Here is a 72,089-nt window from a genome sequence, read left to right as displayed (position 1 = left end):
ACAATGCTTGGTTCGCGATCGCAGAGACCAACCTTCCCTTCCCCTATGCGATCGCATGACTCTCTTCGCGATCGCATAGAGCAATTTTGCCCAGTTATAAATTTTAATTCCAGAACAGTGTAGTTACGGGATTTTCATAAAAACACACGAACTCTTTCTTCTCCAAGGTCCTTAGGCGTCCATTGAAGCTCTCTTTCACCAATACTTCTTGGGTTAGTAAATTTCAACTCGTTTTCTTCATTTTTCATCAATATCTATTGAATTCCTAAGCCTAAAACATGTAATTTAGAGTAGAAATTAGGGGTTTTAGGTAGAGTTAGGTTTTTGGGAATTTTGAGTGATTCAACCTCAATTTGGGGTCGGATCATAAAATAAATTATATATTTGAACTCGTGAGGTTATAGGTAATCGGGTTTTGGTCTGAGCCTCGTGTTTGGACCATGTGGGCCCGGGGTCGAATTTGGTATTTTTGGAAAAATGCTAGGAACTTCATATCTAAGCTATGGGATTTTGTTATCGAGTCTTTATTGATATTATTGAATTAGTTATGCCTAGATATCGTTATTTCGGAGTCGGATTATAAATGAAAGGCGGTATTTGAGGGTTGATTGCTATTCTTTGGACCGAAGTAAGTGTTTGTTCTAACTTTGGCTTGAGGGAATAGGATTGGAGTGTTGTTTGCTATTTGCTAATTATTGAGTACGGTGTATAGGCATGGTGACGAGTATTTATGCACCGGAGTCTAGCATGACTGTGAGTCTTGTTTGTGTTTATTTGGATTTTGTGATACCTCTTCCTTGTTAAATTGATAAATTTCATATAATGTGAAGAGTTTGAGGAAGAATTATGATTTGTACATTCTTGGAGCGTTGGCTCGAACGAGAATATGATAATTGAGCAAGAAGTGATCAAAAGAGAAAGTGATGTAATTATTCCGTTGTCGGGACGTGTAGTTTATTATAGTTGTTGCTCCCTTGCCGGGATTTAAGTATTATATTTGTCCTCCCTTGCCGGGATGTTTAATATTGTTTGTCTATCCCCTCGCCCCATTTGGTTGTGATTGTTGATTGGGTGAGGAAGAGCGATTATGCACGAAGGGTCATTCCGTGCCACGTTTTGAATATTTATGCACGAAAGGTCATTCTGTGCCATGTTTGAATATTTATGCATGAAGGGTCATACCGTGCCACGTTTTGAATATTTATGCACGAAGGGTCATTTCGTGCCTTGATATGAGAGTTTATGAGAGTAAAAGCATGAAGGGTGATGTCGTGCATTTGTTGCTTTCTGATTCTTTGTTGATATGTGAGTCATGTTGTTTTTTTTCTTTTTCATTACTTGCTGTTATTTGATTTACTTCGAGGTTATAGCTTCACTTACCCTAATTGTCTTGTGATTGTTGTTTGGGTGAGGAAGAGCGTAAAACACGAAGGGTGATGCCGTGTATTGTTTTGGTGAGGATGAGAGTAAAAGCACGAAGGGTGATGTCATGCAAATTTTTGACTTTTGATTCTTGTTGATATTCTGGCTTGTTGTTTCTTTCTGTTATTGAGGATTTCTATTTGAAACTGTTAACTCCCCACAACATGTTTCCCCCTCCCACATTGACTAATTATTTCTATATCTCTTTTCCGCTGCATGTGTATATATATATATAAACCGTACATGTTTATTTGGAGTCTGGTCCTAACCTCGTCACTACTTTGTCGAGGTTAGGCTGGGCACTTACCAGTACATGGGATCAGTTGTGCTGATGCTACAATCTGTGCATCTTTTTGCATAGATCCAGGAGAAGCTTTTGGACCTCAGCAGTATGATTTGATCGGGAGCTGATTTCAGTCCAGGGACTTTCGAGGTAGCCTAGCTGACGTCCGCGGGCCGGAGTCCCTTCCTATTTTACTTGGATTGTTTCCCTTTTGTATCGGAACAAAGCATTGTATCTTTTATTCAAACCTTGTTTGTAGTACTCTCTAGTAGTTCGTGAGTTAGTGACACCAGACTCTGGGTAAAGACGTATTTAGACTTCCGCATTTAATTTCAGTTATCTAAGTTTAAAGACTTCCGCTTTTATTTAATTGTCTCGTTTTGTTTATATTGTTGTGAATGTTACTAGAAATATTTTAATACTTGGCTGGCCTAGCTCCAATAATAGGCGCCATCACGACTCCCGATGGTGGAAAATTCGGGTCGTGACACACTTACTGTTGCTTAGTAGTTAAAACAATGCAGAAGAAAGGAGGAGAACTCAAAAATTCGTATGGAAAATTTGAGAGAATACACATGCAATTTATAGCCCCAACATGTTGAGTTCAAATGAAGAGTTGTAATTCTTCAGAGGCCAGTTACGTAAAACGGCCATGGCCATTTACGCAAATTAAAACGGGCGGAGGAAAATATTTTTCCGTTATAAAAAATGAACAGTCAATGAAACGAATAATTTGAATTATTAATCTTCCGTTACAGACACGGATTACGTTAATATTTACTATTAACAAACAAATTTGGTCCAACAAATTAATCAATCAATTGATCATTTGATTGAATATGAAGCCGAAACCAAAACCGAAGCCGAAGTCGAGCGATAACGACAACGGTGCGAGACTTGCCTTCTTCTTAACTCTTTAAGAACTACAAGAAGAGCAATTGTATGTATACCCATCAAAAACCTTTACCTCTTTCAATATGAGACTATGTCCCATTTTCAAGGAGGGAATCTCAAATGAAACTCAAGTATTTCATTTTTCCTCCATTTCCAATTCACCATCTCTTAAGCCTATTTTAGCTTAAAACCTAGATGTAAACTAAATATATTACAAATTTATAGTCTTACTATTATTCACATGTTCTTTCATAGTATTTATCTCCCCTAATAAAACAATGAACTTCTATATCAAGCGAGTCCCAACTCATATCAATAAAGGTAAAATGAGAATAATAATATTAAATAGTTTTTAAATATAACATGATAATATTTTTCTGGGATAGATTAGAAAAATAATGCTACCTAAGATAGGGTATAGGGAGTATAAACATCTCGAAATTACATTGTCCTCATTATATATTGGATATATGAGATGAATATTTGAAATTATAAACCTATTGTTATAAACAATAAAGGAAGAAGAAGAGTATTGAAGAGAAAAGTAGAGAAAGAGAATTCTTATTGATATGGGATGAATTACAATAGAATAGGACCCTCTATTTATAGGGAAAAATTACTTAGCCACCAAGTAACAAACCTTAAAATCTCTCTAAAATATAGATATTCACCATATTTATGACACTCCCCCTTAAATGTCTATTAAACAGGTAATGTGCCTCATTAAAATCTTAACTACAATAAAACCTAGTGGAAAAAAAATTCTAGTGAAGGAAAAAGAGTACACATGTTTAATAATACGCCTTTTGGTTGTCTCGTTAAAAACCTTGCAAGGAAAATCCAATGGGACAAAACCTTGTAAGAAAAAAAGAGTACGACCCGTATTAACTCCCCCTGATGAGAGCATCAATTTACATCTTTGATCTTTCACATTCCAATCTTGTGCACCATCTTCAAAAGATTGTTGGTAGAGATTTGATAAACAAACCAGCTATATTAACTTGAATGAATATGTTGCACCTTGATATTATCATTCTTTATAGATATGTAATGTCTTCATATAATGTCTTGGAATGGCTTTTTCAATATCTCCATGGAGGTATTCTCGCGATCACACTATCATGCTTACAGTAATAACAATATACATATATGCACAAATTTCACTTAGGATAGTACTTCAGGACCAAGAATTGTATATACTTTAAGCGATTTAAATCCTTCAAAGGATTGTCATAAGTTAAGTCATGCAGACCATATTATTGGACTTTAGATTTACATCAAGTTCTCATGTCATGATAGATATATAAGATAGATAAAAGTGATTGCACACACCATTGACTTTATACTTTCAAGTATTTGAACTACAGGTCCAAAACTATATGTCTTTCATATGAAACCAATTCTACTTGAATTGTTACTTTAGACTTAAGATCCTCATATATATATGTAGCCCTATCATAGATATCGTCAACGAAAATTTGTATTGGTTCCAACCTCTTTATTTTTCAAAAAGACATAACATAGAGATCTGTTCATTCATATATTCAGATACCTAAATCTCTCTTGAGATTTTATGAAGTATTATATCATGTGATCTTCTAGATCACTTGCCTCCTTATTATGATCATTGGCTCGTTTTCTTTATCAAGAATTATATTTGAAACTGATTTGTCTATACGCTTTAAACGTACCATAGACTTTGTCCTTCTAGGACTTATTCTAATAGGAGCATTTTCAGTGATAATATAGTTACTTTCTTTGGGTCAGCAAATGCATCTGGCACGTTTTGCAATATATTGCAGATGAATTATCTTTTTATGAAATTCAAGTTCATATTATCTTATTCGAGGATCCATATGTAGAAATCATAATTCATTCCACATAACTTTTTTTCAACTGTTTATCCTTTCTCCCCCGCATGTTAGAAAAACTAACTTGCTTCCTCAACTTTGGAAGCCCACCTTTGTGCGTTATGGTGTTAATCAAAATATACATCACATCAATAATAATAAGATATAATTATTTGGTTCCACACCTGAACCACTTGTGATGGGAGAATGTAATATACTTTTGTATATATCGTATGTCAAACTGATATAGATAACTTTTTTATCATAAACAATAGTTTAGATACTAAGTTAAGTCACTCAAGAAATCATTTGGCTAAACCAACTACGATGTAAACCAACTTATCAAGATGAACTATCTTGAATAAAAAAATATGGAATATGCTCTAAATTAAATTTGAGCAGTAACCTCGCAAACACCAGGTTGTAGGTTAATAATAATCGCACATGTAACTATCTCATAAATGCATTTTATGTGGTATACATGGCATGTGAACGGGCTCATATTCACCTTTGATATTTCCAACATTCATGGGATTCAATCTCATTTTTAGTTTGATCTATTAATTAATGAGAACAAGCAATATAAGAGAATTCGTAAAGAACTTTCTAGTTCTTTAATGTTTAACCATGTGTTTTTTTTTTTTTTTGCACATCATACTTAAATTAACATGGCTAAACCAATTATCCCAACCGGATAAATTATCAATATTGGTAAACTTCAGGTTAATACCATGACGTGTGCAATTATTAATAAACTCCAAGTTTATTACGATATAAGTTTTTATATCAGTAAACTTCTACTTTATTATTGCATACTTTTTATTTGCGTAGTACAAACTGGAAAATAAAACAGGCAGCTTTTCATATACATATTACCCGCTACAAGTTATAGTAAAAGAAGATATTATATCTTTCCTTTATTTATAGTGTCAATATAACTAACCGCTTTTGTGAATACTTTATAAACTAAATAAGTTTCTTTGATACTTACTACAACACAATACCTTATCGATTATCAATTTTATTTCTCCAAAATAGTAGCTCTTTCAGAACTCTCAATTAAATTTTGTACTACCACATATTTATCAACATATATATGGTGTATATCTCTTTTAAGGAGAAAGTTATATCATTATGGTCATAATCAAAATCATTATAGGCAAAATAAGTTGTTTTTATTACTTTTGCCCTGTAATAATCAAATTGCCATAATATTGCGGCATCATCACAATAGGTACGTGATCAATGACCATTCATGCCATAATAATGAAACTATTTTCTTATTTCATCTCAAACATCTTTCTAGAGGTGAGTGTGATATATTCACAATCACTAGCACGTTCATATTCTTCCAAGAATGAATATGTATTCATAAATCACATATTATCACATTCACATCATAAATGGACCATAATCATCTAATGTGCTTTACAAAATCTCATGTCAAATCAATGATAAACATTACCTTTACAGAGTGAACGATTATTTTGAGAATCCTTATTGTTCTCATTACCACAATGATGCCGATTATAATTTCATTTATTGTCACGTCCACATCCATTGATAATTTCACGGTAATAATTTTATCTTCTTTCAGACTTATTACTATTGCTACCATATTTTCTTAAGGGAATGAGAATGAAGCAAATTCAGTGGAACGAGTTTCCACTTCTTTGCCCATAATCATACATGAATTTGATCATGGCAAGGTATAGAAATTTTACCACTTCGGGTGATTATAATTTCTTATAAACTCAATTAGAGTTATAACCAAAATTTATTGCATTTGCTTATATTTAAAATTAAATTACAGAATTTCAAGAATTTAAAAGAGAAAAATAAGGTAAAATACTTGCCTTAAATCCATAATTTATTCTTGAGGGAAGTTTATGGAACAATTGACAATCATTATGCTCACCATGCACGTATCCCAAAGCCTCAACTCAATTGGTTGGAGTTTCTTGCCGATAAGGTGTTATAAACAATAAAGGAAGAAGAAAAGTATTGCAGAGAAAAGTAAAGAGAGAAGATAAATTACAATAGAATAGAACACTCTATTTATAAGGAAAAAATGACTTAGCCACCAAGTAACAAACCCTAAAATCTCTCTAAAATTAGACACTCATCATAAATAAAATACTATTTCTAACACTTATAGCATTATTATATTTAGGTTGTCAAATGTCTCATGCGAGTGGCGGAGCTAGCCTTTCGATTACGGGTTTGGTCGAATCAATTAGCTTTGATCTGAACTCTATATTTATTTTAAAAATTTTATTGAATATTTACAAATTATTACTTTAGAACCCAGTAGTTTAAGAAACTACATTTTTGAATTGATAAACTTTAAATCCTAATTCAGCCTTGTCATTTTGCCATATATTTTCTAGTTTTTTGCCCTTTTCTGATTTCCATTTCTTAGAAAAAATGCACTTGCTTCTTCAGACAAACCCCATCCCCACCCCCACCCTAAAATATTGTGAAGTTACCATATTGTTTTTAATTTAAGACATTATTTGGAGAATTTCTTGAAACAAACCAAAGAAATATTAGCATTTTCTAATTAGAAGGAATTAATTGTTCCAGAAGTTGAAAGGTTGAACAACATTTTGTTAACAGCTTGTTTGGATGGTTGTTACGTGTCGTATTGTATCGTATTATTATTTTAATTACAACATATGCTTATTTTAATTGTTACTTAAATTTTATTATATCGTATCGTTAAATCCTTTTTTACGTAAAGACGAAAAATGTCACTTTATAGAATGACCGATTTGGCGTGGTCAGGGGCGGCTCGACATAATATGAGGCATAAAGCGAAAATGAAAAGTTAGGCCTTAAATTTTTTTAATTTTTTTTCTATATATAATATATCGAAATCTAAAGAAGATATAATTGGTTTTAATTATTGCCAATATCTAAAAAATTTGTTTAATTTCTCTTGTGTTATCATGTTGAATTTTATTGATTTAGCGTTAAATTTTTTTTTTCAACCGAGGCAACTGATATAGAAATTGTTAACGGTAATTGAATTAACACTTTTACCTGATTGAGTTTGTCAATTAGAGTATTCTTCTACTTATACAATTTCTCTTAGCACTTTTAATTCTAAATATAAGTTGAAATAAATAATACTGTAGTAACTGCTATGTTTCAAGAATTATTCAATGTTAATGACGTATTTTAATAGTTACTTATCAAAGTAGCTTGAAAAATGTCTACAAAGACACTCAAAGAATTAAGAAAAAATATTCTAAACTAACATTGTAAGAAGATCGATTTAATTTGAGACGAATTAAAGACATGAAACAACTAGTAACTACAATTTAAGATGTGTAAAACTTTTAGCTATAACTATTTTAACCAAATGATTTAAAAATTCTATCAATAGTTCATAATTACTAAATATTATATATATTATTTATAGATTTTGGGGGCCTAAAGCCATTGCCTTAGGCTCCAGCCGGCCCTGGGTGTGGTCGTGTTGTTGCCTTATTTTTCTCTCTTATCTTGTCCTTCCATATTATTAAATAATCATATTTTATCATTTACCCTACCTTTTTTTAATAATAATTCTACCTCGTATTTTACTTTTTCTTTATAATATTGCAAGTTTATTCTTCATATTGTTCGCCTCAGGTATTGTATTCCCTGTTGCTATTATTTGGTACTACTTATCATTTATCTCTCCATTTTCTTTTCTCTTCCATCTTCCTTCCTTCCTTGCTTTCCTCTTTCTTCTTCTTGCGCTTCCTGAGCCGAGGGTCTATTGGAAAGAGCCTCTCTACCTGTATTAGGTAAGGTAAGGTCTATGTACAGACTACCCTTCCCAGACCCCACCTATTGGGATCAAACTGGATTGTTGTTGTATTGGTGCATGACATCATACAACGACGGCAAACAATACATTCTATCCAAATATTGTATACATCAAAACGATACAGTACAATACGATACAATACATTATGAAACGATACATAACAACCATCCAAACAAGGTGTAAAGGGCGTAACTTATATAAATCACATTGTTAGTATAATTTGTTTAAGGTATTAGTATATTTAACTGGTTATAATAAAATTTAACTGGTTTAATGTATTTTAAGGCTATCAAATTAGAATTACGATGGTTAGTTACATAGTGTAAGTCCTCTTAACCAAATGGTGTAAAAATACTGTGCAATATTAATGCACGTAAGTTAAAAGTTAAACTCACATTTGAATGAAAATAGATCCGTAAGGATGAATACAAAGTTAGCTTTTAGAAGAATTTGAATATTGCTTAGGAAAAAGTTGGACAAAAATCACTTTTAGCCACGGACAAAATTATTTATATTTGGTAGCCGCAAAAGTATATAAAATTTATCTATTATTTGTATATAACATTTGAATGTAAATACTACTTATAAATTATCGGTTATTATTTAAGAGTGGCTATAAAGTGTCATTCTTCCCAAAAAGTAGGTTCCAAATTACTCTCTTTTTCTTTTTTACAGGAAAAAAAAAAATGGTTACCTATAGAGAAGCTTTTTTAAAACGGTTGACACATATTTCTAACGATCTAGGGGCAGTAGACTGAAGATAGATATATTTTTTTTTTAGGGTACATTAGAAAAGTGATAGAATTAATTTCTGTTAAGCTGCTAAACTTCCTCACATAAAAATAGTCATAGTTTTAAAAGTAATCGAAATTTAGCTATTTTTTTAATGTAAAGGTAAAATCTGAACAAAAATACTTTTAAAAATTTGGAAAATTTCAGCATAATATGTTGGAGTTCGAATTTCTTTACATATGAGCTTCCAGCATATTACATATGAGTTTCCAGCATAATATGCTGGAATTTCATAATGTGTTGGAGTTCCAACATAATATGCGAGATGTTTATATGTAGGAACTCCATAATCCAGATCATTATGCTGGAATGCTGGAACTTTCGTATTTCAGCAAAACAATGATTATTTTTCAATAATTTTGTAAACACTAACTATTTTTAATTACCCGTCGAAAAACTAGATAGCCCGTGCTATTTGCACCTTTTTTAAGAGGGGAGGGATCCATTATCCCATCACACTCTACGTTGAGAAATAGGAAAAAAAAACATTTATTTCGTATTTTAAAGTGTAAGTGCATTGTTACAACAAATAATTCATTCTTTTAGTGTGTGGACATTAATTAAGCGTTCACACACATAACTATTGACAGCCTAGTACAGCTACACGTTGTCGACTCTTTCCTGTTGATTTTTTCGTAGTAATTAATTAAATTTTGTCTTAAAAAATTATCAGATCCACTTAAACCAACAATCAATATTCTAACGACCCCAGGAAGGTTTAATTAATGTGCGAGCTTTGAATTAGCCAATTCACCTTTTATTTTATGAAAATCGTTCGTATTGGAGATGTAGATATAAATTTTTAATAAAAAAGTTACTTGCGCCTTTTGTTTAAATACCAAACAACCTCAACTTACATGATTAAGTGATTTAATCATGTAAAATCTATATTAATTAACCATGATTAAGTAGGAAAAGCTTGTATGTAAACATCGTATATTTATAAGTCTGATGTAAACGTCCGGTGCAAATAAGTCAAAATTAAAGGAAAACATAACTTTGTAATATAAAATAAAATTTGGAAGAGAAGATAGAATGTTTAATATGTAGCACATTAATGCTTTGGTGTATAAAAGTAGATAAAATAATGAAGTAAACAAGTTTCATGTGAGGGAAAAAGGTAGAGAAGAAACAATCTGGGTTTCGGCTTCAAATGATGGAATATCAAACAGCTTGTCTGCTATTAAATGCAATTAACTACTATGTTTTTTTTTTTTTATTCTGTTCAGATACTCCTTCCGGTCCACAATAAGTAACCAATTTATTTTGGACACACTGATTAAAGAAATACTAAATTCCAGACAAAAATAGTTAATGTGATTAAACTACCCTTCATTAAATGTTGCGCCATAGTTATAGTAGCACTTACTTCTCTCTCAAATGTAAGGAGTAAATGACTTTTTATGGTTAAGTTCATAAGAGTAATTTTGGAAAAATAAATTAAATTTTTTCAAGGTTATGTAAATGAACATTTATTTTGGACCAAAATAAAAAAGCAAATTGGTCACTTATTATGAACCGGAGGGAGTAATTAAATTTCTGTTATTTTGAGGAATTATTTGGTAAGGTTTGTTGTTCCAAGAGTGGCATCACGTGGAAAAGGAAACAGAACAAGTATAAAATGATGAATCGTTAGAGAATATTTATTCGCACTAAATATTTACACTAAGTCAAATAATATGATAATAAAAGCCACATATTAAAGAAAAAATACATGACTTAACAATTATTAGATATTATGAAGTTTATATGCAAGAAAAAAAATACAAATTTGTCCTCAACCTTTTACAAAGATTTAAAATTTCACTTTGATTACAATTTAATTAAGAATTAAGGATAAAATTGAGATTGTATTGGTAAGATCTGACTTTGACATGTGGATAGATTGCATGGCGATGCGATATTACTTGAGATAAGTTTTATCCCAGGGATAAACCAACTAAGGAATTCTGCCCCCGCGATAAAAATGTCTCTGACTCGGTAACTCCTTCATGGGAGAGACGACAACCATGTTGCGGGGAAGCACTCCAATGATGGTTCAGGGGATCCATTAGTGAAGCAGTAGCTTGGGGTCTAATTTTGTCATCATTCGTTTATTATATGCTAGAGATCCACCCACATCTACTACGCAAGTTACTTTTCCTACAACCGATGAATATATCGGCGATTGCTAACTATCAAGAGCGATGTGCGGAAGCAGGACTGGGCATATGAGCTTTAGCTATAAATATCTCTGCTTTCCTCACTTATAATTCAGTCAGAGACGACTGATCTTTCTCATTATTAAGTCTATTGCATCTCATCCAGCCAATCGATCTTTACTTTGCAAGCTGTATTCGGTTAAAATAGGGCCTGCCCGATTTTGCTATTTAACCGAGATCAGAAAATTACGTTGAGGGTCGGTCTCGTAATGGATCAGGTCATAGCACTAAGATAAGATATCGAGCTCGAGAATCGAGGTGCTCGTTGAGTCGCAGCCAACAGCGGTCGAGATCATATATGACAGACTTCAAACGAAGCGCAATAATGGAAAGGCAAGATATATGTAACCGGTCACGGCGATAATCCTGAAACTGGTCAAATCAAGGGCGGATGTTTAGGCTAAACATGGGGTTCACTTATGTAATTAGAGTTATACCATAATTAGGATACCTCTATTATATAAAGAGGAGTCCCCGTCATTTGTAGGCACTTTTATATTCACACAAATCAAGACAATACAATATTCTCTCTTTATTCTACATTCTCTTGTTTATCAGCTCGTTGCATTTTAATTGTTCTTGCATAACTAGCTCGAGGGTATCCAAGCTTGAGGGCTCTGTCCAAACACTGGTTTGCTTTATATTATTATCAATTTCATTACTTATCTTTACGTTTATCAATTGGTATAAGGTAAAATCACATATCTTTAAGACCATATTATAAGTTTAATTGTTATTCACTTTTTAGGATAAATAGTTTGGTGCCCACATTAGAAGTTTAATAATTCGAACAAGTCGATTTTTGGATGGCAGTCCCCGAGTACGGGGTTGATACCGGAGGCACCCCCGATTCTAAAGGGTTTAGATTCGAAGAAGTTCGTACAGAAGCCTTCCCCACCAAGTGCGGCTCCGAAGCCTATTACGAAAAAGTTTCGCATGCCAAAAATTCTCAAATACAATGGAAATATTGATCCTAATGAGCATGTCACTTCTTATACATATGCAATAAAAAGGAAATGACTTAGAAGATGATGAAATCGAATTTGTTCTGTTGAAAATATTTGGAGAAACTTTATTGAAAGGGGCGATGATATGGTACCACAATTTGCCGCCCAATTCCATCGATTCCTTCGCCATGCTTGCCGATTCATTCGTAAAGGCACACGCCAAAGCGATAAAGGTTGCGACTAGGAAGTCAGACCACTTCAAAGTGAGACAAAAGGACAATGAAATGCTAAGGGAATTTGTATTATGGAACGCATGGACCTACCCCCTGGTTACCGATGATTGGGTTGTCCAAGCCTTCACTCAAGGTTTGAATGAGCGAAGTTCTGTAGCATCACGACAACTAAAGCATAATTTGATTGAATATCTAGCAGTGACCTGGGCCAATATATATAGTCGATACTAGTCAAAGATTAGGGTCGAGGATGATCAGTTGGGAGCCCCTTCTAGTTCTGTTTACCCAAATACATCCAAAGGCAGGATTTAAAGAGATATCGATAGAGAGCCCTGATCAAACAGAGATCGGTACCAATCATATAGCACAGATCGTAGAAATAACGGACCGGGGCGTAATCTCGTTCGAAATGATCGAGGTCAAAATTCTCAAGGGTTCATGAGTAAGAGTGGCTTCTATAAACATGTCGAGCCTAAAGAAGCGCCACAATTATCGGAATACAACTTCAGCATCTATGTTTCGGGTATTATGTTAGCCATTAGAAGAATCAAGGATACTAGGTGGCCCATACCCCTACAGACCGATCCATCTCAAAGGAACCCAAATCAAATGTGCAAGTACCATGTAACCCACGGTCACAGAACCGAAGACTGCAGGCAATTAAGGGGGGAGGTAGCTCGTTTATTCAACTAGGGTCACCTTCGAGAGTTCTTGAGTGACCGAGCTAAAAATCACTTCATAGATAGGAATGAAAACAAGAAAAACAAACAAGAAGAACCGTATCATGTGATTCATATGATCGTTGGTGGGGTCGATATTCCACAAAGCCCGATATTTAAATGCACCAAAGTGGCAATCACAAGGGAGAAGCATACCCGGAACTACTTACTAGAGGATACCTTATCTTTCAAAGATGAGGATGTAGAAGGGATCGAACAGCCTCACATCGACGCACTGGTAATATCTATCATTATGAATAAAATTCAAGTAAAACGTGTGTTGATTAATCCAGGTAGCTCGGCAAATATTATTCGAACGAGGGTCGTAGAGCAACTCGGACTCTAGGATCAAATCGTGTCTGCATCTCGAGTGCTCAACGGTTTATACATGGCAAGTGAAACCACCAAAGGGGAAATCATGTTGTCAGTAAACGTGGCCGGAACTATTCAGGAAACAAAGTTCCATATAATCGAAGGTGACATGAGATACAACACACTGCTTGGAAGGCCTTGGATTCATAATATGAGGGCAGTACCTTCGACGCTCTATCAAGTATTGAATTATCAATGTCGGAAGGGATCAAAACGGTGTACGTCGAACAAACCACAACCAAAGAGATGTTTGTAGTCGACAAAGTAGTACCAGTATCGGCTTTTTCATCAGCGAAGGAATTAGAGTCGAAGGGAGAACAAGAAGTCAAATAGCAACCACAGGCACCAGCCCCGGCCCCATCAGAGGAGTAGGAAATCTTCAAGGATGAGGATTATATGATACCTCAATCCTTCATTATCCTCGATGATTCTGATGCAACGAAGTCAATGGTTGAGGAGCTGGAACAACTTATACTAATCGAACAACTTCCCAGTCGAAAGGTATACCTGGGAACACGGTTAACTCCCAAGCTCAGGAAAAAACTCGTTCAATTCCTTTTAAATAATATGGATTGTTTTGCTTGGTCCCATCTAGATATGACAGGATCCCACCGGAGATCACAACTCATTGCTTAAGCTTGGACCTGAAGTTCAGGATGGTAAAGCAAAAGAGAAGGCCATAGTCCGAGGTTAAGCATGCATTCATCAAGGATGAGGTAACCAATCTTCTCAAAATAGGATCCATTCGTGAGATAAAATATCCCAAATGGATAGCAAACGTAGTCGTAGTCCCTAAAAAGAGGAATAAACTTAGAATGTGCGTAGACTACAAAGACTTAAACATAGAATGCCCTAAAGTTCCTTTCCTTTGCCGAATATCGATCGTATGATCGATGCCACGGCCGGCCACGAGATCCTAAGCTTTCTCAATGCCTAATCCGGGTACAATCAAATACAAATGAACCCGGAGGATCAGGAAAATACTTCCTTCATTACTAAGTATGCACCTATTGTTATAATGTAATGTCGTTTGGGCTAAAAAATGTTGGTGCTACTTACCGACGCCTAGTAAACCGAATGTTCGAAGAACAAATAGGTAAATCAATGGAGGTATATATTGATAACATGCTAGTTAAGTCCATGCGTGCAGAGGACCATTTGACACATTTGCAGGAAACCTTCAACATATTGAGAAAATACAACATAAAGCTCAATCCTGAGAAATGTGCATTTGTGGTCGGTTCGAGAAAGTTTCTTGGATTTATGGTGTCAAATCGGGGAATCGAGATCAACCCAGATAAAATCAAGGCAATCGAAGACATCACAGTCATGGACAGCGTTAAGGCAGTACAAATATTAATAGGGTGGATAGCTGCCTTAGGCCGGTTGATGTCTTCGGATCGAAATCACAGGTTCTTCTCACTACTCAAAAAGAAGAACAATTTCGCTTGGACCCCGGAATGCCAACTGGCTTAGGAAGAGTTAAAGCAGTATCTTTCGAGCCCACCAATGCTTCACACTCCGAAGGCGGATGAGCAACTCTACTTATATTTAGCAGTCTCGGAGGTCGCGGTAAATGGTGTCCTAGTTCAAGAAGAGCAAGGTACGCAATTTCCTGTTTACTATGTTAGTCGAACTCTAGGTGAAGCCGAGACCCGGTACCTCCACTTAGAAAAATTAGCGCTTGCTCTAATAAGCGCCTCTAAGAAATTAAAATCATATTTTCAGTGTCACCCAATTTGTGTGGTGACCACTTACCCTCTTCGTAATGTTCTGTACAAGCCCGAATTCTCAAGTTGATCGGCTAAATGGCCGTCGAAATCAGTGGGTATGATATCAAGTATCAACCCCAAACGGCCATCAAGTCTCAAATCTTAGCAAACTTCGTGGCTGACTTCACGCCAGTCCTCGTACCCGAGGTTGAAAGGTAACTTTTGATAAAAGTGGGTACGTCTTCGGGGGTGTGGACCCTTTTCATAAATGGTGCTTCAAATGTGAAGGGGTCCGGTCTAGGCATCGTTTTGAAGCCGCCCACAAGCAATGCAATTAGACAATCTATCAAAACCCCTAAGTAGACTAACAATGAGGCTGAGTATGAGGCCATGATTATAGGTCTCGAGATGGCTAAAAGCTTGGGGGTAGAGGTCATCAAGGCCAAGTGTGATTCCCTACTTGTGGTTAACCAAGCCAACAAGACCTTCGAGGTTCGAGAGGATCAAATGTAGAGGTACTTGGACAAACTGCATATAAACCTACACCGGTTTAAAGAATGGATCCTACAGCATGTACCTCGAGAGCAGAACAGTGAGGTTGATGCCCTTGCAAATTTGGGGTCATCAGTCGAAGATGATGAAATTAGCTTGGGGACTGTCGTACAACTTTCAAAGTCAGTAGTCGAAGAAGGCCACGCCGAAAATAAACTCCATAAGCCTAACTTGGGATTGGAGGAACAAATACATCGACTATCTAAAGAATGGGAAGCTTCCATCGGACCCTAAAGAATCGAGGACTCTACGAACGAAAGCTGCACGATTTACATTGGTCGAAGATGAAACGTTGTACAAAAGGATGTTCGATGGGCCGTTGGCAGTATGTGTGGGTCCGGGAGATACCGACTACATCCTACGAGAAATTCACGAGGGTACTTGCAGGAACCATTTTGGTGCTGAATCACTGGTTCACAAAGTCATCCGAGCAGGTTACTATTGGACCAATATGGAAAAAGATAATAAGGAGTTCGTTCGAAAATGCGACAAATGCCAAAGACATGCATCGATGATCCATCAACTTGGGGAGCAACTTCATTCAATCCTATCCTCATGACCATTCATGAAATGGGGCATGGATATTGTCGGCCCTCTACCATCGGCCTCAGGTAAAGCTAAATTCATTTTATTTATGACTGATTATTTCTCTAAATGGGTTGAAGCACAGGCTTTCGAGAAAGTCAGAGAAAAAGAAGTTATAGACTTCATGTGGGATTACACCATATGCCGATTCGTGATACCTACTGAGATAGTATGTGACAATGGAAAATAATTTATCGACAGAAAAATAGCGAAATTCCTCAAGGATCACAAAATAAAAAGGATATTATCAACGTCGTATCATCCAAGTGAGAATGGACAGGACGAATTAACAAACAAGACCATCATTCAGAATCTAAAGAAAGATTAAATGAGCTAAGGGAAAATGGAGAGAAATTTTGCCCGAAATCCTTTGGGCATATCGAACAACGTCAAAATCTAGTACGGGGGCAACACGGTTCTCTTTAGAATATGGCGTCGAAGCTCTAACCCCGGTCAAGGTCGGGGAACCCATCGTCAAGTTTCAATACACAACGGAAGAGTCGAATCACGAGGCTATGAACACAAGCCTCGAGTTGCTAGATGAAAAATGGGAATCCGCCCTCAATAGAATTTCGGCACAGAAGCAGTGCATTAAAAGATACTACAATCGAAGAACCAATCTTTACCACTTTCGAATCAGGGACTTAGTTCTGAGAAAAGTCACCCTCAACACTCGAGACCCAAACAAAGGGAAATTCGGCCCAAATTAGGAAGGACCATATTAGTTCCTCGGTGTCATCGGAAAGGGATCTTACAAACTTGGCACGATGAATGGCAAACCCAAATAATTAGTATGTATCACTCCTCAAATGATATTATTGCTAAGCTATGACTCTCTCCCTTTTTCATCTGTATTTGATACTAACTTATTGCAGGTGTTCAATCGAAGACATCGATAAATTCTTCAACACACAAACCTCAGGTTTTAAAGCATGTGTTGCACTCTTCTTCCCATAGATTGATTTTTGTCCCAAATGGGTTTTCTCGGTAAGGTTTTTAATGAGGAAACAATAATTTGTACTGCCTGGGGATAATTCAACAGTATCCAAGGCTTCTTTACAATCAATCTCAAATATTGGGGGGCATTACCCTCGGATGTTATATTCTTAAGGAAAATACTTTGTATCAGATAGGTAAATTTTGTAAAGGTTCAAACGATCAAATGAACTGTGTCCATAGAGATTACTCGAGCCTCAATGGAAAAACATGTACGCATGAATGATCTATTGAAAGAAATATTTTTTCCTTACAAGATGTTCCAAGCCTCAGTGAAATTTCTACTTTACAAGTTCTACTTTACTTATCCAAGCTATCAACCCCATACTTGGGGACTCCCATACAAATCTCGACATGTTCGAATTATTAAACTTCTAGCCCATAAGACCTTGAAAAAGCAATCCTCAGCATTATATAGGCCACAACCACCCCACTCAGGGACTAACACTTCGAACAAGTTCGGAGTATAATTGAAGAAAAAAGCCCAAAGGGAAAATCTCAAGTTAAAGGCTACGGCCAAACTAACACGGTTCGGAGACGTCCGAATTCTGTAACAAAACAGGCCTTCTAATATTTTCAAAACCGGTTTAAAGGGCTACCCTCGGCAAATTTACAAAGGATTTCGATCATATCAACCCCCAAAAAACCCTAAGGGGTATCAAATTGTTCGAACTCCCGAACAAAATCATTTCACACTAAGGCGTAACAAAGCAAAGGGTTCCGATAACTCTAACCCCGGAAAACCCTAACAGATTTATCTAGTGCTAAGGCACAAACAAATTTTTATGATTACTTTTTATGTCGAAAAGGGATAAAAGTCATTCTTTTTAAGGCCATATCGGCCTAATTCAAGAGACTAAGGGCCATTTTTGAGTTTGAGAAATCATCCTCACTCAAGTAAACCTAAGGGTCGTCCTATTTCGAGTTCGAGCAAATACTCACTCAATTATAAGGATACGCTAGTCTGATCTCGATCAAATTGCCTAAGCCTCATGAAAACTTTCAAGACATGGTCAAAACGGAACTTGTACGAGGCAGAAATTAAAATGAAGGCAAATAAAAATGAAGAAAGATATTTTATATACGGAAATATTTACAAGTGTCGGTTAAGACCCTACACAATAAATTCAAAGCGCCTATCCTCCTCGTAAGCCTCATCTTCATCTTCACCGCCCTCGAAACCACTCACGCTCCCAGAATCATCATCGTCAGAAGAGAGAAACGCTTTAGCTTCAGTCTCAGGCTCTTTCACACTCTCAATCTCGACAGCAAGGTCAAAGCCGAGAGCATGAATCTCCTTGGGAGTTTCTCTACGAGACTAGCATTTGGCATGCTCGGCAATACATAATGCTCAAACCTAAGCAGCATCGGAAATTTCTTTTGCTCGAGCTTGAGCGGCCTCGGTATCGGATCGGTAGACAACAACAATTGACTTAGTGATAATAGGCTAGATTCATGTAGTTTGGCGACTATTTATGCCCCAACTTGACTATACTTCACCATTCTAAGGATAGTTAAATGACGATAAATTGGCTCTAATTGTGAATTTCATGTTTTGCAGGAGCAAGTTGCGCTCATGAGGACTTAGGACAATGTTTGGAGCTAAATTAAAGCAATGGAAGCCCCTTGGAGCTGAGTACGTATGGAAGAAGAAAGAAAAGAAGAGATAAAATGCTGAACCATCTTAGCGCGGCCTTAGCGCGACCGCGCTAGTCTAGAAAATCGAGGCAGAACACTATGCAATATGTGCGGCCACTAGCGCGGTTCGAGCGCGGCCGCGCTAGTCCAGTCCGGAGCGCATAAGTTCATGGGTAAACTTGGAAGTTTGGGGGTAATTCCACTTAACCTATAAGAGGTCCAGCTCACCCAAAAAGATATTATCAAGGTTTTTACAGTCGAGTTGAAGGCAAGAAGAGGCAAGAGGCAAGGAGGATAATTCGACATCGAGTTCTACCTTTCTTCCTTTTGTATTTATCATTCATGATGAATTTTGATGTTGTTATTATGAACACGATTATGAGTAGCTAATTACTTAGTCTAGGATTTTGATGGAACATGTTGAAGGATGAACTCCTTGTTGTGTTAATATAATTTACAGTTTAATCTCTATTTGTTCAACTACGTTCTTGTTTTAGTTAATTGATAGGATCCTCAATTAGCTGTGCATATTTAGTATGTATTATTTGGGAGATAGTGCATATTTAGGTAGTTGTTGAACAACACCACTCCCAAAGTATATGAGGAATCAATAACTGAGGGTTTACAGGTGGGAATAGGGATAACAAAACCTTGGGTGCGATCTAAAGTGAGATGTAATAAAAGCCAGCTAGCGTAACTCGGGAGAGTGAGTATAGTAAATTGTCGTAATTACTCAGAAGAGATTTACGGTAATAAGAGTGCTCATGATAGATAGAGACAATTAGGTAAATCTATGCGAAACATAACATGAAGGGATTCCATCAATAGGGGAAATCACAACCTTAGATCCTTCTCTTATTTGTTTACAACTCAATCATAGTTAGCTTTTAGTTTACTTAACTTCATTCAGTTATAGTTAGTAAAAACATCACCAATTGTTATTCAAAATATCTTGAAAGTTGATTACGAAGAATTCAGTGAGTCTGACAAAAGTAATTGGTAGGTTAATTCCCTATGGGATTCGACTCTGGGCTAAATACTCAGATTATATTTGCAACGACCGCTTTGTCCTTTTTATAAGGCATAGTTGGGCGTGATCACTCAGCTGATGGCCTCCTCATAGAGCTGCTCGATCTTCTCGGCCTTTTGTTGAACCTGCAGGATCGAAGTATTAGTCCACATCCCCGAACTGATACATCACACTTCTAAAAAATTTCATTACCTACTCAATCAGGTTGATTTGCTCTTTATGGGCTGTGGCCAATTCGGCTCGGAGGACCTTGATCTCCTCTTTCTTTTGCCCGCTGAGAAGTTTGAGGGCATCTCTCTCCTCTGTGAGCCTCTTCAGATCGACCTCACACCAGTTCAACTTTGCTCGGGATTTAGAAAACTTTTCCTGATAAAGCATCAATGCCTATGAAGAAAGAAAAGAAATCAAGCAAGAGGAAACAAAGGCAAAAATAGTATTGATAAAGGAAGCTAAGGCTTACCTGACTCAGAAGTCGAAGAGCCTCGTCAAAGATACTCGATGCATCGCCTAGATCAGAAGCATCTTCGACCCCCGTGAAGCAACCACGGAAAAGGTCCTCCCTTTCGTGGGTCGTTACCACATTAGGGGTCCCCATGGCCTGGGCTTCCTGAATTTGTCCCTCGAAAAATATGGGGACGGATGGCGAATCGCTAATATCTATTGCCCCAAGCGAGTCACTTGGGGCGTTCTCTTAGTTTTGAAGGGCCTCAGAGTTGGCCCCTTCAGGTACGTCCACCGATTGCTCGTCACGGTAGGAGGCATCTTCAGCCTCAGACGACTCGGGGACTTTTCTCGAGCCATCTTCTGAGATCTCCTTGGTTCGAGGCTGAACCTCTTCGATAATCACTGGCTCAGCGACCTTTGGGACCTCGGCGCTTCTCTTTCGAGCCACCAGCTCGAAGGCAGCATCTTCATTCTCCTCTTCTTCATCTCGTAGTCACTGAACTACATCCACAGGCAGGATGGTGGTATCCTTCTTCAACCTGCGAGCCTTTCTCTTCTTAGGCTTTGGAGTATTGGAGGGCGAGACCATTTTCCTCTTCTTATCCTTAGCTGGCTTCGGGGCCTCCTCCTTCCCAAACGGGGGCCTCATGACGCCAATGTCTCTGAGGCCTGTATAAAAAGAAATCAAGTGAATGAGAAAGGAAACATTTTAGAAAAAGACCATCAAATACATGAAAAGTAGCTTACCATGATTTTTGGCCTCCCATAGGCCCCTTGCCAAATCGCGCCACGAGCGCTCGGCATATGAAGAGGTCGATGTCAGTTTTTGAACCCATCCCTCAAGGTTCGGAATTGCACTAGGCATCCAAGAAACCGCTGCATTATAGGAAGGAATATCGATAAGAAAAAGCGAAGGAAACAAGACAGTAAATGGAAGCCATGGGGAGGGGGTTGTACTTATGCTTTATGTTCCATATCTCGGGGAATGGCATCTTCTCAGTCGGGATTATGTTGGAAGTCCTCACTCGGACGAATCGGCCCATCCATCTTGGATCCTTGTCCCGTCTATGCTTGAGAACAACACCTTGGTAGCCCGACGCTGAAGCCTTATTAACTCGCCTCGATAGATACATGGGCTGTACATTTTGATGAGATGGTCAAGGGTGAAAGGCATCCCTTCGACCTTGCTCATGAAGAATCAGAGCAGAATAACGATCCGCCAGAAGGAGGGATGAATTTGACCTAGGGTTACTCGATATTCGCGGCAAAAGTCAATGATGATAGGATCGATAAGCCTAGTATGAAAAGGTAAGTGTAAACACTTAGAAACCCTTTTACGTAAGTAGTGATGTCTTCTTCAGGGGTCGCAATCACCACCTCTTTGTCTCCCTAGTTGCAATCCTTTTTCACCAGCTCGAGGTCATCCTCAGTTATCGAACATATATATCTCGACATTAGCTCATATCGGCCAGGGACCGATGAAGTTTTCTCGACTTTGAAGTCGGAAGTAAGATCACACCCCCAGGAACACACTCCTCGAGGCATGGCTCCATCGACGTTTTATACCCGGCCGACCGTGATGAAGAGGCTTTTTCATTTTGAGGAATGATTTTAGATGTTTTGCCATTTTTATATAGTTTCAGAGAAAGAAGAAGATGAGATTTGTTGTTTTGAGAAAAGGTTGACAAATAGGATTTGAAGAACTTGCAAAATTGAAAAACTTGAAGGAAGTAGAGTGTTGTGAATATTAAGGGAAATTTTGAAAGTAAAGTTTGAGAAAATTATGATGAAGACCTATTTGTAATGTTTGCTATGACGATTCAAAGACACTGGTGGCAGACCATCAACTAACGCTCATTAATGATTTTGGGAACCGTACTGACGCAACACTTCGGTCGCATACGTCACAAGGGTGACGTCATAGCAGGTCGAGATATAAAATCAAAGGCTCAGATCGTTTCTTCTCATTACATTCCAAGAAACGAGGGGACTATTTGTATATGGTTAAAATAGGGCTTAGCCGATTGGCCATTTAATCGAGACTAGGGAATTACTTTGAGGGTCGGTCTCCTAATGGATCAAGTCAGAGCACGAAGATAAGGTATTGAGCTCAAAAATCGAGGTGCTCGTTGAGATCGAGGCCAACAACAGTCGAGACCATATATGACAGACTTCGAACGAAGCGCAATAATGGAAAGGTGAGATATATGTAATCGGTCAAAGATCACATCGAAAATCCAGGAACTGGTCAAATCAAGGGCAATTGTTTAGGCTAAACATGAGATTCACTTTTGTAATTAGAGTTATACCATAATTAGGACCCCTCTACTATATAAAGAGGAGTCCCCATCATTTGTAGGCACTTTTACATTCATATAGTTCAAAACAATACAATATTCTCTCTTTATTTTGCATTCTCATGTTTATTAGTTTGTTGCATTTTAACTGTTCTTGCATAACTAGCTCGAGGTTATTCAAGCTCGAGGGCTCTGTTCAAATGCTCGTTTGCTTTATATTATTGTCAATTTGCATCACTTATCTTTATGCTTATCAATTAGTATTAGGTGAAATCACATATCCTTAAAATCACATTATAAGTTTAATTATTATCCAATTTTTTGGGTAAACACAATCATTGTGACTCGTAACGAAGATTAATAAAAGGCGAAATACATAAATCGCCCCTTTAATTGTCCCTAACGATCGTGTGAACACATTAACTTGGCATATGACCAGCCACACACCTCTGCTTGGAAGAACTGTATCTCTTACACTCCTCACGCTGACATGGCAAAATTTGTGTGTTACACTCATATCTGAGCGCGTGAATCTCTTTAAAATTATTTATCTTCTTTTTTTACCCGAAAATCAATATGGACCCCACTTAATTCATACCTCTTTCTTCTCCGATTTTCCTCTACCATCATCTGCAATAACCTCCTCTGCAACAAGCGATAAGGAACTTGCAAACCAAACTACAAAATTGAGGTCGCTACATTCTTAGACAGAGCCATAGAGGTCTTCAAGCAGATGCTCAGCCTCTAGGTCGACCGGGTCATCTCCGCCACCAATTCCGACGAATACGATGACTTTTTTATTAGCTTACTCAGATCCATCATCAAATTGCTTCACCACCCCGTTTTCCAGAGCAAGCCTCTTCGGACCCGACCCGGTCTCAAAACTCGACCACCCAAATCCTTCACAAATTCAACAAGATCTGGAGCCTCCAAATCGATATTCGGTTAGAGAAAGGCACGATGATTAGGTGGAAGACATAAGTGAAAGGTGGGTTGAGGGTTCTATTTTTGGGAAGAGATGACGGAAGAAGATGTGTTGAGTTCTGTATTCGGGATGACATAAGTGAAAGGAGGTGAGGGGGAGATGGGGCAAAAGGAAGAAGAATAGGTTTGGGGAACAAGAAGAGGGGGTGGGGGTGGGGGTGGGGGTGGGGGTGGGGGGAAGAGCGTTGATCTAGCTCAAAGCAAGGAAGAATGTATTTTCCTTGCATTTTTCTTTTAATGTCTTTTTTTTTTTAATTTATATTATACGTGTCTAATTTTTTATTGCAAATAATACGTGGTATTTTTTAGTTGGTTCATTTTACACGTCATTGGCAAGTGTAGCTCATGCTCATGGTCTGTTGCACTTGAGTGTTTATTTGATACATTTAATAGCCACTTGAAGTGTCTATATGGTAAATGGATCAATAAAAGTATTTCTATGATCGTTGAGGACAACTTAAAGGGCCGTTTATGTATTTCGCCTTAATAAAATCATTCTTTCTTCTGCTTGTATACTTTAATTGTTTTATTATCGTAATTTATTGCTCATTTAGCCTAATCATATGATTCATTCAATTAAGCTTTGATTACAACTGATTGCTAGTGACCTTATTAAATATAAATTCGTTTATTTTATCCTGAGATTATTTTGGAATTAAACAAAGGCATTTTTCTAATGACCAATGTATATGGTCAAAATCGTATGCCCCCGATTTATAGGCTCGAAGGTCCATCCTAGACCCAAGTCCGGGCGAGGTCGAGCCCGATGGACCAGACTCGAGCTCGAAGACAGAGTGCAATGCTCGAAGATAGGAGTACGAGGAACACCAAGGCCAAGTATGCTCGACCCTGAAATAGTACCGTTATGGATTTGTAATAGAATAAACTAGATTCCTGCCACGTCCCCAAGATCATGGCGCAAATCCCGCAATAGGATTTGTACGATTCCGTACTAGGCGGTTAGACAGCTGTACCAAGAATATTCCTTACTGTAAATAGAAATATACCTTATTTAGGGTTCCCCTATTATATAAAGGGGACCCCAATCATTTGTAACATCATCTAATCATTGAGCAAAGAATATACTTTTTACCTTTTGCCTACTGTTCATCCTTCAGCTTTACTGTTCTTATTTTACTTTTCTTGCTTAATTGTTCTTATTGTTTTAAGCCCACCTCGAGGTCGCTAAGCTCGAGGTCACTGTTTCTGAGTAACATTGGTTTGATTTACTTGTTTTTTTATTTCTACTTCATATTTCTTGATTATTAATTAGTATTGAATTAAATCACATATTTTTAAACCCACAAATCAAATTAAATATTACTCTTACTACCGAGGTAAACAACCAGAAAAACATAAGACCAAAAGTTTAAATTTTAACGAAAGAATATTTTGTTCCATTTCGAGCAATACGTAAACAAATTTGAAGATAGTTTTTACTAATGAGAGCTCAATATACGCGTGCTTCAAAGCGCCACAGATCGTTCGTTTTGGCCGAGAATGGGAATTTCTACACTTCAAAATAAATTATCTGAAACACATCGAACAGCCATTTACAGACACTAATATTAAAACACGTGGATATTCAGCCTCGGAAGATCTACAGGCTCGGTCCCGAGCCTATCCAAATTTCCGAACCTATTGATTCGCTAAGTGGGACCCAATGTGTACAGCTAGTGAACACGCCTTCCAACGTTATGCTCCTGACGTAAACAAAGTACTGTTATGAACACACATGCGTGATTGCGCTACAATTCTTTGATTCTTTTGTTTTTGGAATGTAGTCCCTCAATTTTTGGCCATATTACTAGAAAGGTTAAAAATTTATCGGCATTGTCTCTATCGAATCATACTAATTTATTATGATTAAATAATAAATTAAAATAATTATATATATATATATATATTTGTATTTATGAATACATATATTGAGTATTTTTCATTCCAAAAAAAGTTATTAAACTGGTAAATGGTATATGCAGGAATTACTTTTGGACTGGTAGTCATGATACTAGTCATAGGGCTCCTATAGCATGGGAGACTTTGTGTAAACCAGAAACTGCTGGAGGTTTAAACATTATCGATTATGAGATATGGAATAAAGCTGTCTTGACTAAGCTTCTTTGGGCCATAATGTCTAAAAAAGACAAACTCTGGATCAAGTGGATTCACTGCCACTACATAAAAAAGAAAGACATTACTACTATGGAGATTCCTGGGCAAGCTAGCTGGCTAGTAAGGAAACTGTTTGCAGCAAGAGAGTGGTGGGCTAATGATTTCACAAGAATTCAAACATGCACTCAGAATGGGAAGTTCGGTATCAGGAAGGCTTACCTTCATACTACTCCACAGTATCCCAAAGTCCACTGAAAAACACTAGTTATGGTAACTGGAATGCTACCAAAACATAAGTACATTTTATGGATGACAATGCATAGAAGATTGGCTACAATTGACAGATTAGCCAAATGGGGAGTTCAAGTAGATCAGGCATGCACATTATGTGGAAGAGATATTGAAGAGACACATGACCACTTGTACTTCGAATGTTCATACTCACAGAGTCTATGGAAAGGAATGTTAAGATGGCTAGAGTACCAAAGAACAATTGGTAACTGGGAAACAGAATTGCAATGGCTAATTGCCAATGTAAATAACAGGAATCCAAGAAAGGCACTGCTAGGAGTGGTATTTGCAGCAGTAGTATACAATATCTGGATGGAGCGAAATGATAGAAGGTTTCAACAGCTGAGCAGAGAAACCAAAGACAGAGCAAAGGAAATTGCTCTTCAAGTGCATATTGCTGGACAGAAGAAGCCTAAATGGTCATCTATTCTGCAGTCATTCAATAGTTATCCTACATGTAATCCAAGGCACATATGACAGCTAGAGTCTATATAGTGTTAGGATTTTGCTAAACAACAATAGTTGTATGGTGTTTTATGTGGTTGTACTTATGAGATTTGTTCTATAGTCCACAAGAACAGATGATGTAAACTGACAAAATGGTTGAAATAAAAAAAAAACTTTCGAAAAAAAGAAGTATTTATTGAATTTGTATAAGCACTTGGTGCGAATAAGTATTTATTCCCTCCGTTCACTTTTAGTTATTCATTTTGGACTTTTCACGCCCCTTAAAAATAATAAATAAAATATATATTTTTATAATTCTACCATAATATGATAGCATTTTAAAAAAAATAGGGGAATGAGTAGTTAATAATAAGATTAAAACAGAAAAAAATTGTCTTTTTCTTGATTTAGTATAGTGTACAAGTAAAAGTGAAATAATATTTTTAGCATAATTGACATGTAAAAATGGACGAAGGTAGTACGAAGGATGTCATCATTTTGAGTGAAATTTGCTTTTCATTCTTTAAGTAAATATTAATCCCACTATTTTATTTTATGTGTTGCTATTACACTTTGGGAATTCAAAGTAATTTATATCTTGGCGATTTTATAGATATTTTTAGAAATTTTATGGTAATAATATTATTGCTTTTAATGCTCTTTTATTTTTGCAATATTTAAATATGTAAAGTTTATTTCTTAATTTTTAAATAATCTACATATAAAATCACAAAGAAGTGAGTAATTTGACCCTCGTCCTTCTTCCAATTCCGCCACATAAAAAAAACAAATAGATAGAGTATTAATATTTGGTAATGTCGTAGTCTCTGAGAATTAATTAATAAATTTTATAAAATTTGTCTTTTCAGATGATCAAAATTAGCAATTCTAATACATAATAATTAAAAAGATACGAAGAGAATGTCTTTGAAGTGTTAACTAAAATAATTACTTCTATTATTATTATGTCACGATTTTAAACAAGCTGGAATAGCTATATGAATTTTCTGCCCATCATGATATTTTAATTGGGAAAACTTCACACAAGAACAAGGAATTTTTACATTTCTATGCCACATAGGAAACCTTATTACCCTCGATGTTTAAGGTTTTACACTTAGTATACCAAATTGTCAATTCTATACCATAATTAATTAAGGGTATAATTAATTGTACGTTTTTTACTCCTTAATTAACGGAATATGTATATCCCAGTATCCCCACTCATCCCACGTTTCTCTCTCTTAACCCCTCAGCCCTACCCACGTTTTACTCATACCCACATTCTTTTTACCATTTTCCATCTTCTAAAACCAAATTCTCCCTCTAAATTCACAGAAAATTGAAGAAACCCTTCAACAAAGTTGGTTCCCTATTTTACTCCGTTGAAGTTCATCAATAAAGAACAACAAAGCTTCGAAACAAAGTCCTAAAAAATCAGCAGTAGCTGATATACTCTCATTTGATTTGGGTGTGTTATCACTAAAATCACCCAAAAAGCAAGGCAAATCTCCACATGCAATTGCAGAGACTACTCATAGTTCCTCTCCCCGACAAATCAGAGTCAAGATAAGAACCAAAAAAAAACATGATGTAGATGCTGGAGAAACTTCTACACCAGGCAAACAAGTCAAACGAAAAGGAATAGAGATTTTGGTAGACGACGACTTTGTAGAAGAGGTCCCTAATCTTCGAACAGGAAAGAAAGCAAAGGTGTCTCCTGGTTCAAAAAATCCAAAAATGGAGAAACATTAAAAAATACCCTAAAATTGTTCGGAACCAATCATTGGTGAAGGTAAACATTTATTAGTTTCGTTTCTAATTTTTTTAGTTTGGTATATGATGGTAAAATCTGTGTTATACGTGTTTTAGACAAGTGTAGAGTAATTGTCTTAATTTTGAAGATTATTTGTAGTTGTGATATTCTGCCTTTAGAGTTGTAGATATTTTGTAGTTTTTTTGCAGTTATATTGTCAGGTAACTTTTACTATTTGAAGCAGAATTGTAGTTATCATTTGTTGCTGCCTTTTTTTGTAGAAAATGCTTTAAATTGTAGATATTATGTAATCATTTATAGTTATGTTCTAGATAAAATGTAGATGAATGTATCCTTTTTATGCATTTTATTAATGTGAAATAATTTACTATTTGTGCAGAATGAACACTTTTTTGCCCCACATAATGTTGATTATGGGGTGCTTAGATTCCACACTTTGTGTGATCCTAGCATTCCTAGCCAGATTAAAGAGCTTCTATCCTCAAATTGGTTGAAGCTTTTCAAAAAGACGTGTTTTAGATACTTACTATCTCTTCCTACCATATGCATGCAAAACCAAGCCATTCATCTTCTGATGAAGTATGAATTGACCAAATCCAATGCATCATATTTTTCTGTACAGTTAAAGGGTGAAACATTAAATTTTGGATTGAGTGAGTTTGCATTAATTACTGGTCTCAGATGTGTTACCTAGGTTACTGATTTTGGTTATAGTCTCACTTATGTTAGCAAAATAATGAGCGGTTATTTTCCTAACAAATTAAGAGTGGAGAAGTCTTATTTGAAACAGATAGTAACCACTAGATCTTGGGTAAACGATGAGGATGCGATGAAGTTGTGCATCCTTTATCTTTTAGAATTTTTCATTTGTCCATCGGACAAAGTCATGTTTCTTTTGTAGATCACTTTAGGTTCTATTTGGTAGAATCTGGGCAGTATGAGTCATACCCATGGGGTATCAAATCTTTCACCTAGATGATGGAATCTGTTAGGCACAGACTAAATCCGTATGTACATTCTGATCTCATATGAGAATGCTCACTAGCATTGCAAGTATGGCTTTATAAGTGTTGCTCTACTATCAGCAGTGATCTAGCTATGAGGTGTTCTAACTCAATACCTCACATACTAAGATGGTCAGCTATTAAGGGGCATATTTGGTTAGCTGCCTTTGAAGATAAGATGATAAAGCTTGAGTGGATAAAGGTAAAGTTTCTTTTTTTATGATTATACATTTACCTTCAAAATATCTACAATTATTCTACATTTTCTGCCTTGATCAAACTAATTTATTTTTCCTCATTCAGTTTACCAACATAGGTGAATCTGGAGAAGAGATTGATTTTGCTCGACAAAATTGAGTACAAAGTTCAAGAAGGTGAACAAACATCTGAGGTTCCCAATGCTGATCCTCCTACGTTGGAACCCAAACAAACAGATGGAGAAGAGGACAAGAAGTCTATTGCTAAGAAGATCAGAAAATTAGAAAAAGGAATTGAGTAGGCAATACATATAAACTACAATATATCTACAAAATATCTACAATATATCTACATTTCATAATCTGTCTACAAAATATCTACAAATTTGTAAATTCTGATATATATCTATATATAATTGCATATGTTTTTGAATGTATGTTAGGACATATTATGAAGTTAACAACTTACTATATTGTAACTTGTAGGTTAATGGAAAGCTTGGAGATTTTAGGAAAGCTGTCTTTGTAGAACTCGATAGCCTTTGAGGGTTTATAAATGAGTTTGTGCAGACTGTTTTGCAAATGATAAACAGTAGAAATGCGCAAGATGATGCAAAGATAAGATCTGACTTTTATTTTTATCGCAAAACAATTTAGACATATGAAAAAATATATACAAACTAACATAAAACATTCAGTTTGCTGGCAGTTCAACAAAAAACAGTGACCAACAAAAAGACTTGAACAATCAGCATTTTCAGTTCAATATTGGGGAACAAGTGCAGGCCAGCACCAGCAAAACAGGTATCTACAAAATACCTACAAAGTATCTATAATTTGTGTCAGTGTATATACAACATATCTACACTTATCCAAAAATTATCTATAATTTTGATACACATATGCTACAACTTTCAAGCCACCATTATCCAGTATTATTTAGCATTTTTAATTATTAAACAGAACATGTTGAAGGTGCAATTGGTCCAAAAAATCTTCCAGCACATGGTGATTTATATACACATTTTCAAGTTGCAGCTGATGAAGACAAAGTAGGTATCATACTGTCATTCAGAGATATTTTCTTGTTGTTTGTAAATTTTAACATTCTTGTTAAGTAAGATATGAATTGTGTTACAGTGATGGAAGATATCAATGCACAATCCCCAGTTCACGGAGTGACAGTAGCAGCTCAGACAAAACAGGTCATTGAGGAACATGATATTGAAGGTGCAGATGCACAATATGTGGATCTAGGTGATTCAGAAGGATCAGGAGTTGAGAAGAAGGAGGTCACACTAGATGATTTTGAGTTGCCTGACAACTTATCCCAGTTGGTTAAGTTTGGCAAGCCCATACAAGATGATGCAATACCTATGCATCCGGGGAGAACAAGGCATCCGGGAAAGCATGCCCGATCACCATTTATCCCTCTATACAGTTCTGGGGGTAGCAGCTCGGTTGGACCTAAAATTTTCTATCTCAAGCACCCTTTTACTACTGTTATTGGTGAAGATGTAGATTCGAAGATTTTAGATAACTTCAACAAGTGGTTATACCACTGTAGCGACAAAGGTTCAAAGAGGTATGAATGCATTTTTGACACTTGCATTTCAACATTTATCTTTTACATATCTAATTCAATCTACAATTTTTTTTTGACATTTATATGTTGTTACAGGAGGAAGGCTCCGTTTTCCATAACGGATAACCAAATTAAGTCTTGGTTAGACCTTGGAGTGAAAAAGGTTGATAAGAAGGAATGATTATTTTCCCTGGCTCACCCCGGACAAGTCCTCAATGACTCGGTAAGTATCAAGTAGTCTATTCCCAAGATATAATTTATAGTTTAATTGTATTTATGTTATATATATCTATAATATATGAAGATGACTGGTAGTATAAATTGTAGATATGATGTAGACATGATTATAAATGATGTCTTTCTTGTATCTAGTGTAATTGTATGTAGGTTTCAGATTATGTATCATATTTGAAGATTATTTATAGTATAAATTCTATATATATTTTATGGACAGAATAGTTTGTTGTTGTATTTCCTGTTTGTAGTGTAATTGTAGTTATTTTGTAGTTTATGCAGAACATTACAAGATTAATTATAGTATAAAATGTAGATATAATGTAGACATGATTGTAGATGTTGTGTTACATGTTTGCCCAGTAACTGTAGATAAATTGTAGTTATTTTTAGATTATTTGAAGTTGACTTTGTAGTTTAAATTGTAGAGCTGTTTTTAGACATCATTGTAGATTTTTTGTTGACTTGCATCCTCATCGAACACAATGCCATCAACTTGAAAATCTCTAAATCTGTCATAGTTATCCCAATTCCCATTTAATTGTACCATGATTGGGATTTTGGACATGATTACGTGTCGTTGCTGAGGTATTGTTCAATATTTTGTCGTTTTTTATTTTTATTTTTTGGATTAAGAAAAAAAGACGAAGAATAGAGTATCGGCAGAATTGACTTCTGCAATTTGACTTGAATTTGTTGAATATTTTGTCGCTTTTTTGATCAGTGGATTGAGAAAAAAAGTCGACGAACTGAGCTTTTGCAGAACTGATTTCTATAATTTGATTCGAATTTGTTGACGATTTTGTCTTTTTTGATTTGTGGTTTAAGGAAAAATATCGAAGAATAGAGTTTTTGCAGAAAAGAGTCTATGTAATTTGATTTTAAATTGAAGATAAAGGATTTCCGTTTCAAATTTGATCTGAAGGTCGCAAAATCAATTAGAATATTCCGTTCCTGATTTGCAGTGCGCCTAATTAGGAAGAATTCAGCTACTAATAATTAGTATTTAATGAATGGTATAATAATTGTAGAAAAAGTGTGAACATGGCAGGTAAATTAGAAACTATGCACATATTTGGTAATAAAGTTTCATATATGGTATAGGAAGGAAAAAAAATCCCAACAAGAACAATTGAGATCCCTACTTTTCAATTTTATAGCTCATATTTTAATTTACAACCAACTAGCCCAAAAATAATAGGCTAAGATCAACATCCAACTCCAATAAGTTCTCAAAATTACTATTTAATTTTAAAAAAAGACTGCTCAAGCTTTTAAGTTAATTTTCGAATCAGTAACTGTAACTCAAATATCAGTTCATCAAACCAAATCCATTTGGGTGGTGAAAATTAGATTTTTAACAAGTTTAAATATGTGAGTTTAGATTCCGAATTTGATTTTGTGAGAAATTTGGAGTGAGTATTATCTAGAATTGTTAAAAATAGTATAAGAAGGTTCATATAAAATTTGAAGTCATTTAAAGGAGATTTGGACTGATTTTGAACAAGAATTGCAACTGAAAATCGTGGAAGAAGTTCGTATACAGACGCTTGTATAAAGGTGTATAAAAATGTATAATAGTGTATAAGATGTGTTTATACACTATTATACAAGATTATACATAATTATACAAAAAACTGACTTCGTCTTCTTCCTTGCGTTTTTTCTGAAATTTAACTCAAATCTTGCTCAAATCTACACCAAGTCACTTCAAATTTAAATTTTGAACTCCTTTTGATATTTTCAATCAATTGGAACAATACCTAATCCAAACAACTAACAAACTCAAAAAGTCTTATTTTTGAAAGCAAAACGTTGAATGGCGTTTAGTGGTGGAATGTTGAATCTTCAATTTTCTTACATTGCAACCACGTGATACAAAGAAGAAGCAGTAATGGCGGACGACCCTTTGAAGCATATATAAAAGATGTGAGAAGAAAAGAGAGTGAACGCATTGATTGTGAGAACATAGATTTAACTCCATGGCTTTTAGAACCAATGGTTGTAAGAAAACATATTTGTACAATATAGGCTAGGTCGGGCAAAACTTAAAAATATATATCATTTTTTGTTATGGTGTGAAATCAAGTGTATTTTACGGTAATTCTTTCTTAATTTTAATTTAGACTCATCTCAAGTTAATCTTATACAAAATAACGGTTAGCAAGCTATGAATGAAGTCTTTCTGAACAATGACCTTAATCATATCACAGTTATTCTTATCTTCGTATGTTAATCCTAAAATATGTAAAGAAAAATAAGAAAAAAAACACATGTATCAATTCTTATCTTCATCACGGTTTACATATTTGTGCAGGTAAAATGCAGTGAAATGGCTCAAAATCGTTTCTTAAGTTTGGGCCTTAGACTCAAAATAGTCCATATTATATGGGGCGAATCACCAATAGCTCGTAAAGTAGCATAAAGTAGTGTAAATTTGATCTAGGTAACAAAAATCGAATTAAACAACGGAAAATTTTAAATAAAATAAACATATAAAAACTAATAGACTCGTGATTTTATTGTTGTTGGATTGTTATTTTTTATTGTCAGGCAAAGGTGAGCGATACTTGTGGATTTTAATGATGTGTGAGGTAATGCGATACTTGCATGTATCCATTTCCTTATTTTGCATCACTATGGTATTTTCTCTTTGTGTTTTTAGGGCTGGTTTGGTACGAGGGATACGAGATTATTAATTTCGGAAATAAATTTGAGATTATTAATTATCCCGGATTATAGTGTTATTTTTATTCCTTATGGGAGGGTGGGATAACAATCCCGACATAATTAATCATGAGATAACTTGTTTCCTAACCAAACGATCCCTTAGGGGTCGTTTGGTTGAAATACGAATTATACCGGTATAAATTATACTGGTATAAGTTATATTGGGATAAGTTATGCTGAGATTAGTTATGGTGGGATTATTGTTTATTCATTGTTTGATATATTGTATTAAGAATGACAATTTTATAATATCTAAGAAGAAGATATAAGTTATACTGGTACTAATTATCCTATCTTCTATAAGGTATAAGTTATCCCAGTGTTAAAATTAACACCAGGGTAACTTATACCTGATTTGCTAACCAAACAAAGTATTAAGATGATATTAAATTTTTATAGCACCTTTATACCTCATACCAAACGACTCCTTACTGTTTATTGTGCTTTAGAAGAACGATTCTTTGACCATAGTGTACTGCGTTACTGTTGGTGTTGTTGATGAGAAAGTTTGGAACATTTAGGTCATATTGTATTGAAGATAGAATAAAATTTGGAACCTTGGTTTTGACATGTATAACGTGATCCATAGCACATTTTGGTTTTCTTTCGTTCTATCAAGAGTGCTACTATGTGCTCAAAATGTACTTTGTACTTGCAATAACTAGGCCAAACCGTAGTTTTTAGGAAATTCAACTAGTATTGCTACAACTGAGGGTCCATTGAGAATAACCTCTCCAAGGTAAATTCTGTTTACGTACCACCCTCCTCGGACCCCACTATGTGGGATTACACCGGGTATGTTGTTATTGTTGTTGTTGTTGTAATTTATGTGCTGCTGGCAAGCTTAACATGAAACTAGCGCATATAAATTAGAAATAACAAAAAGCCAAATGCATCGCGAGCCCCTTAAAGTTGTCCACCCTTTTCACTTAAACACTCAGTTTTAAGTCTGTTCCATTTGAACACTTTAACCAAGCTTTTAATGTGTCATTTAGACACAAAATGCTGACATGGCAAGGTGAGTGTTTCTCGCATTTTTCAAGCGCCTAAAAATGGTCCGAAAGACAAACCTTTCATACTTGCCGGAAAATAATAGCTTTTGCCGGAAAACTTTTCCTGTAAATACGTTGTAATTGGATAAGTTATTAGAAATATGACGGAACGAAAGACCAAGGAAAGAAAGAAGAATACACCAAAATACAAGTGCTGCACCAAACACTGGTGGTTGTTTCTTGTTGTAAGTGAATGCAACGAAAAGACCTGTAAATAACTAATAATGAAACAATTTATATATTAACATTTCGTGCTCATTTCTAAATTTCTGCTTTGTTATTCTCATCTTCCGGTAACCACAGGATGATCCAAGAAAGTTAGTAGGATTCGAACCTATGACCGGCCTGCCCTCTGGGTTGGCTGGCCGGGTTAGTACCCCTCGTATTTCTTTTAAATTTTTAGATCTTTCACACCATTACTATCATTTCCTCCTCCAAATCTAAGCACACTACCACCACCGCCACCTTTAAATTTGGCTACCGCCATAAATTTTTTATTTTTGTTTCTCGTTTGTAAGATCCCATCAAAAACACCTTCAGAACTAAAAGTTTTGTGGGGAGCCCAAATGGGTTGCCGTTTGTCGGTACCAATTATTCCGGCGAGGCAATGTCGGGATTAGTTCAAATTTGAAAGCTACAAAATTTCGTTAGAAGTTTTGATACCGCCAGGTGGTTACACCTCTCTGCTATGCCATCTCCATTACAACAGTTAATTTGCCGATAGGTGGTTACCCCTTTCTTCTTTCTTTTAATTTGCCGAGATGACGATTTTTAGGTTAAAGCTTAACGACAAATTTGGGGAACCCCTTTCTTCTTGCCGACAGGTGGTTATCCATTACAACCCCTTTCTTCTTGTTCAGAAATTTGGGGAAGATTGGTTGTTAGGGAAGATGACGATTGCAAAATACAAAAGGTGTGCAAATTAGCAGTTGGGGAAGAAGAAGAGACCAAATTTCTGGAGAAGAAGACAGAGCTGGAAAAGAAATAGCCGAAAATTAGTTTTCCGGCGAGGAGGGGTCGTTGGGAAGATGACGATGGGTGGGGTGGTTTCTGGTTTGTGTATTTATTTATTTTTTAATTTTTAAAAGTTAAATCCACGTGTTTCGTTACTTTGATGTGTGAATTACACGCACCTTTTGTATTTTGCTGCCTATGATTTTGTGTCTAAAAGACAGTAAAAGCCTGTTTAAAGTGTTCAAATGGAACACACTTAAGATTGAGTGTTTAAGTGAAAAGGATGGACAACTTTAAGGGGCTGAATGTATTTGGCCATAACAAAATTATACAGTATGCGGAAGGGGTAGAGGTTATTTCATTTATTTCATTGTATGGATTCACTCCCACACTTTACTTTCCTGTTTTGGGGAATATATGCTTTTTAAGCAATTAGTTTTCTGCCAAACAGGATGTACCGTATATTGCATATCAATTCTAACTGTATAATGTTTTTTCCCGTAGGAAGGATCAATTGGACACAATGGTCGAATACAATAGAGTGAAGGTCAAGTGTTTGATTGAATTTACTAGAGGTTTTTGCGTATGTATGGTCAAACTTCTGTTATTCATTCAAAGAAATGATCAAAAGATCTTTATTTGCCGGAGAAGTGGGCGTTTCCAATGATAATGCATGGCTACTTAACAGGGGGAATTAACAGCAAATACTAGTTTATCTCATTATTGTTGATAAAATGGCCTAGTCCTTCACATCTTGATCTACCGTGCATTGTGCTCCAAAAGGTACTAAGAGAGGTTAGCCTATACCACTATATCTCAATTGGGTTATATGATGTTAGCTCTAGGTATCAAGTAGTAATATATAACTTGAATCACTACACAATCACTCCCCCCCCCCCCCCCCCGGCCCAAAAAAAAAAAAAGTAAGGAAAGAAAATTACCCTTGTGAAGAAGTCTTTACATATTTAGAGCTTCTTCTTTCCATAAATGATTGATAATCTTCCTTATAGCACTATGAGAGAATAATGAGAAAAGAAACTTCTTTAGGAAAAAAGAAGAGAAAGAAAGTACGTGTAGTGTGAGGTACCTCTTGGATTATTAGTTACATTACTTAGTCTCTTGGAGCTTTCCCGTGATGCATCTAATTTAAGTATCATCAAGTATTTTATCTAATTTTAATTTACTAGAAATTTTGAAAATTACAAGCTTATATCATGTATTTGTGAATTTAATTCCCTACAATGATAGAAACATGATGTCATCAGAATCTTTCTATGGGAACAAAACAGATTTTGAACTCTAATCAGCATGTTTCACTAGTAAAAGGATGAAGAATGATGGTACCAAGGTTGGGGAAGTGCTAACTAATTTTGGACGTATGAAAACACCTTTGACATTTGTGTTGAATTCCGTTGGAGCAATAGAGGCAACACCATTTGCTTGTATAAAAATCTAAAAGAATATGTAACTTGAGTATCATGCATAATCCTCCAACGTTCCACCCCTTGAAGGAAATGAAAGAAAGAAGTTCTTATTCAATAAAAAGAAAATTTTGTCTATGAAAAGCTTCTTTCTTCAAAAAGATTTATAATCTTTCTTGTAGCACTTTCCATTTCAAAAAAGGAAAACATCCATTTTCAAAAATCTTTTTTGTAGTACTTTGCAAGAATAGAGCAAGAAGAAATTGCTCTAGGAAAAAAGAGAGTACATAGTATTAACTGACACTATGTAGTAGAGTGAGAATGACATAATGTTAGATCACCTAGATTACTTGGTTTTTCGATTGATTTATTTACCTTTTTGACCGTTTCCCCTGATGTATTTAATTATTTTTTCCTCTTGAGTTGCTTCACTTGCTAATATGTTAATTCTAGACACCAAGTCTTCTCCACATTTGTGCACATAATTTGCAGATAAGGGGTGCTTCTTCCTTTAATAAATGATTGATAATATGAAGAGCTTCTTCTTTTAATAAATGATTGATAATATCCTTGTAGCACTTGAGAGAATGAGAGAGTCTACTCTGGGAGAAAGAAAAGAAAGAGAGCACATAGTTTGAACTGACGCTATGTCAGACGCCTAGATTACTTGGATTTACGATTGCACAACTTGGTCTTTTGGAACCTCCTTGATGCATTTAATCCTTTTTTCCTCCTGAGATGTTTCACTTTGTCATACCTTAGTTTTAGACACCAACCTTAACATCGATGCACATAATTGTGTTGAGTGCCATTGGAGTAATAGAGGTAAGAATAATGAAAGAAGAAACTACTCTAGGAAAAAGAAGAGAGAAAGTACACAGTGACAATTGACATAGGGTCAGATGACCTAGATTACTTGGATCCTAGATTATATTACTTACTCTTTTGGTGCTTTCTCCGCAGACATTTAATTATTTTTTCCTCTTTGGATGTTTCACTTGGTTATATGTCAGTTCTAGACTCAAGCTTTCTTTGTCTGTACGCACATAATTTTCACATAATTAGCACATAGGTGGTGATCCCAAATTTTTGGTAGGAATCCCTGGTATTACTCTTCCATCAATTAGGATGTGCATTTTCTACTTGACCCTAACACATAGAAATATTTTTGTTAATAGGCGGCGTTAAAACTCAAACTCGAGTCCTCTGCCTAAGTTGGTGCCATCCGGAAAGAGAGAACATGTTGAATTGTGTGAACTACCTTATCTGAAAGCGCAAGCTATTAGAGAGAGAACATAGTTATTTATTTATGTTTGCAGCCTGATCTAGAGGATATGGAGTCTACAAGGGGAGAAGCACATTGGGATTTGAAGTTTTGGAACAACTTGCGCAAGACTGGAAGGTCGAAGCACATGATAGTCAAGATGTAAGGAGATGGGGTGCGGGGGAAAATGGTGTCTTTTATGTAAATCCTATTATGAGAAGTTTATGACTATGGAGGAGTCGAGAAAGGTGTATATGTTTTCACTTGGCTAGCTGCGCGTGGGGTAATCTTGACGGTGGAGAACTTGGGGAAGAAGTTTATTTGTTGGTTGGCGCTTCATGTGTAAAGACTCATGGAAAAATGTGAATCACTTCCATTTACTTTGTCGAATAGCGTCTTAGTTGTGGTGGGAAATCCTGTGATGGTTTGGACCAGAGTGAGTAATGTCGAGCACTGTGAAAGAAATAATATTTAGTTAGACCTTTAGAAGACAGCTAAGTTGCTCTGACATGGGTACGGGTGTCCGACACGGGTGCGGATCTAGAGGTCGGATCCTTTAAGATGAAAATTTTAAGATTCGGGGATACGAATCCTAGAACCGATACGGGTGCGGGGATACAGCTAAAAGTTTGCACACTTGTATTAATATTTGCCGTGCTAAGACAAAAAAGTTTGCACACTTGTAATAAATTTGCTACAGTAACGTGATCATAAAAGTAAAGTATGTCAAAAAGCATATCACTTTTTACAAAGAGCTACAGTAACTCTTTTTTGTGGCCCATATTGCAAGTGAATGCAATATTTAATGAGAGACAGCTATAACTCTTCATAAACGACAAAATATTAGCTGTCAATTAAAAAATGGTCAATTCCTAATTTGTCTCATTCTTCATCCGTTCTCTGTACTCGCCTCTTCTTCTTTCCATCTCTGATCTTCTTCCCCAACAAAACCTTTTCCATCTCTTTATTTTTTTCAGTACAAAACCCATTATGCCTCAGTCCAGTAGTCCACCACCCATCTTTTGCTTCTCTGCCCAGAAAAGAACAGGAGCTCTTGATTTAAAAAACCTGCAGCATGAACAAGACGATTGACCAAGACAAAAAGCTTCAAAGGAGACAAAAAAACTAATATAAGAAGGAGAATATCAACGAAATTGAAGGTATTTCGTTTCCCATCTCTTCAAATCTTTACTTAGTGAAATCAATTGGGAAAATTTTTGGTCAACGCACCCGATCTTGTCTGACCATATCTGACACAGATCCCACACTCTTACCCATGTCAGTGTCGTGTCGACACGGGTACGACACCCAAATTGCCGTGTCCGAGCAACTTAGGAAGACGGAGGAGACACAGGGTATGGGATGCTGCTCCTCTATACTTATGGACTGTATGAAGAGAGAGGATTTGGAGCGCTTTTGATGGAGTAGAGATGGTTTTGTACACTTGAGGAATAACCTTCTACCTCTTATTCCTTTTTGGTGCACCCATGAGGTTCCCATATGTATAAAAGATTGGGTGTCTTTCATAGAAAATCATATCATTTCGGAAGCTTTTTCTACCTTTTGGTATACCTCTTGTATACAGGCATTTTTTGCGCTTCTTTTGATGAAATTTTTTACTTTATAAAAAAAAAAAAATTGATCCATAGGATGACTACAAAAGTGAAACTTTTGATGGATTGTCGGAAGTAGTGATTCCTACTAATTTCAGAGATCATTATCTTAGTTGAAGAAAAAGTGTCATAGACTTATGTTTAAGATCAACTAATCAGATTATTTGTCTTTGCTTCTCCACCCAACAATAATAACATACCCCGTGTAATCCCACAAGTGGGGTCTGGAGAGTGTAGTGTGCAAGCAGACCTTACCCCTACTTTAAAGAGGTAGAGAGGCTTCTCCACCCATTTAATCTAATAGTGACTCATCAAAAGCTAGTAATAACTAAAAGAGAAATGGAGCCAGTCCTTACTTGAGATGCTATTCTGGAAAAAAAGGCCAACTCTTCTTTGCACTCAGGGCAACACATAGTTTCATTGACAACCAATTAGCTATATCCATCTCAATAAACAAACTTCAACAAAAGAAAGAAGGAACTTTAAGTTTGACAATCTTGATGGTGTCTTTCACGATCAACGTTGCTGGCTGAAGGTATACTTTTGTTGCATTTGTACTACTAGATATTTGCTCAAATACCATAAATATTTATCCTTTTAGTCATACTTAAAGAGCTTTAAATCTTGGAAATCTATTATTCTGTCACTTATTCTAGCTTAAGTTGCTTTTTGCGAATTGATATATAATGCAAAACATACTTATATTTATGTGTATGATTGGTCATAGTTCTTCTGTGGTAATTAAATGAACGAAATAGAGAGCTTTTTGTACTGACCTTATTTATATTTACCCATGCTACCTATTATGTTTATAGTATAAAGAGTGAGGATTGAGGAATTTGTATATCTTGTGTAAGCATGCAAATGCAGAAATGGCTCACGAAAACTCATGTAGGCATTCTGAAGGCAAAATTTTAATAGTGGTGGCTTTGTTGCAAGTTTACTACATAGAGTACGATGCAAGCATTTATTAAATTTCATCTAGGTTGCTATCCATTGAAACTTCTGTATTGGCTGGTTTTCCAGAATCTTTTACTTCAGATCATTGGCCACGTTTTACTGAATCCACTGACAACGTTCTATCTCCTCTTTGTTTTGCCTGCACAATAAGAAACTTATGAATTGATCCAGAAAAGATACCACATATATATCTAATATCTAATCAAACTGAACTTTTAAGTGCAAGAAATACAAATATCTTAAGGTTTATTTGTTGAGAAAGATATTTACTTTTTATGGACTTCCATGTGCTGTAGTCTTTTATCATCTAGCATTGATGCATTGACTGTATGGACTGATGCAGTAAAAAGCTGAAAATTTAGAGTATCTGACTAACTAAGTTGAGGTAGAAAACATCAAGTCGAATATAAAAGATATTATGTCTGGAGACGTAGCAATGATCCTAATACCGCACACCGTTTCAAAGTTGAAATTTATACATACGTTTTGCATTAAATACATTTAAGTCCCTGCTCACAATGCCATGTAAGTTTTAGGTGAAAATCACTTAGATAGGCTGTAATTTGTTGCAAAAGTATATCATTAAACATTCTAGCATATCTCCCACAAACCATAATTTATTGAAAGTAAATATTTCTTGAATAATGTAATTGGTTGCCATTGCAGATATTTGTTATTTAATACGTAAACATTTAATTTTCCTGCTAGACTATTTTTCGTATTGTTAGTTTATAAGTGTATCATATGTAGCTTCCATGTTTGCTATTGTTATTTTTATAGGCAATAATTGCCGCTAGCTGTTTCTGGTTTTGCTATTATGTAGTTAACCCTTAGATGGAAGGTTTGGTTTGGGGGGTTTTGGGGGGGGGGGGGGAGGTGTCCTGCAAGTCCTACAACGGTAGCTGTTTTCCCTTAAAAATATTTTTCATGAAAGCTTAAACCTAGAAATTACAGGTTCTACTTATCTAGAGAAAATGTTTAATATCAGTGCTATTTACTAAATGCGCTCATCACCTATGCTCTTATATGTCGCATAGCGGGTGGTCCCAAAATTTTGGTAGGCATCTTTAGCATTTACTCTTCCATCAGTTACGGTTTACTATCATGTTTTATAATTCTCCAAGTAGCATATAAGTAAATACTTCAGCAAAATTTACTAGAAAGATGAATAAAAAAAATTCCCTCCCATATCATCAATCTGTGAATTCAATTGCCTAAAATGATAGAAATAGAATGCATGTCAATCTGTCTATGGGAACCAAAGAACTTTCAAATGCTAATCAACAAATTTTACTGGAAAAATATAAACAACACTGGTAGGAACAATGGAGAGGTGCTAACTAATGTTAGGCGTGTTGGAAGACGTTTAACCTTTATGTTGAATACCAGTTTAAGTTGAATACCAGTGGAGAAACAAAGATAAGCCCACTTATTAGTGAAAAAAAATTAACAGATTTAGAGTCATGAAATGTAACTTGAGTATCATGCACAATCCCCCCACTCCACCCCTTAAGAAAACAATAGAGAAGTTCTTACTCAATTTAAGAAAATTTTTGTGTAGGAAGAGCTGCTTCCTTCAAGAAAATATTGAAAATCTTCTTTGTGGAACTTGAGAGAATAACGAGAGAAGAATTTGCTCTACGGAAAAAAAGTGAAAGAGAGAGTGCTTAGTGTGAACCGAGACTGTTAGTTTACTTGGATCTTTGATTACATTACTTACTCTTTTTGCACTTTCTCCTTAGGCATTTAATTAATTTTTCCTCCTTATGAAGCCAAATCTTACTTTAATTTCAGAAGAGAAATTCAAAGGCCCCGATTCTTCTTCTACCAAATAGTACAAAAATTAAGTAACTACCCTTATAAACTAATACATACCGAAAAAGAAAAAGAAAAAAAATACTATATTAATAGGAAAATCAAGAAAACAACAGAGGTAGAAAATTCACCAGATACAAAAAAGGTTGTCTTTTCAGTTCATTGCAATCAACTTCTTCCTTCATTTTATCAAATCCTCTTTGTTTTAATCTGGACGACATGTTAGAAGATCAGTCTTGTTTGGTTTCAAAGGATTGTCAGAGAGAACGTAACTTGGTGGCTTGCATGAATGGCAAAGAGCCATTGGTAAATTATCAGGAGCGTGAACTTGTGAAATGCAAGTTGCCAAATAAGTCTGATGCTTTCAACAAAGTGGAAGTCGCTCTATCTTTGGGCAACTCTTCAGCATCCCCGAACGAGCAAGTTGGCAATAAACGTCATGCTGGGATAATTCTGATTCGAGCTCTCTTATTTATGCCATTGGCCGTGACAATTCCATCGGCTGTCTCATTCATTGCTCTCGGTCGGATTATGGTGCCATAGCATCTTTGAATCGTAGCTTGCGCTCATTGATTAGGAGCGGAGAACTTTACAAATTGCGGCGGGAAAATGGTGTGGTTGAGCATTGGGTTTATTTCTACTGCGAACTGGTTGAATGGGGAGCTTTTGATCCTAGTCGCTGTCGTTGGATGCATCTGCCAGCTATGACTCTTGATGAGTGTTTCGTGTTGGCTGACAAGGAGTCGTTGGCAGTTGGCACAGAGCTGCTTGTGTTTGGAAAGGAGATCTTTTCGCATGTCATTTATCGTTACAGTTTATTGACAAACACGTGGTCATATGGGATGCGAATAAATGTACCAAGATGTTTGTTTGGTTCTGCCAGCCTAAGTTGCTCGGACACGACAATTTGGGTGCCGTACCCGTGTCAACACGACACTGACACGGGTAAGGGTGTGGGACCTGTGTCGGATATGGTCAGACAAGATCGGGTGCGTTGACCAAAATTTTTCCCAATTGATTTCACTAAGTAAAGATTTGAAGAGATGGAAAGCGAAATACCTTCAATTTCGCTGATATTCTCCTTCTTATATTAGTCCTTTTGTCTCCTTTGAAGCTTTTTGTCTTGGTCAATCTTCTTGTTCATGCTCAGGTTTTTGAAATCAAGAGCTCCTGTTTTTTTTTTTGGGCAGAGAAGCAAAAGATGTGTGGTGGACTACTGGACTGAGGCATAATGAGTTTTGTACTGAAAAAAACAAAGAGATGAAAAAGGTTTTGTTGGGGAAGAAGACTCAGAGATAGAAAGAAGAAGAGGCGAGTGCAGAGAACGGATGAAGGAGACAAATTAGGAATTGACCATATTTTAATTGACAGCTAATATTTTGCCGTTTATGAAGAGTTACAGCTGTCTCTTATTAAATATTGCATCCACTTGCAATATGGACCTCAAAAAAGAGTTACTGTAGCTCTTTTTAAAAAGTGATATGCTTTTTGACATACTTTACCTTTATGACCACGTTACTGTAACAAATTTACTACAAGTGTGCAAACTTTTGTCTTAGCACGACAAATATTAATACAAGTGTGCAAACTTTTAGCCGTATCCCCGCACCCGTGTCGGTTCTAGGATCCGTATCCCCGAATCTTAAAATTTCCATCTTAAAGGATCCGACCTCTAGATCCGCACCCGTGTCGGACACCCGTACCCGTGTCAGAGCAACTTAGCTGCCAGCATTGGGGAGATTGGCATTCTAGCTGGTGGCTGTGACTCACAAGGCAATATACTTGGCTCTGCTGAACTTTACAATTCGGAGGCAGGAACGTGGAAGACTTTACCGAGCATGAACAAGCCACGTAAGATGTGTTCAGGGGTATTCATTGATGGGAAATTTTATGTGATAGGAGGAATTGGAGGAGCCGAATCGAAGCGGTTGACTTGTGGGAGGAGTATGATCTTGAAAAAGGAACATGGCGTGAAATCCCAAACATGTCTCCTGTGCAAGCTAACGCTGCTACATCTGATGCACCTTTGGTGGCAGTTGTAGACAATGAGCTGTACGTGGCTGATTATGCTGACATGGAGGTGAGGAAGTATGACAAGCAAAATAAAGCATGGGTTACCATAGGACGGCTGCCCGAAAGAGCAGCTTCCATGTATGGTTGGGATTTGGCTTTTCGAGCATGTGGTAACAGGCTAATTGTAATTGGTGGACCCAAGGGAGGTGCAGAATATATTGAAGTGAATTCATGGGTTCCAAGTGAAGGGCCGATACAATGGGACTTGCTTGGCCAAAAGCGATCTGGTAGCTTTGTGTATAACTGTGCTGTCATGGGGTGCTGATCTTGTAATCCTAGTCTTTTGTCCTTGATGATGTTATCTTGATCCATATTTCTTTCTGTTTTGAATTCATGTTTGTTCTTTGCCAGCAATCTCTATCGTTGCACTGCAATATGCATTTAAAGGGAAAAATAGGACAATGAAATTCCATAATTGTATGCTGATAGACAAGCGAACTCCTATCTCATCTCATCTTTATTTTCCCTCCTTTATATGATTGGATATGTTTGAAAAATAGTTGCATCTTTGTGAAGTCAGACCATTACTTCTTGAGATATGACATATGCATGTGTTTTACATGATTTTTTTATTCATTCCCTCTGAAGTTTTCCACCAAGAGTTTTAGTTAATTCACTCATAACTCTTTGCATTTGTTAATTTCTCTCTACATCGTAGTCTCAGAGCATCTAGTTCTGGAATGAAGGAGGGACACATCCACCGCAATTTGCTGAAAAGAGGAGAAGTGGAAAATAAGGTGAAGTGCATTATACGTTATAACTCTTTTGAGGTTTGATTCCTGCGCTTGGTAAAATTAGCGTAGCATTGTGTACCCTTGTCTTGGAAATTTTTTAACCTATTACATTCTTCACTTTGAACCCGAACTCATTTTCTAGTCTGACTTATAGAGACTATTCGACATGCAACATCTCTTTTTGCTGTTTCATATTGGTAAAGCACGACATCTTCTCTCTTGTTGTAATGCCACAGTAGCAGCTTGGATTATATGTCGCTGTTAATAGACTTTTATGTTCATTCTTGAAAGTTATCATCCAGCTGGAATCTCTTCATAAGCAAATCCATTTGATCTCTGTAGATTAGTGTGACTAAATCAAATCTCCAAATATTAAATGAGTGATACTTAATTTTCCAGAATAGCATGTGCAGTAACATTATATAATGGTCAATAAGAAGTTTTCACATCGAAATGCAAAGAGGATCTTGAATTTTTTTTCCTGTTATTACTTGCCCTTTCGGCTCTTAATTCTTTTTCCCTCTTTGGAGGTTCACTTGGTCATATCTGAGTAATTAACTGTTATAATAAAGTGCACCCTCTTTTTAAAATTTGAAGGGAATTTTTAGTTTGCATCTATAGAACTCGGTATCCTTGTCCATATGTATTAACTGTGCTGAGTGTGCACCCTGTTGTAGTTTGTGATAGTTGAATGTATTCATTAGTGAAGCCAAAAATGTAAATAATGATACAGCTAAGTACTATCTGGATTTAATTTACTTGAATAGCCTTCTTTTGGTTTTTTTCTCACCTTCGTGAGGTTCTTATTGTTATTTGGGAATATAATGCCATGTGTTATTACGGTAAAAATATAGCCGCATCCAGCCAAAACAATTTAACCTTAGTAGTATTGCTATGGCTAAATACTTTATAGTAAATATTTAGTCGCACTTGGTTTATCCACGAAATCAATCAATATAACCATAGTAGCATCGGATTCCATTTTTTTTTAGTTTTACGTACTCAGCATATGTAGTGAGACCGTAACTTTGGCCCCCCTAATCCTTTTTGATGTCCATAAATAGCATGGTTTTTTCTTCAAATACATGAAGTGGCAAAACATTGAATGCATGGATTAACATGCATTTTCTTGTATCACTTTTGGCATTCTTTTTTTCCTTTTTGGGTTGTGAAAAGAAATATTTAGCTATTTTCCCTTTGATGGTTGCTTCTAAATTCTGATGGGAAGATAAAATTGATGGGAACATCTTTTATAAGCCTTTAGCAAACAATTAAATCAATTAATATAAAGCACAAGTGAATGTAGCCTTCTTTCTGAAATTCAAACAGGGTGTTTTGCACTTGAAAATAGGTAGTATTTTAGATGGAAAGCGTAAAAAGATTTCATAGCCATTGTAAGCAGGAAGAGATGAAAACTTTTACTGTGTTCCTTTCTTATTTATCTGGCTCCAATTTGGGTCTAAAGGGCAGTTGATTTTACTACCCATCAATGGCTGATTTTAGGGCTCGAATTCGTAATCTACAGGTCACACAACAGAGACACTAGTTAAGGCATTTTATTACGAAGAAAAAGCTGAAAGTTAACAATGTGTTTTGCCTTTAGTTGCTTTCTAGTTCCAATGATGGGTGCAGTGGTCAAAATCTGTTTGGGACAAGCTCATCTTCAATATTGCGACACAAATCTCAACCAAATGAATTCAACAAGTAGGCATGGCATAATGCTCTATCATTGTGCAACACACCATCTAATTTAGCTGATCATATCGTAGATCAAGTAAACCTTGATGGTTATGATGCACGCCAGTCTCCAACATTGCATGACACATCTTCTGCTTTAGCTGAGCATATAGTCGATCAAGTCAAACCTTAGTGACTATGACACACTATTAGGGAAACTGACTTATAGGATCTTGGAGATGAGGTTTTGCCCATTTCTAAGATCTTGGCCCGTCCTACAACAATAGAAATTGTTATCACGACCTAGTAGTTATGAATTATGATCTTTACGAGTACAAAGAGATGTGATTTCTTAAATGAATTGGAGCATTAAATCAAATGTTACAACGATATAATTTTAGTTGTGAAATTACAATCCGCCAAAACTGATCCAATTGGGATAGCAAAAGTAAGTTCGATAAATTAGCTCAAGAGGACAAGAACAGAATATTATTATGTTATTAACAAGTGGACTACTCCTTCATCAGATGTTACTCACCTTTTGCTTCTTAAAATTCAACTTAATAATATTTGAATGATACGAGGAGAATTACAATTTTGTAAAGTTCTGAGTATTTACATTTCAATTTATAGCTAATGAACTTAATCTAATAATTTATATTAGCTTTTGTATAGTTTGTGAAAAAATCATTATATTTCAAATTTAAAGTAAAATAGTCAGAGGTAGTCCTGAAAATTAAAAAAATGATTTTTCATAATTGAAAAAAAGCCAAACAGATTAATATGGAAGGAAAATAGAACTTCCCGAGTGGAGTTACATTACCAGGAAGAGTTGAATTTTCTTATGGTGAAATACTTTGGTAGATATATACCATTTGTCCATAAATAATATTTAATATTTGAACCAATTACTTTTTTTCAATTCCAACATCAAATAAGATATTTTTGTCCATTTAATACTCCTTGCGATTGTAAGTGCAATATTCAAACGGTCCATAAGTCCCAATAGAATGGGATTATAAGCGCGATGTTTATAACTTGCTATTATAAACAACAGTAGCGTTGTTTTTCACCCCTTTCTTGCGCTAATGTCCTTCCATTCCTCGTTTTACTTGTATAGAAGACAAATGAAAATCAATAAAGAGCTAAAAATAGAAAAAGAAATTTAAAGCAAACTGGAAGGAAGGCAAACAGATGCAGAAGTTGAGTTTAGTGTCATAAAATAGGACACCTCTATTTTGCTAATCTATTACAGGTGCCCATTTCCTACATTTTGTATTACTATGGTATTCTCTCTCTGTCTGTGTGTTTTTAGTGTTTATTGTGCTTCAGAAGAACGATTCTTTGACTATAGTGTACTGAGTTACTGTTGGTGTTGTTGATGAGAAAATTGTATTGAAGATATAAGAAAATTAGACTTACTAAGGAGCTTGAGAAGCTGAATTATTATCCAGATTAGTACAGTTTGCAGTTTGTATTGATTAGTAGGTCGGAAGAGTGGATGTTAGTTGTGCTAGTTCTGTGCTATAGTTGCTCATATGCAGGTTTTTGTCTTTGACTGTACATAATGCATTTGGTAATGAAATTTTTTATTTACCAAAAAAAATAAATTATAATCTTGGTTTTCCAAATGTATAATGTGATCCACAACACTTTTTTGGTGTTTTTTTTTGGTTCTATCAAGAGTGCTGCTATGTGTTCAAAATGTACCCTGTACTTGCTAAAACTAGGCCGAACCGTAGTCTCTAGGGAATTCAACTACTATTGCTACAACCTAGTTTATATCTTGGAAATTATAGTGATGATTTTGGATCAGGAATTTGTAAACAACCTCTCTACCTCTACAAGGTAGGGTACACACTATCTCTCCAGACCATAGTATGCGGAAGGGGGTAGAGGTTATTTCATTGTTTGGATTCCCTTCCATGCTTTACTTTCCTGTTTTAGGGATTATATGCTTTTTAAGCAGTTAGTTTTCTGCCAAACGCGATGCATCGTATACTGCATATCAATTCTAACTGTATAATGTTTTTTTCCCATAGGAATGATCAATTGGACACAATGGTCGAATACAACAGAGTGAAGGTCAAGTGTTTGATTGAATTTACTAAAGGGTTTGTGCGTAGGTAAGGTCAAACTTCTGTTATTGATTCGAAGAAATGATCAAAAGAGCTTTATTTGCTCGAGAAGTGGGCGTTTCCAATGATAATGCATGGCCTCTTAGGATGGGAATTCACCGCAAATACTAAGAGAGGTTGATAAAATACTAGTTTATTTATTGTTGATAAAATGGCCTAGTCCTTCACATCTACCCTGCAATGTGCTCAAAAGGTACTAAGAGAGGTTATATGATATTAGCTCTAGCAGTTCTAGATTAATGATATATAACCCGAGTTTCATGCAGTATTTCATAGCCAGTGTATAGAAATCTTTGCATATTTAGAGCATGTTCTTTCAATAAATGATTGATAATCTTCCTTATAACACTAGGAGAGAACAATGAGAAAAGAAACTTCTTTTGGAAAAAAGAAGAGAAAGAGAAATAGAGTACGTAGTGTGAATTGACACATTGTCAGATCACCTAGATTTCTTGATTATTAGTTACATTACTTGCTCTCTTGGAGCTTTCCCCTGATGCATCTAATTCTTTTTTCCTCGTGAGATGCTTCGCTTGGTCATATATCAGATCTAGACACCAATTCTTCGCCACATCGATGAACGTAATTTGCACATAAGAGGTGATCCAAATGTTTTGATGGCATCTATTGGCATTTACTCTTCCATCAATTAGAGTTTATGTTCTCATGGTTTATAATTCGCCAACTATCATCAAGTATTTATTTTGTTTTAATTTACTAGAAATTTTGAAAATTTACAATCTCATATCATGGGTATGTGAGTTTAATTCCCTACAATGATAGAAACATGATGTCATCAGAATCGACCTATGGCAATCAATCAGATTTTGACTCTAGTCAGCATGTTTCACTAGTAAAAGGATAAAGAATCGAGGTTGGAGAAGTGCTAATTAATGTTGGACATATGAGAGCACGTTTGACATTTGTGTTGAATGCCGTTGGAGCAACAGAGGCAACACCATTTGGTTGTATAAAAGTTTAAAAAAATATATTACTTGAGTATCATGCATAATCCTCCAACATTCCACCCCTTAGAGCAGTAAAGGCAAGATCACTTGGCAGTATAAAAATCCAACAGATCTAGATGATAATATATAACTTAAGTATCTTTCACGATCCTCCGCCATTCCACCCCTTAAAAAAAGGAAATAAAGACCTAAAGAATATTTTTTTTATATGAAGAGCTCTTTCTCAAAAGAATGATTGATAATTTTTTTTTTGTAGCATTTTGAGCGAATAATGAGAGAAGAAATTGCTCTAGGAAATAGAAGAGAAAGAGAGTACAAAGTGTGAACTGATAATGTCAGATCACCTAGATTACTTGGATTTTCAATTGCTTTATTTACCATTTTGACATTCTCCCGTGATGCATTTAATTATGTTTTTCTCCTCATATTCTTTACTTGCTCATATGTTAGTTCTATACATCAAGTCTTCTCCACATTTATGCACATAATTTGTAGATAAGGGGTGCTTCTTCCTTTAAGACATGACTGATAATATGAAGAGCTTCTTCCTTTAAGAAATGATTGAGAATGAGAAAAAAATTCTCTAGGAGAAAGAAAAGATAGAGAGTACATAGATTACTTGGATTTACGGTTGCACTACTTGGTCTTTTGGAACTTCTTTGATGCATTTAATCCTTCTTTTCCTCCCGAGATGTTTCACTTTGTCATACCTCAGTTTTAGACACCAACCTTAACATTGATGCACATAATTTTGTTGAGTGCCATTGGAGTAATAGAGGTAAGAATAATGAAAGAAGAAACTGCTCTAGTAAAAAGAAGAGAAAGAGAGTACATAGTGTCAACTGACACAGGGTCAGATGAGCTGGATTACTTGACCCTAGATTACATTACTTACTCTTTTGGCACTTTCTTCGTAGGCATTTAATTATTTTTTTCTCCTTGGATGTTTCACTTGGTTATATGTCAGTTTTAGACTCAAGCTTTGTCTGCATGTATGCACATAATTTGCACATAAGTCGTTATCTTAAACTTTTGGTAGGAATCCCTGGTATTTACTTTTTCATCAATTAGGATGTGCATTTTTACTTGGCCCAAACATGTAGAAATATTTTTGTTAATGGGCGGCGATTAAACGTATGTTGCGCGGACTCTCCAAAATGTTGCCGTGCCCCTGTCGGATACTCCAAAAATACACTACTTTTGGAGTATCCGACACGCACCCGGCGACATTTTCGGAGAGTCCGAGCAACATAGGATTAAACTCAAACTTGAGTCCTCTGCCTAAGTTGGTCCGAAAAGATAGAACATGTTGAATTTTTTGAATTATCTTATCTGAAAGCTCAAGTTATTAGAGATAGAACATTGTTATTTATTTATGTATGATCCATAGGATATGGAGTCTACAAGGGGAGAAGCACATTGGGATTTGAAGTTTTGAAACAACTTGCGCAAGACTGGAAGGTCGAAACACATGATAGTCAAGATGTATGGAGATGGGGGCTGGGGGGAAACGATGTCTTTTATGTAAGTTCTACTATGAGAAGTTTATTACTAGGAAGGAGTTGAGAAATGTGTATGTTTTCACTTGGCTAGCTGCGTCTGGGGTAATCTTCACGGTGGAGAACTTAGGGAAGAAAAAGTTTATTTGTTAGTTGGCGCTTCATGTGTAAAGACTCGGGGAAAGATGTGAATCACCTCCATTTACCTTATCATATAGCGTCTTAGTTGTGGTGGGAAATCCTGTGATGGTCTGGACCAGAGTGCGTAATGCCTAGCACTGTGAAAGAAACAATGTTTAGTTGGACCTTTAGAAGACAGAAGAGACACAAGGTATGGGATGTTGCTCCTCTATACTTATGGACTGTATGAAGAGAGAGGATTTGGAGCGCTTTTGATGGAGTAGAGATGGTTTTGTACACTTGAGGAATAACCTTCTATCTCTTATTCCTTTTTGGTGCACCTGCGAGGTTCCCATATGTATAAACGATTGAGTGTCTTTCATAGAAAATCATATCATTTCGTAAGGTTTTTCTACCTTTTGGTATACCTCTTGTATACATCCATTTTTTGTCCTTCTTTTAATGAATTTTTTTACTTTGACGGAAAAAAAAAACTGATCCATAGGATGACTACAAAAGTGAATCTTTTGACGGACTGTCAGAAGTAGTGATTCTTAGTAATTTCAGATATCATTATCTTAGTTGAAGAAAAAGTGTCATAGACTTATTTTTAAGATCAACTATCAGGTTATTTGTCTTTGTTTCTCCACCCAACAATAACATACCCAGTGTAATCCCACAAATGGGATCTGGGGAAGGTAGTGTGTATGCAGATCTTACCCCTACTGTGCAGGTAGAGAGACTTCTCCACCCATTTAATCTAATAGCGACTCATCAAAAGCTTGTAATAACTAAAAGAGAAATGGAGTTGGTCCTTACTTGAGATGTTATTCAGGAAAAAAGCCCAACTCTTCTTTGCACTCAGGGCAGCACTTAGTTTCACTGGCTGCTTGATAGATGCATGAGTGCTTAGTGTCACTGGCTGCTTTATGGATGCACCTTTTGCAAACTGCATCAAAGAGGAAATTATCATAAACTCTAGATTAAGATTGACAACCAATTAGCTAATGATCCATCGCAATAAGCAAACTTCAAAAAAAGAAAGAAGGAACTTTAAGTTTGACAATGTTGATGGTGATCTTTCACAGTCAACATTGCTACCTGAAGGTATACTGTTGTTGCATTTGTACTACTAGATATTTGCTCAAATACCATAAATGTTTATCCTTTTAGTCACACTTAAAGAGCTTTAAATCTTGGAAGTCTATTATTCTGTCACTTCTTCAATTAGTGAAGATGCCGGAACTTTTAGTTTGCCAATGTGTAACAGTTCTTTGACTCTTGTCTAACTTAAGTTGGTTTTTGCGAATTGATATATGATGCAAAACATGCTCGTATTTCTGTGCATGATTGGTCAAACTGCTTCTGTGGTAATTAAATGAACGAGTTAGAGAGCTTTTTGTACTGACCGTATTTCTATTTACCAATGCTACCTATTGTGTTTATTGTATAAAGAGTGAGGATTGAGGAATTTGTATATCTTGTGTACGCATGCAAATGCAAAAATGGCTCACAAAAACTCATGTAGACATGTCTGAAGGCAAAAGTTAGTAGTGGTGGCTTTGTTGCAAGTTTACTACATAGAGTACGACACAAACATTTATTAATTTTGTCTAGGTTGCTATCCATTGAAAATTCTGTGTTGACTGGTTTTCCAGAATCTTTTACTTCAGATCATTGGTCACTTTTTACTGAATCCACTAACAACGTTCTATCTCTTTGTTTTGCCTGCACAATAAGAATTGTATCAAACTTCTGAATTGATCCAGAAAAGAGATCACAAATATATCTAATATCTAATCATACTGAACTTTTAATCGCAAGAAATACAAATATCATAATGTTTATCTGTTGAGAAAGATATTTACTTTCTATAGACTTCCAGATGATGTTGCCTTTATCATCTAGCATTGATGCATTGATTGTATGGACTGATGCAGTAAAAAACTGAAAATTTAGAGTATCTGACTAAGTTGAGGTAGAAAACATCAAGTCGATATAAAAGATATTATGTCTGGCGGTACCGATGATTTGATAACCTAATAGTGTACTCTGTTTGAAAGTTAAAATTTATACATACGTTTTGCATTAAATACATCTAAGTCCCTGCTTAAAATGCATGTAAGTTTTAGGTGAAAATCGCTTAGATAGACTGTAATTTGCTGCAAAAGTTATATCATTAAACATTCTAGCATATTTTCCACAAAGCATAATCTCATAATTGAAAGTAAACGTTTCTTCAACAATGTAATTGCCTGCCATTGCAGATATTTGTTATTTAATAGTAAACATTTACTTTTGCCTGCTAGACTATTTTTCGTATTGTTAGTTTTTAAGTGTGTCCAAGAACATAAGCAATTAAAAGAATGCTAATTTTTATAAGAATCTATAAGTTTATATTTCGATTTTTACATATGGAAGCAAACATCATAATTATACATTTAGTGAAGATTTTCATGCACGCGAACATGTCATTTTGAGTAAGTTCAGTAGTGCATGCTTCAGCTTTCAATTAAAAACCACTCCATATTGGTAGAATTCTAGGTATTTATGCACTAATACTAAAGGTCACATTTTACTCCAAAAACACATCCTTATCTTGCCTGCTTTATCTGGTCCCTTAGAACAGTCAAAACTGCAATGGAGGCGGCAGTATCATGTCGCTTCCATGTTAGCTAAAGTTATTTTTATAGGCTATAATTGCCACTCACCCCTTTGGTACTTTTCGGATCTCATGCATCTTCTTGATGCCATTTATAATACTTCTTACGGTAGATTTTGAGAAGAAGAAAAGGCTTCTTGTATTTCTGCGTATATTTACGTCCCATGAGCAAGGGAATTTATACAAAGTTCCTAATACTAATTAAGGAAATGAAATAAATCTACAATCAATCCAGCTATCAAATCAAATCAAATAAAATCAGAATAAATACAGATCTCCTAAATATAATCAAATCTCCTGAAATCATGCTAATCAACACTCCTAAATCAAATCTCCTTGAATCATGCTAATCAACACTCCTCCTCAAGTTGGTGCAAAGATGTTGCACATGCCCAACTTGCAACACAAAGTATGGAAAGTTCGCTTGTTGAGACCTTTGGTAAACACATCAGCTAGTTGTTTTTCCGATGTTACATGAAACAAACTCAAGACACCAGTTGTAATTTTTTCTTTGATGAAGTGTCGATCAATTTCCACATGCTTTGTTCGGTCATGCTGGACTGGACTATGTGCTATACTGATGGCAGCTTTATTGTCACAGTACAAGGAAAGTTTTCCTTTTTCATACAGTCTCAATTCCTGTAGTAGCTTTTGTAGCCAAAGCAGTTCGCAACCACCCTGGGCCATAGCTTTGTATTCTGCCTCCGCACTTGATCTAGCAACTACACTTTACTTCTTGCTTCTCCAAGTAACCAAGTTTCCTCCTACGAGCGTACAGTAACCGGATGTTGATCTTCTGTCATCTAGAGATCCAGCCCAATCCGAGTCTGTAAAGGCTTCTATTTGGAGGTGATCATGTTTAGAGAAAAGTAGACCTTTCCCTTGAGCAAACTTCAGATACCGCAAAATGTGAAAGACAGCTTGCATATGAGGATCTCGGGGATCATGCATGAACTGACTCACTAGGCTAACTGAATAGGCTATGTCTGGTCTAGTGTGGGAGAGATAAATGAGTCTTCCAACCAGTCTCTGATATCTCTCATTATTAACTGATTCTCCAACTCCACTTTGTAACTTGTGATTGCTTTCAATGGGCGATTATGCGGGTCTGCAACCTGTCATAACGGTTTCTTTCAAAAGATCCAGAATATACTTTCTTTGAGAAATAAATATTCCTCTTTTGGATCTAGCAACCTCAATTCCCAAGAAGTACTGGAATTTTCCTAGATCTTTGATCTCAAATTCATGTGCCAACAACTTCTTCAATTGAGACATCTCCTCTTTGTCATCTCCTGTCATTACTATGTCATCAACGTAAACTATGAGAAGAGTGGGTTTACCTGTTTGATGTCTTATGAAGAGGGTGTAATCAACATTGCTTTGTTGGTAACCGAAGAAGATCATTGCTTTGCTGAATTTGTCAAACCAAGCTCTGGGGGATTGCTTCAGTCCGTATAAGGCTTTCTTTAATCTGCATACCTTTCCTTGACTTTGTGCAGTATCAAATCCAGGAGGAATCTCCATATACACCTCTTCTTCTAAGTCTCCATGAAGAAATGCATTCTTCACATCAAACTGTTACAAGTCCCAATCAAGATTAGCTGCACAAGATAAAAGAATTCTAATAGTGCTCATCTTAGCAACAGGGGCAAATGTCTCTTGATAATCCACTCCATAAGTCTGAGTGAATTCCTTAGCCACCAATCTTGATTTGAATCTTTCAATTGAGCCATCGGCTTTGTGCTTCACAGTAAAGATCCATTTGCAGCCAACCAACTTCTTGTCTGGTGGTGAAGTGACAAGTTCCCATGTCTCATTTTTTGACAAGACCTTCATTTCTTCAATCATAGCTTGCTTCCATTTAAGATCTGCAAAAGCTTCCCTCCAATTTTGGGGAATAGTCACATAAGAAATAGACAAGGCAAAGGCTCTATAGGAGGGAGACAAAACTAGATAAAGGGTGTTTGGTGGTGCAAGATCTGACTCCTTTTCTGAGAGCAATAGGTTTATCTAACTCATTAGGAAATGTAGATAACTCACCAGTAGAAGAAGGTTCAACTTCGGTAGATTGCATGATGGCTTCTTCTGCTCTATTTTTAATTGAGTAAGTTTTCAAAACCTATCCAAACACCCAATAGTGTCCCCCTGAATTCTTTCTCCAATTTTACTTTCCCCCGTGACAATGTCATCAAGAGGTCCAGTAATGGAACTAGGTAAAATCACCTCTTCCTCCTTACTGCTCTCCCCCCGAAGAGGTATGATGTAATACTGAAATAGGGCTCAGATTCTCGAAAGGTATCATCCATGCTAACAATAGATCTCCTAGAGGGAGAATAATAACATTTGTAACCTTTTTGTGTCGGAGAATACCCAATGAAAACACACTTTATAGCTCTAGGATCAAGTTTCCCAGAATTTCTAGTGTGGACAAAGCAAACACACCCAAACACCTTTGGAGGAACAGTATATTCATTCTTACAAGTTTCAAGAGGACTTTGAAAATTAAGGGGTTTAAGTGGCATTCTGTTGATAAGATAGGCAACCGCTAGAATAGCATCCCCCAGTAAGGTTTTGGTAGATGCATGGTGAACATAAGAGATCTTGCTACTTCTAACATATGCCTATTTTTTCTTTTAGCGATCCCATTTTGTGCACTAGTATAAGGACAACTAGTCTGATGGACTATCCCATTGGACTCCAAATAAGCACCAAATCTTTTATCCATGTATTCGCTGCCATTGTTAGTTCTCAAGATTTTTATTTTGGCAGTAAACTAAGTACAAATTATCTTATGAAATGACTGAAAACAAGAGAAAACTTCACTTTTGGCTTTTAACAAATATACCCAAGTCATCCTAGTGCTGCAATCAATGAAAGTAACAAACCATCGACTACCAGACAAAGAAACAGTTTGGATAGGACCCCATACATCAGAATGAATAGTTATAAACATAGTTGTGCTTTTATTATCACTCACAGGATAAGAGTTTTTAGTATGCTTGGCTTATTCACACGCATTACAGAACAAAGATTCAAATTGAGTCCTTAAAAACAAATCGGGATATAACTTCTTCAAAACAAAGAATGATGAGTGTCCTAACCGTCTATGTCGTTGTATTATTTCTTGGTTGACATCCTTACTTTCCCCAAAAAAGGCTTGACTAGAGTTTTGAATCTCATCTAATATATACAAGTCATCACGCAATCTACCACTGCCAATCCTTTTCCCTATTTGAAGATCCTGAAAAATACAATGATCGGGAAAGAACTCGATTTTACAGTTTAGAGTTTTGGTGATGGCACTAACAGATAAAAGATTAATAGGGAACTCAGGGACATGGAGCACGAATGATAGTTTAATATCAGGAGTACAAATGACAGAACATGTTCCAGAGATAGGTGTTAAAGAACCATTTGCTATTTTAACATTATCTCCTTTGAGAGACGGAGAATAGTTTTGAATGCCTTTAGAAAAGCCTGTCATGTGTCTATTTGCACCAGAATCGACAATCCAAGAATTAAGGTTATCTGCAAAGCAGTACCTGATTGCACATGATTGGATATGACAACATTAGCGGAGTCAAGTTTGGCTAAGAGGTGACGGAGAAGCTGAATTTCTTCCGAAGACAAGATTTCTCCAGAAACCGTCTCCTTGAATGTCTCCATAATTTAGCCCAATCAGAAGGAAATCAGAATGAGTTTATGTTGCGGACTTGACCTCTTTGATAAAAAAGGAACCCTAGTACTGCGAGGGAGATAACTCACCTCAAAAAGGCAGCAATGACTCTGATACCATGATAAGAATGGACCTTGGGCCTAACTCAAGCCCAAAAGCTAGCTTATGAGGTGAGGATTGCCCAAGCCATATAAGGAGACCAAAGACTTCAAATCCCTTCGATGTGGGACAACTCAATACCCCCGTCACGTCAGGCCTCTGGAGCGTGGACAACATAAATGGGGGCCCAACATCGGTACAATAATTGGGATGGGCCTGACTCTGATACCATATTAAATGGACCTTGGGCCTAACCCAACCCCAAAAGCTAGCTCTAGAGGTGAGGATTGTCCAAATCCATATAAGGAGACCACCCATCCCCTTCATTGTCTCAACACCCCCTCTCACGCCCAGGACTGGACATCTGGAGCGTGGACAATTATGGGGGCCCAACATCAGAAAATCGGGATGGGTCCTTCTCTGATACCATGTAGATTTTGAGAATGAAGAAAATGCTTATTGTATTTTTGTGTATGTTTACATCCCATGAACAAGAGAATTTATACAAAGCTCCTAATGCTAATTAAGGAAATAAAATAAATCTATACAATCAATCCAGCTATCAAATCAAATAAAATTATATCTCCTAAATATAATCAAATCTCCGGAAATCATGCTAATCAACACTCCTAAATCAAGTCTCCTTGAATCATGCTAATTCAACACCTGCAAGTCCTACAACGGTAGTTGTTTTCCCTTAAAAAGTATTTTTCATGAAAGCTTAAACCTAGAAATTACAGGCTCTACTTATCTAGAGAAAGTGTTTAATATCAGTGTTATTTACTAAATCCTGTCATATGCTCTTATCAGTCGCATAGCGGGTGGTCTCAATATTTTGGTAGGCATCTCTGGAATTTACTCTTCCATCAATTACGGTTTGCTCTCATGCTTTATAATTCTACAAGTAGCATATAAGTAAATACTTAAACATAATTTACGAGAAAGATGAATAAAAAATTCCCTCCCATATCATCGTTCTGTGAATTCAATTCCTAAAATGATAGAAAGTTAATGCATGTCAATCTATCTATGGGAACCAAAGAAATTTTGAATTCTAATCAACTAATTTTACTAGAAAAATATAAACAACACTGGTAGGAACGATGTAGAGGTGCTAACTATGTTAGGCGTGTTGGAAGACGTTTGACCTTTGTGTTGACTGCCCGTGGAGAAAAAAAATGTAAGCCCACTTATTAGTGTAAAAATTAATGGATTTAGATTCATGAAATGTAACTTGAGTATCATGCACAATCCCCCACCACTCCACCCCTTAAGAAAACGATAGAGAAGTTCTTACCCAATTTAAGAAAAATTTTGTATAGGAAGAGCTTATTCCGTCAAGAAAATATTGATAATCTTCCTTGTGGCACTTGAGAGAATAACGAGAGAGGAATTTGCTCCACGGAAAAAAAGAGAAAGAGAGAGTGCATAGTGTGAACTGAGACTGTCAGATTACCTAGATTACATTACTTACTCTTTTTGTACTTCCTCCTTAGGCATTTTATTAATTTTTCCTCCTTATGAAGCCAAATCTTAATTTTTCCTCCTTATGAAGCCAAATCTTACTTTAATTTCTGAAGAGAAATCCAAAGGCCCCGATTCTTCTTCTACCAAATAGTACAAAAATTAAATAACTACCCTTATATACTAATACATACCGAAAAACAAAAAGAAAAAAACTATATTAATAGGGAAATCAAGAAAACAACAGAGGTAGAATTCACCAGATACAAAAAAGGTTGTCTTTTTCAGTGCATTGCAATCAACTTCTTCCTTCATTTTATCAAATCCTCTTGGTTTTAATCTGGACGACATGTTAGAAGATCAGTCTTGTTTGGTTTCAAAGGATTGTCAGAGAGAAAGTAACTTGGTGGCTTGCATGAATGGCAAGGAGCCATTGGTAAATTATCAGGAGCGTGAACTTGTGAAATGCAAGTTGCCAAATAAGTCTGATGCTTTCAACAAACTGGAAGTCGCTCTATCTTTGGGAAACTCTTCAGCATCCCCGAACGAGCAAGCTGGCAATAAACGTCATGCTGGGGATAATTCTGATTCGAGCTCTCTTATTCATGCCATTGGCCGTGACAATTCCATCAGTTGTCTCATTCATTGCTCTCGGTCGGATTATGGTTCCGTAGCATCTTTGAATCGTAGCTTTCGCTCATTGATTAGGAGTGGAGAACTTTACAAATTGCGGCGGGAAAATGGTGTGGTTGAGCATTGGGTTTATTTCTCCTGCCAACTGGTTGAATGGGAAGCTTTTGATCCTAGTCGCGGTCGGTGGATGCATCTGCCAGCTATGACTCCTGATGAGTGTTTCGTGTTGGCTGACAAGGAGTCGTTGGCGGTTGGCACAGAGCTGCTTGTGTTTGGAAAGGAGATCTTTTCGCATGTCATTTATCGTTACAGTTTATTGACAAACACGTGGTCATCTGGGATGCAGATGAATGTACCAAGATGTTTGTTTGGTTCTGCCAGCAAAGGGGAGATTGGCATTCTAGCTGGTGGCTGTGACTCACAAGGCAATATACTTAGCTCAGCTGAACTTTACAATTCGGAGGCAGGAACGTGGAAGACTTTACCGAGCATGAACAAGCCACGTAAGATGTGTTCAGGGGTATTCATTGATGGGAAATTTTATGTGATAGGAGGAATTGGAGGAGCCGAATCGAAGCGGTTGACTTGTGGGGAGGAGTATGATCTTGAAAAAGGAACATGGCGTGAAATCCCAAACATGTCTCCTGTGCAAGCTAACGCTGCTACATCTGATGCACCTCCTTTGGTTGCAGTTGTAGACAATGAGCTGTACGCGGCTGATTATGCTGACATGGAGGTGAGGAAGTATGACAAGCAAAATAAAGCATGGGTTACCATAGGACGGCTGCCCGAAAGAGCAGCTTCCATGTATGGTTGGGGTTTGGCTTTTCGAGCATGTGGTAACAGGCTAATTGTAATTGGTGGACCCAAGGGAGGTGCAGAATATATTGAAGTGAATTCATGGGTTCCAAGTGAAGGGCCGATACAATGGGACTTGCTTGGCCGAAAGCGATCTGGTAGCTTTGTGTATAACTGTGCTGTCATGGGGTGCTGATCTTATAATCCTGGTCGTTTGTCCTTGATGATGTTATCTTTATCCATCTTTCTTTTTGTTTTAAGTTCATGTTTGTTCTTTTCTAGCAATCTTTATTGTTGTATTGCAATATCCATTTAAGGGGAAAAATAGGACAATGAAATTCCATAATTGTACGCTGATAGACAAGCGAGCTCCTATCTCATCTCATCTTATTTTCCCTCCTTTATAAGATTTGATATGTTTGAAAAATAGTTGCATCTTCGTGAATTCACACCATTACTTCTTGAGATATGACATATGCATATGTTTTACGTGATTCTGTCTTTCATTCCGTCTGAAGTTTAGTTAATTCACTCATAACTTTTTGCATTTGTTAATTTCTCTCTACATCTTAGTCTCAGAGCATCTAGTACTAGAACAAGGGGAGGACAGATGCACCGCAGTTGCTGCAAAGAGAAGAAGAGGAAAAGAAGGTGAAGTGTGTTATACGTCACAACTCTTTGAGGTTTGATTCCTGCGCTTAGTAAAATTAGGGCAGCATTGCTAACCCTCGTCTCGTAATTTTTTAACCTATTACATTCTTCACTAACTTTGAAATTTAAAATGATAATCAAAGAACTCATTTTCTAGTCGGCTTATGGAGATTACAACTCTTTTTGTTGTTTCACAATCAGAAAACGCGATTGACATTTTTAGTAGACTTTCATTTTCAGTCTTGAAAGTTATTTTCCAGCTGGAATCTCTTCATAAGCAGATCCATTTGATCTCTGTGTAGATTACTGTTACTAATGAGTGGTAATTAGTTTTCCAGAATAGCATCTGAACTTACTATTGTATTATACACTCTGCAGTAACTTTATAATGGTCAATAAGAAGGTTTCACTTCTTAGATTTTATTCCAGTTATTACTTAACCTTTTGGGGACTTTCCCCTGATGAATTTAATTCTTTTTCTCTCTTTGGAGGTTCATAATAGAGTGCACTGTCTTTTTAAATTTGAAGCAAAATTTTAGTTGCATCTATAAAACTCGGTATCATAGTCCATATGTATTAACTGTGTTGAGTGTGCACCCTGTTGTAGTTTGTGATAGTTGAATATATTCATTAGTGAAGCCAAAAATGTAAATAGTGATACAGCTAAGTACCATCTGGATTTGGATTACTTGAATAGCCTTCTTTTGGTATTTTCCTCACCTCCGTGAGGTTCTTATTGTTATTTGGGAATGTATGCCAGGTGTTACTACGGTAAATATTTAGCTGCATCTAGCCAAAACAATTTAACCTTACTAGTATTGCTATGGCAAAAGTTCTTTATAATAAATACTTAGTCGCACTTGGTTTATACACCAAATCAAATAATTTAACTTTAGTAGCATCGCATTCCATTATTTCTTAGTTTTACGTACTCAACATATATAGTGAGACCGTAATTTTGCATTAGGGCTTTGGCGTCCCTAATCCTTGTTGATGTCCATATTTTGCATGGTTTTTCTCCAAATACAGGAAGTGTCAAAACATTGGATGCATGGATTAACATGCATTTTCTTGTATCCCTTTTGCTTCGGTAAGGTCTGCATACATACTATCCTCCCTATATCCCACTTGTGAGAATATACTGAGTATGATTTTGTTGTTGGTTTGGAAAAGAAATATTTAGCTATTTTCCCTTTGATGGTTGCTTTTAAATTCCGATGGGAAGATAAAACTGAAAATTGGAACATCTTTTATAAGCCTTTAGCAGACGACTAAAGCAGTTAATATAAAGCACAAGTGAATTTTGGCTTCTTTCTGAAATCAAACAGGGCGTTTTGCACTTGAAAATAGGTAGTAGTATTTTAGATGGAAAGCGTAGAAGATTTCATAGCCATTGTATGCAGTATGAGATGAAATTTTTTACTGTGTTCCTTTCTTATTTATGTGGCTTCAAAATGGGTCTAGCTGGGGCATTTTATTAGGAAACAAAAGCTGAAAGTTAACAATTTGTTTTGCCTTTAGTTGCTTTCTAGTTCCAATGATGGTCGCAGTGGCCAAAATCTGTTTGGGACAAGCTGATCATCAATATTGCAACACAAATCTCAACCAAATGAATTCAACAGTAGGCACGGCACAATGCTCTATTCATTGACGTCGTAGTCTCTACCATTGCATGACACTCCATCTGGTTTAGCTGATCACGTCGTTTATGTCAAACCTCGATGGCTATGATGCACGTCACACGCTAGTCTCCAACATTGCACGAGACACCATCTGATTTAGCCGACCTTGAACCCGTTTGGCTTAGCTGATTTAAGTAGCTGATAAGCATTGGGTGCTGAAAAGCACTTTTAAGTGCGGAAGCTGATTTTAAAAATAAGCAGTTACGTGTTTGGATAAAAGTGCTGAAATTAATAATAAGCAGCTGAAGAATTGGGTATACGAAGAGTTTTGTTTAAAAAAAATTATTTTAGGGATAGAATAGTAAATATTTGGGTCAAACCTAAAGTGCTTATAAGCTGAAATTTGATAAGTTGGGGGAGATCAACTTATGGCTTTTGACTTATTTTTGGCTTATAAGCACTTTTAATTTTACCAAACGCGTAGATAAGCCAAAAAGTGCTTTTAAGCCAGTTTGACCAGCTTATAAGCTTAGCCAAACACCCTCCTTACCGTAGATCAAGTCAAACCTTAGTAACTATGACGCACTATGAGGGAAACAGACTTATAGGATCTTGGGATGAGGTTTTGCCCATTTCTAAGATCTTGGCCCATCCAACAACAATAGAAATTGTTATCGCGGCTTAGTAGTTATGAATTATTATCTTTAGGAGTACAAAGAAATGTGATTTCATAAATGATTTGGGAGTATCAAATCAAATGTTACATTGGGATATCATGTTAATTGTGAAATTACAATCTGCCAAAACTGATCCAATTGGGATCGCAAAAGTGTAACTTACTTCGAACAAATTAGGTCAAGAAGACAAGAACAGAATATTATGTTATTAATAAGTGAACTACATCAGATGTTAGTCACTTTTTGCTTCTCACAATTGATCTTAATAAAATTTTATTGATACGAGGGGAAATACAATTTATAGTATTTTTTTTGCTGTAATTCCGAAGATCTACATTCCAATTTATAAATAACTAGTTTTAGTATACGTGCGTTGCACGTGAATTTTACATCTGTAAATAAAAATTCATAAAGAACAAAAAATAAATTTTGAATATAGACTTGAACTCATAAGATTTTTTTCCACCTCCTAATAATGATTGAATATTTATAAAAATCTATTACTTTATGCATCAACGTTAAAATATACAGTATTTAGTTCACATGAGTTGAACAGCATACACGTTCATTCTTCAAAGTTCGCCCAATGTCTAAGTGTAGTTTATTTACAAATTTATATATTAATATCAAATATAGGTTCAAAAGAAAACTTGAACTAAAAATAAGGATTGAGCATATTAGAAAATTTGATTTCCTAATTAAAACACTAACGGCACTATATATGCAAATTTTTTATGAGTAATTTATCTACAACCGTCTAAATTCAATAAATAGATATAACTTTCAAAACATAATATTGTAAGTTGTTTTAGTGTGCAACGTAATTATATTTAATTAGCAAATTTTTATATTATAAGTGAGACAGAAAATGATAAGTGAGACATTAATTATGAATTTTGAACCAAAAATGACAATTTGGAGTTGAAAGTGGTTGAAATTTTGAACTAAAATATTTGTAAATAATTAATTGGTTAAAATTTAATGACAAACAAAAAAACTTCTAAACCTAAAACTAAAAGGAGCTTAAAGTGCTCCAAAGTTTTCTAACAGTAAAACTAACGTGATTTACTGTATCAAGAAAAACTAACGCGTTACTATTTTCCTTTTACTAATACGGTATATTACCAACTTCTAATAAGGAAAATTTTAATAACTCGAATTGTAGTTGCTTTTAAAATCTTAAGTCTTAAAAGAATAATTAATTAATTATTTTATTTAACGCGAGTTTTATTTTTAAAGAGTAAAAAAGACGAACAATATTACGCTAAACGTTAAAAGGGACAAACTATGGATTATAATGCTTTGAGATTAGAAAGTTTTTAATTGATTATATGCTTAGAGATATTAAAAGTTTTGAGGTTCTAAAAGTATTCAACATAAGTTAGTTCATATATTTGGACCTATATTAGAACTTCAATTTATACAAGGAAGAAATTTAGTTGATGTAACGATCCGACCGGTCATTTCATGAGTTATAGCCTCGTTTCCCCAATTTCTGCTTCTTTATGTGTTCTTCAGCTGTATTTCATCGTTTCGTGTTGGTTGGTTGGGGTTCAGAGTGATTTTGGAGTGAATTGAGACACTTAGTCTCTTTTGAGAAAGATAAGTAGGAAAGGTCAACCGGATGTTGACTTACGTGTAAACGATCTCGGATGTGAATTCTGATGGTTTGGTTAGCTCCGCTAGGTGATTTTGGACTTGGGAGCACGCCCGGAAGGTAATTTAGAGATCCGTGGTAGATTTAGACTTGAATTGGCGAAAATTGAAATTTTAGCGTTTCTCGGTTGGTAGTAGAAATTTTGATATCGGGGTCAGAATGAAATTCTGAAAATTAGAATAGGTCCATAGTGTCATTTGTGACGTGTGTGCAAAATTTTAGGTCATTCGGACGAGGTTTGATATGTTTCGGCATCGTTTGCGGAATTTGGAAGTTTGGAAGTTCTTAAGCTTGAATCCGAGGGTGATTTGGTGTTTTGATGTTGTTTTGAGTATTCGGAAGATTTGAATAAGTTTGAATGGTGATATGTGACTTGTTCGCATTTTTGGTTGAGGTCCTTAGGGCCTCGGGATGAATTCGGATGTTCACCGGTAGAGTTGGAATTTAGTTTGTGCAGCTGAAGCTGCTGCTTCTATTATTTCCGCACTTGCGGATTGGGGACCGGAGGTGCGAGGTCGCAGATGTGAAAGGGGGATCGCAGGTGCGTATTTGGCTAGCTGGAGCTTGAACACAGGTGCTGAGGTGTTGCCGCACCTGCGAGGCCGCATGTGCGAGGGGAGAGCCGCAGATGCGGAAGTGGGTGGATAAGTGGAATCCGCATGTGCGCTCTTTGGACCGCAGATGCGGCAGCACAAGTGCGCGTATGTGGACCGCATGTGCAAGACTTCTGGGCAGAATGTATAAAAGCCATACTTCGCGAATTTTTACCCATTCTTCACCATTGTTGGCCGGTTTTTAAGCTTTGGGCAGTGATTTTCAAGAGGGAATCGAGGGATATCAGTGAGGTAAGTTACTTGGGGTCTATTACTTGTGTTCATGATGATTTTTTCACTGTTTAATCATAAAATTAGTGGAATTTGGGGTGAAGTCGAAGGGGTTAGGGCTTGAGTTTTGGAGAGTTGAGTTGGGGATTTGAGGGACCATTTGAGGTTAGATTTTGATGAATTTGGTATGTATAGACTCGGAAGAGAAAGAAGTTTCTAGTTTTGTGATTTTTGTCGGATTCTGAGACGTGGGCGGGGAGGGGCAGGTTTGGGTGAATTTCGGGATTTTGGTCTAATTTGATAATTTTTGTATGGAATTGGTTCATTGGCCTACATTGATTGCATTGAAATGCTTTTGGGTAGACTCGGGACGTTTGGAGACCGATTCCAGAGGCAAGGGCATTGCAGAGTAGGGATTTGACCAGTTCGAGGTAAGTAATAATTATAAATCTTGTCCTAAAGGTATGAAATCCCGGATTTCACCTCGTTTCATTATTTTGAGGTAACGCACATGCTAGATGACGAGCGTGTGGGCGTGCACCGTTGGGGATTGTGACTTGGTCCGTCCCGTAGCAACTATTAAAGTGCGTATTTGACTGAAAACTATATGATACTTATGTGTTTTAGAAAGAATTTCTATGATTTGGGTTGAATGCCATATTTAGGCCTTGTGCCAAGCTGTATGGACCCTTATGGGCCTTTTCTTATTATTTCCTCATTGTTTTGACTTAAGATTTGTACTCAGTCATGCTATGTTTTACTGATTTCATAACTCAGTCTTTATTACTCCATTTTGATGTATAAAATGATATTTTTGAGCTGAGCACCCTGTTTTACTGATAGCCCGAGTGGCTTGAGAGGTTTCTGACCGAGTGAGGTCGATGACCTATGTTGTGAGGATATTATGGGATCGGGCTGCGCGCCACAGCATATTGTTACTGATTTATGATATATGAGAGGCCGAGGGCCTGATTGATTATGCCACGAGGTGGCTTGTTATAGCGCTTGGGCTGTAGGAGCCCATCCGGAGCTTGCACTCCCCTAGTGAGCGCGGGTACCCTGTGTGAGTGATATGATATTATGCCCGAGGGGCTGTTCTTGATTCATGTTGTGTCCGAGGGGCTATTTTTGAGTGACTGCAAGGTTTGCCCGAGGGGCTGATTCTAAGTGATGTTATGCCCAAGGGGCTGTTTACGATTCACGTTGCCTGAGGGGCAGTTTACTGATTATGTTTTGCCCGAGGGTTGTTATGATTTTTATCATTTTACTCTAAATCGCATTGAGCTTCTATTGAAAAATGTTGAAAAGCATCTTCAAATGATTTTTACTGCAAAATTGGGTTTTTAAACGAGAGAATTTGACTCATATACTGATTAGAAAGCATGTTGAACTTACTGAGTTTTGTGATGTAGATTCTATGTGTTTCCTACTGCTCGGTCTTTATTTACCTTTATTACTTATTAAGTTGACGTACTTACATTACTACCTGCACCTTGTGTGCAGATCCAGGGGTTGCTGGACGTGCTAGCGAGCGTTGATCTGCGGATATTTGGAGTTGGCAAGGTAGCTGCATGGCGATCGCAGCCTCGTTATTCTCCCTCCTATCTCCCTATAGTTATTAGTAGTTGATTTCTAGATTATTTTAGTCTTATTATGTTTCAGAACAATTGTAGTATTTTCTCATGACTTAGTGACTCCCGAGGTCGGGCTTTTACTTTCGCATTTTTGGTTTTGAATCTTTGATGGAGATTTCAGTATGAAAAAGATTTTTTTCTAAATTTTAATGAAATGTCGAGTTATTTTGGGAATGTATCGGCTGATCTAGTTCCATGATAGGCACCATTATGACTGGGTTGGTTTTGGGGTCGTGACAAGGTGGTATCAGAGCCTAGGTTATATAGGTGTCACAAGTCATGAGCAAGTTTAGTAGAGTCTCGCGGATCGGTACGAAGACGTCTGTACTTATCTTTGAGAGGCTGCAAAACCTTTAGAAAAACTTCACATTCTTGAATTCTTGTCGTGCGAATCTGTTTATTCTGGTAACTAAATGTCTCTTATCCTATTCTATCACAGATAGTGAAGACATGTGCCACCGGTCAGGACGGACGACCACCAGTACCACTAGTTGGGGCCACTAGAGGTCGAGGTTGCAGTCGAGGCCGTGGTAGGGGCAGAGGTGTAGCCCGCACAGCAGCTAAGGCGGCACTTGCAAATCCACCAACCGAACCAGTTCATGATCAGGTCCCAGTGTGGACGCTCCAGCAGGACCAGCTCAGGCACCGGCTGTGCCTATTGTTATTCCAGGTCTCCATGATACCTTGGCTCAGATCTTGACCGTGTGCACCAGTCTTGCTCAGGCAGTCACAGTTTCTACTACAGTAGCTACTTCTCAGGCTGGGGAGGCACTCAGACTCCTGTCGCTCATACACCCGAGCAGGTTGTTCAGGGACTACAGACACCGGAGGTACCACCAGCCCAGTCGGTTGCACCTACTCAAGATTTTGTGGTACCAGTCATGCCTGATGACGAGCAGTAACGATTGGAGAGGTTTGGTAGACTTCAGTCTTCGTCTTTTAGTGGTACAGAGGGCGAGGATGCCCAGGGTTTCTTGGACAAGTATTAGAGGATGTTTTGTACGGCGGGTATTCTGGAAACCAGTGGGGTCTCAGTCACTACTTTTTAGTTCTTTGGAGATGCCTTTACTTGATGGGAGGCTTATGAGAGGCGTAGGCCTGTTGGTGCAGCACTCCTCACCTGGCAACAGTTCTTTGTTCTCTTTCTGGAGAAGTATGTAACATAGTCCCGCAAAGAAGAGCTGCACAGGCAGTTCGAGCAGTTGCATCAGGATGATATGACTGTGTTGCAGTACGAGATGAGGTTCTCTGAGTTAGCCCGTCATTCTATCTGGTTGGTTCCCACATATAGGGAGAGGATCAGGAGATTCATGGATGGCTTTTCGTGTCAGTTACGGATTTTTATGACCAGAGAGAGGGTATTTGGTGCTTCTTTTGAGGAGGTGGTTGACATTGCTCGGGAGATAGAGTCAGTTCATCGCTAGGAGTGGGTTGAGAGGGAGGCCAAGAGGCCTCGGGGATCCATTAGTTTCGGTGGTATTCCTCCTAGAGGCCAGTTTCAGCACGACAGACATGCTTAGTCAGCTCGCCCATTTCATCGTGGGGCATCATCGGGCCATGGTTCTCACAGTTCTCATCAGGGCCATTCATCACTTAGTTCTCTCCAAACTCAAAGTTTGTCTCGTGCTCCATCAGTTTAGGGCTCCTCCATAACAGGTTCTTCTACTGGTCATTCCGGTGCTAGGGGTTCCCTTCAGTCCCCGTCACCAGCACCAGGGGGTTGTTATGAGTGTAGAGGGTTGGGGCACATGTGGAGGCAGTGTCCTCATCGTCATGGGGGTCCGCCTCAGCAGAGGAGTCATCCATCAACTTCAGCACCAGTTACTTTACCACCCACCCAATCAGCTAGGGGTGGAGGACAGTCAACTAGGGGTCGCCCTAGAGGGGGAGGTCGATCAGGTGGTGGTCAGGCTCGTTTCTATGTACTTCCAGCCAGACCAGATGCTATTGCTTCAGATGCTGTGATCACATGTATTGTCTTAGTTTGCCACAGGGATGCCTGTGTATTATTTGATCCTGGTTCTACTTTTTTATATGTTTCGTGGAGGGGTTGCCTATACTTAGGCGTTGCCTCGAGCCCTCTTAGAGACTCCAGGATCGGAGCTTCGCGTGATCACTTTTCTTTTTAGAAAGGAAAACTATGAGATCGGGTATCGCCTCGAGTTCTATGATGGCGTTGAAGGCTTTCCGAAGCCTGACTTCTTTTTTGGTGGAGATCCTCGAGGACGGGCACTACCTCGATGTCACACCTCCTTTTTCCGCCCCCGCGAGGGTACGTAGGGAGTTTTTTCCAATTAAAGGACAATCGAAACGAGATTTGTTTATTTATTTCAGAGTCGCCACTTGGGAGATTTAGGGTGTTCCAAGTCACCAATTTTAATCCCGAATCGAGGAAAAGAATGACTCCATATTACAATCTGCGTACCAGAAATCCGGATAAGGAATTCTGTTAACCCGGGAGAAGGTGTTAGGCATTCCCGAGTTCCGTGGTTCTAGCACGGTCGCTCAACTGTCATATTCGGCTTATTTATCTGATTTTAAATACAATTATGAACCGATGTGCCAATTTTAACTTTTACCACTTTATTATTATTATTTTAAAAGAATGTGAACATTGCTTAAAACATGTCTTTGGACTGCGTCACATGAAATGCACCCACAATCCGGAACACATTTTATTTGATGTTTTGGGATTTGGATTTGGGTCGCATGAAATGAACACCCATGTTTAAGAAAGTAAATTATTAAACACGCGCCTAAAGAGACTATCGTGTTATTATTCTGGGAAGACCGTGAAATTCGCTAAACGGCCCTCCTAAATTCTAAGTAATTTTAAAACAAGTATTTACTGAGGGCCCCGCACTTTGTATTTTTATTCGGCGAGGCTCGTCTCATTTTATTTTAAAAGGGCAAGCTTAAAGTAACTACACTTTACTTTGTTTATTTAAAGAGTTAATTCAAGGTTATTAAAATATATTGTAAACCACGCTACATGAAATGCACCCGTGAGTCACGACAAGTTTTATTTAACCTTGTTCCGAATCGGAGCCGGGTCGCATGAGATGCACCCCAGGTTCCTTTAATCTAATTACATATAAACGACAATATTACCACAAATCACTAATTTGATGCTATTTATAAACTATCACTCTTTTCTTCTTAATCTAGTTTAATGAAGTATAAGCTAATAACCTCCTAACCCTACAATAAATGGCAAGGCAACTAACAATCAGTGATAAACAAAAATATAAAA

At 36.6% G+C, this 72,089-nt stretch overlaps 1 protein-coding gene, 1 long non-coding RNA gene and 1 pseudogene across 8 annotated transcripts; all 3 read left to right on the top strand.

Moving 5' to 3' along the window:
- Positions 1-35,307: 35,307 nt before the first annotated feature.
- On the top strand, positions 35,308-62,840 carry LOC107816219 (uncharacterized). 7 transcript variants are annotated; one of them, XR_012695892.1, is made up of 7 exons: positions 35,308-35,927; positions 36,028-36,256; positions 36,662-36,952; positions 38,757-40,990; positions 45,962-46,040; positions 49,757-49,840; positions 62,345-62,840. It is a non-coding gene; the product is annotated as an uncharacterized LOC107816219 (long non-coding RNA). The 7 variants fall into 7 exon arrangements; XR_012695888.1 differs by lacking the exon at positions 38,757-40,990 and having other exon boundaries at positions 35,444-35,927; positions 49,757-50,045; XR_012695890.1 differs by lacking the exon at positions 38,757-40,990 and having other exon boundaries at positions 35,447-35,927; positions 49,757-49,968.
- LOC107820808 (F-box/kelch-repeat protein SKIP11-like) lies at positions 40,997-45,953 on the top strand (annotated as a pseudogene).
- On the top strand, positions 55,208-62,840 carry LOC107820807 (F-box/kelch-repeat protein SKIP11-like). The gene has a single exon (XM_075223519.1). The coding sequence runs from the start codon at positions 60,690-60,692 to the stop codon at positions 61,965-61,967; it is 1,278 nt and encodes a 425-aa protein (XP_075079620.1). The 5' UTR covers positions 55,208-60,689; the 3' UTR covers positions 61,968-62,840.
- Positions 62,841-72,089: the final 9,249 nt, after the last annotated feature.

The sequence above is a fragment of the Nicotiana tabacum genome, chromosome 10, assembly GCF_000715075.1.
Source record: "Nicotiana tabacum cultivar K326 chromosome 10, ASM71507v2, whole genome shotgun sequence".
Taxonomy (NCBI): domain Eukaryota; kingdom Viridiplantae; phylum Streptophyta; class Magnoliopsida; order Solanales; family Solanaceae; genus Nicotiana; species Nicotiana tabacum.
Note: the sequence above shows the minus strand (reverse complement) of the source record. Positions and strands in the feature narration are given on the sequence as shown.

Excerpts from the sequence above, each read along its gene's own strand:
- LOC107820807 (XM_075223519.1), top strand. The coding sequence starts at position 60,690 with ATGTTAGAAGATCAGTCTTGTTTGGTTTCAAAGGATTGTCAGAGAGAA.